General features: G+C 43.2%; 1 protein-coding gene across 3 annotated transcripts; it reads left to right on the plus strand.

The window, feature by feature from the left end:
• Positions 1 to 458: 458 nt before the first annotated feature.
• Positions 459 to 47,254, plus strand: pld1b (phospholipase D1b). 3 transcript variants are annotated; one of them, XM_034706831.1, is made up of 26 exons: positions 459 to 523; positions 21,621 to 21,791; positions 21,883 to 22,046; positions 22,142 to 22,284; positions 23,820 to 23,925; positions 24,027 to 24,092; positions 24,219 to 24,277; positions 25,837 to 25,929; positions 27,018 to 27,170; positions 27,330 to 27,479; positions 28,050 to 28,133; positions 29,116 to 29,197; positions 29,463 to 29,573; positions 29,652 to 29,834; positions 30,005 to 30,224; positions 32,640 to 32,768; positions 32,858 to 32,976; positions 34,621 to 34,734; positions 35,129 to 35,239; positions 35,640 to 35,728; positions 37,184 to 37,297; positions 37,447 to 37,496; positions 39,380 to 39,514; positions 41,497 to 41,650; positions 41,866 to 41,983; positions 43,396 to 47,232. In XM_034706831.1, the coding sequence occupies exons 2-26, from the start codon at positions 21,653 to 21,655 to the stop codon at positions 43,618 to 43,620; spliced, it is 3,111 nt and encodes a 1,036-aa protein (XP_034562722.1). In that variant the 5' UTR covers positions 459 to 523; positions 21,621 to 21,652; the 3' UTR covers positions 43,621 to 47,232. The 3 variants fall into 3 exon arrangements, with proteins under 3 accessions (XP_034562722.1, XP_034562720.1, XP_034562721.1); XM_034706829.1 differs by having other exon boundaries at positions 464 to 542; positions 43,396 to 47,254; XM_034706830.1 differs by having other exon boundaries at positions 468 to 560; positions 21,619 to 21,791.
• Positions 47,255 to 51,120: the final 3,866 nt, after the last annotated feature.

A 51,120-nucleotide genomic window follows, 5' to 3' on the forward strand; every position in this document is an offset into this window, starting at 1 on the left:
TTATCTATTCAGTTTGGCTTTTATACAGGGTTTAACAATTTTATTACATAATGTTTTATATTTATTTAATGTTGTTTATTTATTTATTTATTTATTATTTATCTACTCAGTTATATTGATACTTTTAGCCTTTATTTTATATTCAACTCTTATTCCTACCCTTCTTATTAATTTTTATTTAACTATTTATATTTTTATGTTAATTTGATGCTTTTAATTTATTTTTAATACACTTATTTTATTGTTGTTGGTGTGCATTAGTCTCTATTCTAAAATATTTGTTTTGTTTTTAAGGGACTTTTCTACATTTCCTCAAGCCCAGAACTCACAATCAAAACAAACTACTCTTCAATTCTAGACTATACTCTCTAAAATGCAAGTCTTATTTTGAAAGCAACATCACCGGAAGTCCTGTTGTTAATCATTACTTGTGTTTTCACAATCCAGTTGGTTTTGGTCACCTGTTCACCGCGCCTCCGTCACTCAGAGCAGCAGCTGCTGTCGCTCCACATCACATCAGGAGGTAAGAGAACCATCAGGAGGTAAGAGGAACCATCAGGAGTAAGAGGAACCATCAAACGTCCTGTTAATGTGTAGCAGCGTTGTCTCCCTGTGGTGAGTGGTTCCGGAGATTGACCGGTACTGTGTGATAAAGTTTGCTGTGTTGTGGCAGCGCGCGTGCCTGAATGCGTAATTAGTGGTAATTGGGTTCGTGCGTAAAGTTTGGTGCGTAATTCTCGCCGCAGTGGTTCAGTGAGGAGCGGCGGTGACGCTGGTGTCAGTGCGGTTTCTTTTGGCATGTGAAGGATCCGTCCTCTGCAGTGGTCGCTCAGCATCCTGCTGCTGCTGCTGGTGGAGCTGCTGGTGGTGGAGCTGCTGCAGGCTGGACTGCAGTGTCACAGCAGCCATGTGTTGCGCGCGTGCAGGTGCAGGTGTTGGTGGGTTAGATCATCAGATGATCCACGGAGCCAAACCCTGGACCCGGAGGCGGCTCCGCGGAGTTTCCTGAGGAGGAGGAGGAACGGGTCAGACCTGATCGAGCTGTGTGTCACTCCGCCGGCCTGCCACAGCTCGATCCTTCCTTTTTTACACTCCTCTGCTGAGAGCAGTTAAACAAACCACTTCCTCCAAATCACACACTTCATCACAGAGTACACTCCTCCACAAACACACAACAAACACTCAACAAACTACACCACAAACACACCACAAACACAACCACACACAACAAACACACAACAAACACTCAACAAACTACACAACCAACACACAACCAACACACAACAAACACACAACAAACACTCAACAAACTACACCACAAACACACAACCAACACACAACAAACACACAACAAACACTCAACAAACTACACCACAAACACACAACAACACCACAACAAACCACAATAAACACTCAACAAACTACACCACAAACACACCACAAACACACAACAAACACACAACCAACACACAACAAACACACAACAAACACAACAAAAACACTCAACAAACACTCAACAAACTACACTACAACACACAACAAAAACACAACAAACACTCAACAAACTACACAACCAACACACAACCAACACACAACAAACACTCAACAAACTACACCACAAACACACCACAAACACACAACAAACACTCAACAAACTACACCACAAACACACAACAAACACACAACAAACACTCAACAAACACACAACAAACACACAACAAACACACAACCAACACACAACAAACACACAACAAACACACAACAAACACTCAACAAACACACAACAAACACTCAACAAACACACAACCAACACACAACAAACACACAACAAAAACTCAACAAACTACACCACAAACACAACAAACACACACAAACACTCCTCCACAAACACACAACAAACACTCAACAAACTACACCACAGACACACACACACACACACACACACAACAAACTACACCACAAACACACCAAAACACTCAACAAACACAACAAACTACACCACAAACACACAACCAACACACAACAAACACACAACAAACACACCACAAACTACACTACAAACACACAACAAACACTCAACAAACACACAACAAACACTCAACAAACTACACCACAAACACACCACAAACACTCAACAAACTACACCACAAACACACAACAAACACTCAACAAACTACACCACACACACAAAACAAACAACACAAACAACACAAACAAACACACAACAAACACTCACACAAACTACACCACAACACAAACAAACACACAACCAACACACAACAAACACACCAACAAACACTCAACAAACTACACCACAAACACACCACAAACACACAACAAACACTCAACAAACTACACCACAAACACACAACAAACACTCAACAAACACACAACAAACACTCAACAAACACACAACAAACACTCACCAAACACCCAACAAACCACTCAACAACTACACCACAAACACAAAACAAACACACACCAACACACAACAAACACACAACAAACCACTCAACAAACTACCCACAAACACACCACAAACACTCAACAAACTACACCACAAACAACAACAAACACCCAACAAACTACACCCAAAACACACAACAACACACACCAAACACACAACAAACACAACAAACACACACAAACACACCACAAACACACACCAACACTCAACAAACACACAAGAAACACACCACAAACACAAAACAAACACCAACACACAACCACAACACCCCAACAAACACTCAACAACTACACCACAAACACAAAACAAACACACAACCAACACACACAAAACACACAACAAACACTCAAACAAACTACACCACAACACACAACAAACACTCCAACAAACACACAACAAACACAAACCAACACACACAAACACACAACAAACACTCAACAAACTACACAACAAACACACAACAAACACTCAACAAACACACAACAAACACACAACAGACAGAACAAACACACAACAAACACACAACAAACACACAACATACACACAACAGACAGAACAAACACACAACAGACAACAAACACACAACAAACACACAACAAACACACAACAAACACACAACAAACACACAAAAAACTACACCACAAACACACAACAGACCACACACACAGCTGGAGCTCATGTTTAAATGTTGATGTCCACATTCCTTCACTCTTCCTCAGCTGTTTTGTTTCCCTCACATGTTTCTACATGAAGGATCTACAGTTAAAGGAAACAGCAGAGTTCACCTTTACCATGGTGTCATCCTGAATCTAGCGCTGCGTTGTGGGTGGTGAAATTATGAAGGCAGGATTTATTCTGTAAGCTGCCCACTCGTAGACCTCCGAACCTCAAACTGAGCCTGTGGGTTCTTGTGTTAAACTGCAGCACTTCTAGTCTCCCACACTCTGAGCCTGTGTTGGTGTTCTCTCTGGTGGTTGTGTGGAACAGGTTGAGGTTCTTATCCGGCTTCTTTAAAGGAGTAAAAGTTTAAAAAGTTGAGGCCGGGCGGGAGATGAGTGGTTTGAGACTTTGTGTAATCTGTTGAAATCATCTGACCTCCTCTGATTTAGTTATACGTACGTCACGCTCACCTTATCTCATGATCTGTTTACAGGAAAGCCTGAAACAGTAATATTCATTATTACTGTAATAATAACAGAGGAAGTGGTTGACCTCCTCTTCACCCTGACGTGGGGAAAAACTGCATCGTCATCCTGTGTCAGATTGAAACATCGAAGCTGAGCGCTGAAAAGCTGTTTCTCAGGCATGTCTGTTTCGTGTTTAACGTGGGTGTCTACCTTTGTCTTAAACTCCAAGTAACAGGTAATCAAAACAATAACTGCAAACTTTGACGACTTGATGACAGCGTCCTTTATCCGGCGACTTCTGTTGTTTATTTTCGTGTTGGTGACGTAGCGTGGATCCACTGTCAGTCCTCGCAGAGGAAGATCACCACAGACTCGGCAAACAAACGTTATCTCAGGACGCTGTTTTACAAACAGAGCAGGTCTGGACCACTCTGTCAAATTAAGAACAGAGACCCAACACCAAGACAGGATAAGACTCAGTCTGACCCCACCTTAATCCACCATGAGCATTACACCTCGCAGCATTTAGCTAGTTACAGCAGCGAGGACAAACTTCCTTTAACAGGCAGAAACCTCAGCAGGACCAGACTCATGTTAGACACACATCTGCTGAGACTGAGTTGAGTCTGGAAAGAGGGACAGAGGGGAGTAAGAGAGAGAGGTGATAGACTCTGTTATTCTTCTGTGTGAGCACAGAGCTTGATGCGGACAAACAAGTTGTGAAGCTGCGTTTGTTACAGGTTTAGTTTTCACCGCAGGTCGCAAAAACCTCGGCGTGGTGTCGACTGGAATGGTCGGGCAGGTTTGTCGTGTCGGTAAACAGCCTCATGGAGCTCACGCGACACGGACTTCTATCCACTTCTTCTGTTCCAGTTTACATCGTAATCCAACATGCATCCAAACATCAGCTTTAACTTTAACTTATAACCAGACTTACACAGGGAGGTGTGCGCCGCTTTCCATCCTGTTGTGGTTGACATGCATCAGGGATATGTGGCTGTTTTGTAGCTGTTAACAATAACATCCATAACTGAACAGGACGTCTGGCACCCCAACAGAAGGGTACCAAAAAGTGGGACGGTACGGCTCGGTAGTTTGGTAACCTGTCCCGGTTTAGTCGATGGAAACGCACACAAATGTGTGCCGTACCGAGACAAACCGAACTGAACTGCTTGGTGGAAATGGGGCTTTCGACCAGGGGTTCCCGAAGTGTGGGTTGGGACCCCCTGGGGGTCACAAGACACAAATGGGGGGGTCGTGAGATGTTTCTCCAGAATGTTTTTTTTATTTAAGTTATCCAATAATATTACATTTTACCCATTATAATAAAAATATAGACAAAAATATAACCCTAAACTTGAAATAAAACCTTGAAAATATAAAGTGTAATGAGTTTTCTGCCTTTCTTGTTTCCAGATGACTCCTAAGTTTAGGGTTAGTGAACAGTTAATTATGTAAGCATCAGTAGCAGCAGGTTCATTTATAACGGCACAGGAAACACAGACACATGCTCATATAGGTAGGGTCATTTTCTGCAGACCAGCTAAATGAAGAACCATTAAATCACTTGCAGGGACAGTTGGAGTCTTTGGCTCTTTTATTTTGGGGGGCTGAAAAGTTTGGGAACGCCTGCCCTAGACATCTAGATTTTTTTCATGCTTTAACTTTGGCGATACCAAGACCCAGTCAGACGTCCGGATCAGAGTTTTCGATCTGAGCTTCTGGATGTTTCAGGTTCTCACAGGGTTATCTTTGGGCCTCTGTTTGTTGGTGTGAGCAGTGCTTACATGGTGTAAGATCATCCAGACACCCTCTGGACCCACAGATTCACAGATTAAGAGGTAGACTTGTCACAGAGTCTGCAGGAAGTGTCTTTTGGCGGTGTGGTTTTGCAGTGTTGCCACCTTCCTGCTGTAAGCTCTGTGGGGAAACACTGCAGCAGCTCCATGGGCAAGAGGAGGAGGAGGAGGAGGAGGAGGAGGAGGAGGTGGAGGTGGAGGTGGAGGAGGAGGAGGAGGAGGTGGAGGAGGAGGAGGAGGTGGAGGAGGAGGAGGAGGTCATAACTTCACTGTTACTGGATGTGTTCGACAGGAAGTCTGGACAGGAAGTCTGAGGAAAGAGAGGAAGAAGACGAAAGTGGCTCCTTTCACTCTTTCTTCAGAACTCTCCTTCATCCTGAGTGTGGTGTGTGTGTGTGTGTGTGGTGTGTGTGTGGTGTTGTGTGTGTGTGTGTGAGTGAGAGTGTGTGTGAGAGAGGGGTGTGTTCCTGCACGTGTGTTTCAGGAGGACCTGCTCTTCCAGTGCAGTGTGAGTAATTTTTTTTGTCATGCATTACGCGGGGCAAAGTTGACTCACCTTCTTGTTCCCTTGACAACTGACTAATGGGCTTGGCTCTTGTGTTGTTATGCACAGGTAGATACTGTGTGTGTGTGTGTGTGTGTGTGTGTGTGTGTGTGTGTGTGTGTGTGTGTGTGTGTGTGTGTTTGATTATATATTCATGTAATGGCTCTTCAGCAAACACAGTCGAGCATGGGCGTGCTTAATTGACATTGTGGGTGTGTGTGTGTGTGCTTTTGTACCCAGCACACACACACACACACACACACACACACACACACACACACACACACACACACACACACACACACACACACACTCTGATATGAGGAGCAGAGTTCAAGGGGCAGTGGGTGCGGTGGGAGCGGTCGAGCCTGCATCATGTAAAGACAGAGAAGGCCACACGACAGCAGCAACAGAAACTGTAGATCAACGGTCCTTGATTCAAAGAAAGATGTCAGCTCATCATGTTATCTTAAAAAAGACTCGTTGATCTGTTCAGATAAATAGACAGACATCTCAGGGTACCTCGAGACGGACCTTACAGAGTGTTAGGAGGACAACGGACCCTGAAGAGACTGACAAATGTTACTCAAAGCAGACTGAATCAAATGTTGGAGAAAGAAAGAGAACAGACTACGACTGTCGGCACCGATGGACGGCACATCTCCCTGCTCCTGTCGTACAAAAGTGATGCCAAAATAAGCCCCATGTTCTTCAACTTCAGTTCCTGCCGGGATGTCTGAAATGACGCTCCAAATCACAACAACCGTTCTCCTCAGACTCTTTCCAAACAGAGCAGGACTAGACCGTACTCTATGTTCTAGTATAAACAAAGACCCAACATCAAGACCGGATCAGATCCAGTCCCATCTTCCAGACAGGACTCAGTCTGATCTCATCTTAATCCACCATGAGCAGAGCACTTTGCAGCATTTAGCAAGTTACAGTGGCAAGGACAAACTTCCTTTAACAGGCAGAACCTCCAGCAGGACCAGACTCATGTTAGACACACATCTGCTGAGACCGTGTTGGAGAGAGGGATAGAGGGAGATGAAGAGAGAGAGAGAGAGGATAGTGGGGAGACGGCTAGTAATAGTTTGTAGCAGCTGGAGTCTGGACCACGTCCACAGCAGCAGAGATCCAGAGGAACCTACGAGACAAGGGAGCTCAGGGACTCCAGAAAGGTCTAAGAAAAGAGAGAAGAGAGGGAGACAGAAGAAAGAAAAAGAGGAGAATAAATGTGGAAGGAAAGGATAGAAGGACAGGAGACATAAGGATGAAGAAACATGGAAGTACAAAGAGGGAAAGAAGGAAAGAAAGAAAGAAGGAAAGAGAAAAAAGGAAAGAAAGCAGGAAGGATGGAATAAAGAATGAAAGGAAGGAAGGAAGAAAGAAGGAAAGAAAGAAGAAGAAGGAAGGAAGGAAGGATGGAGAAGGAATGAAAGAAAGAAAGAAAGAAAGAAAGGATGAATAACAGACCCCAAAAAGGAATCTACAGCAGAGATCCAGAGGAACCTACGAGACAAGGGAGTCAGGGACTCCAGAAAGGTCTATGGTTAGTAACTTTAATGGGACAGGAAGAGTTAAAGTAAGAGACAGGCAGAGAGAGGAGAGAGAGGGATTTTATTTTAGAGAGATTTGTAGCATTTCCATAAAACTGAGGCGTCTTTCTTCATTAAGTTCTGTCCTCACAGACACATCTTGAGTCTCGGTCTTGATTAAAAACACCTTTAAAGACAGAAACAGACGGATGTGGAGAGCTGCATGAGCAGACCTCTTGATACTTCCTTCACCAAAGCATGGTGTGAAGCTGTTGTATTGGATTTCGTGTCACACAATGGACTTAATGCTGCTTACACTAATGAAGGTGGAAGAAAGAGTTCCCACAGCGGTTCACAAACACAGAGTGACGCTGTATCAGGATGTAAAGTGATTATTGTGTAACCAAAAGGTCACAGGTTTGATCTGACTGCAGCTGCGTGTCGTGTTGAATTAGGCCGCGTTAACACGTGAAGTCCTTCCCGCTGGATAAAAGCATCTCTCGCCTCGCTTCCTCGCACTTCTCTCCATCGTGTCGCCACATGAACCGCATTTCTTTCTCTCTGTTCAGGAAATAAATTCCCACAAAAGCATTCACAGCTCCATTAAGAGCAGGAGAAAGCGTCTGTTTACATTCGTCTCAGTGGCTGGATCAGGAGAGAGTTTGGACAGTGTGTTGAATGCAGAGCTCCGCCATGAGCAAACCTCTTGAACAATCAGGGCAGAGCTGCCTCCCGCGCTCCACGCTGGCACCCGTCTCACTCTGTGGGTTTGAGTGGAGCTGCAGGATAATTACCTGCAGTGTTTCAGATAATCCAACATCTCCTGGGAAAGGGTAAACACGACTGACCTTGAATGACTGCACATGCACACAGAGGGTAAGACACGTAGAGGTAACGTGTTAAACATTTATAAAGGAGGACTTCCAGAGATCTGAAGACGGAAGAGCAGATTTACTAATGAACGACGGATCGCTCACGTTTATCACACGACACGGCATGAAGGACGGGGCGGTTACTGTATCCTTCTTTGTGAGACCTTTGCAGCATTTAGCAAGTTACAGTGGCAAGGACAAACTTCCTTTAACAGGCAGAAACCTCCAGCAGGACCAGACTCATGTTAGACACACATCTGCTCAGGACCGTGTTGGAGAGAGGGATAGAGGGAGATGAAGAGAGAGAGAGAGATGATAGTGGGGAGACGGATAGTAGTAGTTGTAGCAGCTGGAGTCTGGCACGTCCACAGCAGCAGAGATCCAGAGGAACCTACGAGACAAGGGAGCTCAGGGACTCCAGAAAGGTCTAAGAAAGAGAGAAGAGAGGGAGACCAGAAGAAAGAAAAGAGGAGAATAAATGGTGAAGGAAAGGACAGAAGGAAAGGACGGGATAAGAAAAGGAGACATAAAGGATGAAGAAAGAACAAAGAAAGAAAGAAAGAATGAAGGAATGAAGGAATGAAATGAAGAAAGAAAGAAAGAAGAATAGAAAAGACCCAAAGAGGAATCTACAGCAGAGCTCCAGAGGAACCTACGGGACAAGGGAGCTCAGGGACTCCAGAAAGGTCTATGGTTAGTAACTTTAATGGGACAGGAAGAGTTAAAGTGAGAGACAGGCAGAGAGAGGAGAGAGAGGGAAAGACAGGATCCCAGTGTGTCAGTCTAAGCCTATAGCAGCATAACTAAGACCTGGTCCAAGCCTGATCCAGCTCTAACTATAAGCTTTATCAAAAAGGAAAGTTTGAAGCCTACTCTTAAAGTAGAGAGGGTGTCTGCCTCCCGGACCCTGAAATGAAACCCTTTGAGTCTGGATTGGGACTGGATCTGATCCGGTCTTGATATTGGGTCTTTGTTAAACAGAGAGTACAGAGTATGGTCTAGACCGGCTCTGTTTGGAAGAGTTTGATGATAACATTTGTTGTGATTAGGCGCTTTATAAATAAAGATTGATTGATTGAAGAGACGTCGGTGCAGGACCCTTCATAGACATGAAATAACAGACTAACTGTTAAGCCCTTTAAAAGTTGCTGAGTCATATAAGAGGACTGAGAGCGCTGACTCATGTTTTGTTGGTGCTACATGTTTCAGTGTGATATCAGCGACCGGTGAGTTTCCTCCTGCAGCTCCTTAATGTGATTCTGGAGGCTGTGGGCGCGTCGGCTGGATGCCTGACATGACTCTGTAAATCAGGCGCACACAGCCGGTTGTGTCACTGGTTTATCTGGTAGAAGCATTTCAAGAGAGTCAGGAGATAACAATCATCTGAGTTAAGATGCAGTTCACTTCCTGATGCAGCAAACAAGACCAGTTTTAACCTCCGTGAAGAAGAAACGCAGTCAGAGACAGAGCTGGGTGGAAATCCTGCAGCAAAACACACACACACACACACGCACACGCACACACGCACACGCACACAGTATTACACACATTTACAGCAAAAGAAAGAGGAAGTGTGTTGCAAGCGAGCCATCGCATGACATGGATGATGTCAGTCTGCATTCATCAAACTGTCCCATGTTGCTAAAAATGACCAGATCATAAAGCTTCATGACGGGACGGAGCGCGAGGAAACAAACCTGCGGGTGCACACACGTGAGACCCTGACGTGAGACTCTGATGTGAGACTCTGATGTGAGACTCTGATGTGAGACTCTGATGTGAGACTCTGATGTGAGACTCTGATGTGAGACTCTGATGAGAGACTCTACCTTGAGAGGCTGAAGGAGAGAGCGAAGGAGCTTTGTTCCTGCAGAGACTGGGGTTAATCAGTGAGCACAGAAACAAGTCTGAGGTAATGATGTCAACATTTTTATACTTTTTAAACCCTTGTGCTTAAAAAGATACATTGAGTGTTATTTTATGTTCCATAGTGTCGATCTACGGTCGTATTTTCAACCTGTGATGGAGTGGAAGAGAGAGAGGGTCTGTGTTTTCTGAGTGTTCTCTCTTTAAGTTGTGTTTTTGGGCAGTTTAGCCTTTATTAGACAGGAAAGCTGGAAGGAGACATGAAAAGTGGGGAGTAGAGAGAGAGGGAGGACACATGCAGCAAATGGTCGTGGCCGGGAGTCGAACCTGTGACCTCTGGGATGAGGACTACAGCCTCTGTCTATGGGGCGTGCACTCAAACCGCTAGGCCAATGGCGCCATATTTTCTGAGTGTTTTAAAGTGTAAATGTGCAGGATTTGGTTTTCAGTTGAAGTTGTGCTTCTTGCCTGCTGTGTGTCTCTGCTCTGCCCTCCATCACAGCCTCTACAACGCTAACTCTCCTCGTTTTGTGTGGTCCTGTAATTGTTCTCTTGTTTTTTATAGTGCTGACTAGGGGTGGGAATTGATAAGATTTGATCAATGTCGACTCCGCTTATCAATCCAGTTCCTTATCAATTCTTTTTTGAGGGGTAAAAAGTAGTTCTGCACAGTCTTCAGCACCAAAAGGAACCATTTATTTTTTCCCAAATGATGTCTGCACAAGACTTAACATGAACATATTCAACTTGAACATACTGAACAATAGGTTGACCTCATTCTTGGCCGTGCGAGTCCGAACGTGGACCCTGGAGCCTGGAGGAAAAGACTTTGAATTTGGAGAGGAAAACGCTTTTCCTCCAGGGGTCATCGAGGAGGTATTTTACCCGCTCTCGGTGCCTCATTTTCGGCCACGTGAGTCCGGACATGGCCCTGGAGGAAAACACTTTGATGTTTCCTCGTGGTTGAAGGAGTTCTGCGTCGCAAAGTGTGTGACATAATGCAACATACTGCAACGTGACGTGACGTCATGCTGGGAAATGAATCGTTAAGAAGAATCGATAACATATGAAGTGTACAATTCTGATGGAATTGATCATTTGGAACCGGTTCAAAGTTGGATCCTGTTTTCGATTCCCACCCCTAGTGCTTACGCTCTAAAAAATATCCAAACACATCTGCTCAAACGTGCAGGAAGGAGCTGGATTAGGTTTGCACCTGAAGTAGTGCTTCTTGCCTGCTGTGTGTCTCTGCTCCGCCCTCCATCACAGCCTCTACACCGCTAACTCCCCTCGTTTTGTGAGGACCTTTAATTGAGCGTGACCTTTTGAGTCTGTTGCAGAGAGCAGAGGAGAGAGAGTGTCTCCTGGTCCCTGTGTGTTTCCGATCAGTCTGTTGTCAGGGTCAGGGAGTTTCACAACACTGCACCATGACTAACGTCTGTGTCCGTCTGTGCTCGGTGACTTTCTCTGCACCAGCTCTCTGTGCTGCAGGATGATGATGCACTTCACAGAGCTGCCCACCAGGTGGCAGCGTCACACAGTGTGTTCAGTTAAACGTCTACCTGACGTGTTTTCCAGGGTTTGATGGGATGATTGATGATTGTAGGGTTTCTCTCTGAGTCAGATTCTCTCAGCCTGCAGCGGGGGGGCTCAGCACAGCTCATTCAAAGAGATAAAACCTGTTTGTTCTGCAGATAATCATCCGCTCACCGGTCAGGACTGTGGATACGCTCTGGTTTCTACATGTTAGATGTGTCCCAGTTCAGAGGGAAGAATCACACCACGACTCTTCTGTTCTCTGCTTGATTTAAAACTCTGAACTGGAGATAAAAAGACATCTTCACACGTTCACAGAATCCAGCTGCACATGCTCTGGATCTCAGGAACACACACTAACACACCAGTTAAGAATAACAGTGGGGAGAATAGCTTCTTAATGAACAGCCTTACAAAGACGAGCTAATGCACTGTATCGATCGGGGGATGGAAGCGGCTTCAGAGACTCACTCTGCAGGGAGACGGATGCACCTTAGATTGAGTCAGGTGTTGTCTTTGTTGTTCTGTGATGTTGATGCTTTCACTCAGCGTTGTTTAGGTTTTTATTCAGTTTGTCTTCACGATCACTTTAAATACCAGCCGTGTTTGTGAAGTGCTGAATGCATCCTCAAGAAGGTGTGATCCTCCACTCTGCGTCGTGGTTTTGGTTGTGCAGAGACGAGATGTTGGAGCAGATTAAGAGATGTGTCGTCATGATTTTGTTCTTTCATTAGTTTCTTGATCAGTTTGATAAAAAGTTGAAGAAATGTTCTGATGTAAGCAGAGACCCCGCGTCGTGCAGTCTTCAGTCTTGTCTTTGCTGCCTGATTTCCCCTTCAGCTCATGTTGTGAAAGCTTTGTGTGTGTGTGTGTGTGTGTGTGTGTGTGTGTGTGTGTGTGTGTGTGTGTGTGTGTGTGTGTGTGTGTGTGTGTGTGTGTGTGTGTGTGTGTGTGTGTGTGTGTGTGTTTAGCGCTCACGTGTGGGTGGGAGTCTGAATGCTTTGGTCTCTCTCTGGAATGTCAACAATGAGTCACGTCAGTCCTTCCGTCCGTCTCAGGGCAGGGCTGCTCACACACACACACACACACACACACACACACACACACACACACACACACACACACACACACACACACAAACCTTTGCACATAGAAAAATTCGACCTGAGCAGGTGTGTGTGTGTGTGTCACGACCCCGGTGTAGAAGACATTCCTGAGTTTGTTATCAGACCTGAACATCCTCAGAGGAGCATGAACCCTTTCCCTCTCTCTCCTCTCTCTGCCTGTCTCTCACTTTAACTCTTCCTGTCCCATTAAAGTTACTAACCATAGACCTTTCTGGAGTCCCTGAGCTCCCTTGTCTCGTAGGTTCCTCTGGATCTCTGTCTTTCTTTCTTTCTTTCATTCCTTCCTTTTTTTTTTCCTTCTTTCTTTCTTTCAGTCCTCCCTTCCTTCTTTCCTTCTTTCTTTTTCCTTCTTTCTTTCATTCCTCCCTCTTTCTTTCTTTCTTTCTTTCTTTCTTTCTTTCTTTCTTTCTTTCTTTCTTTCTTTCTTTCTTTCTTTCTTTCTTTCTTTCTTCTTTCCTTCCTTCCTTCTTTCCTTCTTTCTTTTTCCTTCTTTCTTTCATTCCTCCCTCTTTCTTTCTTTCTTTCTTTCTTTCTTTCTTTCTTTCTTTCTTTCTTTCTTTCTTTCTTTCTTTCTTTCTTTCTTTCTTTCTTTCTTTCTTTCTTTCAGTCCTCCCTTCCTTCTTTCCTTCTTTCTTTTTCCTTCTTTCTTTCATTCCTCCCTCTTTCTTTCTTTCTTTCTTTCTTTCTTTCTTTCTTTCTTTCTTTCTTTCTTTCTTTCTTTCTTTCTTTCGTTCTTTCCTTCATTTATTTCATTCCTTCCTTCCTTTTCTTCTTTCTTTCTTTCTTTTTTCTTCTTTCTTTCATTCCTTGTTTTTTTCTTTCCTTCTTCCTTCCTTCCTTCCTTTCATCCCTTCCTGCTTTCTTTATTTTATCTCTTCTTTCTTTTTCCTACTTTTATTTCATTCCTTCTTCCTTCCTTCCATGCAATTTTCCTTCCTTCCATTCTTTCTTTCTTTCTCTCTTTGTTCTTTCCATGTTTCTTCATCCTTCATGTCTCCTTTTCTTATCCCGTCCTTTCCTTCTTTCCTTTCCTTCCCCATTTCTTCTCCTCTTTTTCTTTCTTCTGGTCTCCCTCTCTTCTCTCTTTTCTTAGACCTTTCTGGAGTCCCTGAGCTCCCTTGTCTCGTAGGTTCCTCTGGATCTCTGCTGCTGTGGACGTGGTCCAGACTCCAGCTGCTACAACTACTACTATCCGTCTCCCCACTATCATCTCTCTCTCTCTTCATCTCCCTCTATCCCTCTCTCCAACACGGTCTGAGCGAGGCGAACTTGTTGCTCCTGTTTCTCCGTCTATTAAACACTAACTCTGTTCATCCTACTTCAGCTCCTGACTCCACAGAGAACTGACCCCACATGAGAAGTTGTTGGATTTCTGTTGGTGCCTCTTTAACTCAGACAGGTGCCTCAAACAGGAAGTCCCTCCCTCTCCTCTGATTGGCTGTCTTAGAGCTCCTTAATGTCTCTCCAGCCAATCCCGTCTCCTCTTTCCTCCCTGCGTCTGGACGGACTGATCCTTCCCTCCTCCGCCTCTGTCCCTGCTGCACTCTGCTCCCAGACTGTCAGTCCGGGTGGTGTGTGTGTGTCTGTGGACGAGTGTGTGAGAGTGTGTGTGTGTGGTGTAGAGAGTGTGTGTGAGTAGATTGAAAGAAGAAGAGAAGGAAAAAGGAGATTTTGTTTTTTGTTTGTAACTTTGGGAGAGTTTGGAGGACATGAGGAGGATGAGGAAGATGATGATGGGCTTCCCTCAGCCTCAGCGGGCTCAGGTCAGTGTGTGTGCGCTCTCTGAAGTGTGTGTGTGTGTGTTTGTGTGGGTGCCAGAAGAGGATATTCATGCTCCTCCTGCTATTGTATAATACAGTGTTGTCCAGCCGGCTGGAGGTTTCCAGTTTCCAGAGTGACTCAAAGTGTGTGTGTGTGTGTGTGTGTGTGCTGCTCTTAAATGAGACTGCATGAAACAGTAATTTCTGCATCCAATCAACGTTTCAATTAAAATTTCAGACGTGAAAATTTATCCAAAAATGACAAACACACATTCTCTGTTGAAATTGAAGATCATGGCGGTCTTCGTTATTATTCAAATCCAGAAAAATGTATGAAATCATCTCAATGCAAGAAGATACTGATCATACAATGAGTATGTTTAAATGTGTAGGAAGCTTTGGAAGCGCTTCAGCTGATCGCTTCAGCCGGTGTTCTGATCACATTTGCTACCCACCAAAAAAGGCTCTTATTGCGCATTTCCACTTCCAGTTGTGTATCTGTAAAATAAAAGCTTCTACAGCTTCTTACATTACATCATCTGGTGGTAAATTATTGTATCTGAATAAACTTCAAACTCGAGTGTGACTCAAACGCTCAAAAGACGTGCAGCTGCAGCGGTAGACCAGCAACTCCCACAAACTTTACCTTCACAAAGTCACAAAACACCGACGCTGCAAATCTGCCAATCCATCTACCAACAACTGAAAACCTCAGAAGTGAATAAGTACTTCAGTTGACTCTTCTCTCCAAAGACCATCCTAATCTTGATCACAAAGGTCTATGGCGTTAGGGATCCTTTGTGTAACGTAGAATAACAATTTGAGCTAGTCACTGGAAAGAAGTAGAATTCTTTGTGCTTTTATTTTGAAAGGACACCTTTAGAGAGAGACAGGAAATGTAGGGTGCACCGAGAAGCAGATGTTCTCCAACGGGCAGCAAAATGATAATGTTTATTATTTCATGCATCTAGTTATATTTGGCGGTATAACTCTGTTCTGCCTAAGTGGAACGCCAAAGCCTGAGGCGGGAAGAGCACACCTCCCCTCTCTTTTGTGTGCTTATATGAAAATCCAAGGCAGGGAGAGCATCAGCAAAGAGGGGTACAGAACAGAGCAAGCATCAGTGATGACGCATGTGACACTGGTGAAATCAGACACAGCAGAAAGGAGGAGCTGAGGTGGAGGTGGGAAGGCAGGCAGAGCAGTTTGCTGATTGGATGTGTAGATGTAATCAGCTGATGTTCTGTCGGACGAGCTTGACTTTGTGAACCGTGCCTGAACAAACACTATGCGCAGTTTCTTTCTCATTAACACCCTCATATATGTAACTATTAGAGCCCAGGTTTGAAAATTACTGAGTGTCCCTTTAATATCAAATGTTAATAAAGCAAAGTATGGGACACAGGATTTTACTGAGTTTATTTAGGGATTTTTCTGCTTTTATTTAGAGACAGGATCCTGAATGGAGTAGAAACTGAGGCTGCAGGTTGGAGGAGAGTGCATTTGGCACGCAACTTAACCACCAAGCCAAACTGGGGCCCAATACTCGTGTCTTTTTAAGGGTCAAAGACAGTTTTATGACCAGATTGAACTAAAGTTTGCAAAGCGATCAAGAGGAAAGATGTAACACAAACACCCCATTGGTCTGATTTTCATTCAGTGCGTCACCTTTCATTCATTATGTGATTAACCTCGTTCACATTTAGCTCCACGATTGAGTCATTAAACAAACAAACAAACAAAACTCTCTCTGAGTCACCGACAGAACCGTCACTGTACTTTCCAAACAATGAAAGAACAGATGACGACAATCCTTCCATTTTCCTGTGCTGTGACCTCTGACTCAGCACTCTGAACTAGTTTGACCTCCTGTGTTTAAGATATGATCAGGTCAAAATAGAAAACATCTGTTGGTTTCAGCTTCTTAAAGTAGAATCTGAAATGTTTTCTCTTTTTACCTGATCGGTTACTCCAGATAACGTCCGCCGTATCACCGATCATCGCTCACAGAAATATCAGATTATTGACTTGAATGAAGCGTCAGTGTGTGGAAGAACACCAGAGACAGAGAGAGCTTTTCCTGTGTGAGCCGGCCTTATTGAGTGTGTGTGTGTGTGTGTTTGTGTGTGTGCAGCCTGCCACCTGGTTGGCGAGTGATGCAGTTAGGGGGGGTGATGGTCCAAACTGTTACCAATTAACCTGAGTGCTCACTGGAGTCAGGCATCATACGCCTAACCTTAACCTGCCAGATGAGACCTACGTTGATCATATTTATATACATTCTAAAGATGATGATGATGATTAAAGCGAGCAGCAGAAGGTCGTTAAGAAGACGGGGTCATGTGGACCGTCTAGACGTGGTCTCAGCTCTTGTACCTTTACATCCAGAGTTTCTTGGCTGTCGTGTGAAAGCTGCTCTGACTCACATGTTTGTAAACTTCTTCATTCTTCTGTATTCATCTGTCCAAACATCGAGGAGGCGTTGACCTCCGCAGAGGCCTACGCACATAGTCTGACCATGGACTGTATAGTAAATGGACGTAGTCTCGGTGACGTCACACATATGTTCCTGAAGCGCTGTTTTGAAGCCGGACGGCGGCGGGTGTCGGAGGTCGGAGGTTCGATTCCAGCCTCGACCATTTCCTGCATGTCCTCCCCCACTCTCCACTCCCCACATATCCTGTCCCTCTTTGGCTGTCCTATACATTAAAGGCGAAAATGACCAAAAATGTAACAAAAATAACAAGTTATAATAAAATCACCCTGTTCAGTGTGTGCTGATAGAGAAATGAGCTCTTCAGACCTAAACTGTTTTTTGAACCAGGCTGTAAACATGTTTATTTCTGCTGCAAAGATCGTCTTCCTTGAATGGGTGTGTATGTGGTTTCCTGTGTTTCTGCAGCCAGCCTCTAGTGGACGCTTGAGGAACTGCAGTTTTTAGCACTTCCGCACGGGCTTCATGTTTTAAGGCAGGAGTTTGCCGTTTGCAGTAAACGTAAACACTCCACAGGACACCTGTCCCGTTAACGGACCGTTTGTGTGGCAGTTGCGTTAACCAGCAGCAGGACGAGGTGCTGCTAGTAGTGTGCTCTGTCAGCGTCTGCCTCGATCTTTATGTTGGTGTTTCTGTGAGGCAGCAGAGCGGCACAAGCGTACTTCCAGTCGCTAATGTTTTCTTCTTCTTCTGCTATTAAATGCAGCTAGCATTCTTATTATTCTGTTACTTAGTAGCAGTTAGCAAACAGCTTTAAGACGCTCTACCGCCACCGTCTGGCGGGAATACTGAATTACAACCAGTCACCGGGGAAAGGACGACACATTTTACTTTTAAAATGAGAAAATATTCACCTTAACTCTCAGGTTTTTAATGAGTGAACAAATATTCAACATTAGAAAATCATGTCCCATCCTTGAATGTTCCCACCACATTGGCTAACACTCCCTATAAGTTCAGATTATGTTTCAAGACAAGGCTTTGAGTGTAATGTTCAAAGAATATCTTAAGGATGTTTATCTATTTGAATAATGTTCCTTTTTTGTTAATTATTAATGAAAGAGGAACATTTTGTCTTTAACATTCAGATGATGTTTTGTTAATATTATTGAATGTTTTCTATAAAATGTTCCCATAATGTTACTTAATAACAAAGAAGCAACATTCTCAAAGCATCACGTAAAAGAAATGTTTTTAAGGATGGTTCTGACGCCTCAAATCACTAAAGCTTTTAATAAGATTTCATAAGAACAAAGACAGAATGTTTTATCTTTAACATTCAAAGGATACTTTGAGAACTTTCTCTGGGTCACAGATTATTGAATGTTTTTAGAGTATGTTATCTGAGAACATTTTGTGAACATGAAGAAAACTTCCTGCTGAAAACATTAAAGTAACATTCTCTGTAACAGAACGTTTTTAGAACAAAACATTGCTAGCTGGGAACATGCTGCTGCTACGGAAGAGGATTAGGGCCACTGAAAAAAAAAGGTCAAAAAAATGTTTTTTTTATTATTATTATGAGATTAAAGTCAGAATTCTGACTTCATTCTCAGAGTAATAATTTTAAAAAAAAATTTGACTTTAATTTTATTTTATTTTTCAGTGGCCCTAATCCTCTTCCGTGTGCTGCTGTGTTACAGAGACTGAAACTTTAAAAACATGACGTTAAAACAAACCTTCACAGAGTAATGTGTGAGCATGTTTCAGGTCCATAAATATCTACTGAAGAGGAATACAAAGTGAGCTTATCTTCGTTCATATTCATCATGAATCAGAACTCTTATCTTCACTTCTCTGAAGTTTCTTGTTTCTAAATCTGTTTAAAGAGTTTAAAGACTCCTCTTTGTGTGTCTGAGGGATGATTTTGACTTCTCTGTTACAGACATAAGAGCGAGGGTGTGACTGTAACTGAAGCTGTGATCCTCTCTGTTTCAGCCTGCTGATGTTTCCCGTCTCTTCGTTCCTCATGCTGCTGCAGGTTTTCTGTTATTTTAATTCCCTGCAGCACCGGTCCATCCGGCAGCTTCAGTCAGACGTCTGCAGACACACCTCAGACGCACTTTCACACACATTTCTCCGTCACGCTGCGGCAGCACGGACACAAACAGAGACGTGCTGTGTTTGCATATCACAGGCTCCACACTGCACACTGTTTGTCCAAACCAAATGTGGCGTCATCGTGGTGCAGGGAAGGTTGCAGCTTTGCATCTTGTTTGTTTAAGTTTGCATTGTGTGTGAATGTGAAGGCCGTTATGACTGAAGCTGTACTCGTGAAATCTGCCGCACGACCAGCTGAGTTTACACCAAACTGTTCAAGCAGCTGCAGCCGCATGTTTCTGATTGGCTTAGAGGTTTACCTGCAGCGTTAGCGAAGGATTAACTTCTTTAAACTGCGAGTTCAGGTGAAACCATTCGATTGTTGTTGTTGTTTTGTCTCTCTCTGCTACGACCACTCGCTGAATTAGTCGTCACATTCGTGCTTTTGGGTCAGTTTGTGTGTGAATCTGTGCAGCCAGCCTTTTGATTCATAAACACACACACACACACACACACACACACACAGAAACACACACGCTCAGATCGACCTGCTTTAAGCCCTCCACACATGTTTTCATACGGGGGGAATGTGATGTGAAAAGGCCTCCGCTCCTGTCTGCCTCTGCTCGGGTAATCCTGTTTGGATTAGTGTGTGATCTGATGTGATCTGAGGCTGCGGAGAGAGAGAGAGAAAGAGATGCAGGTTGATGAGATTAAACAGCTGAAGAAGAAGAAGGTGGAGGTAGAGAGCGAGAACACAGGAAGATGAAGAGGCGTGAGAAAAGTCAGTGAGAGAGAAGGAAGCATCCAAATCATGAAAACAGAGTCAGAGAGGGGGAGACATGCAGCCAGGGCTGTAACCAGGATTTGACAAATACTGAGGTCAAAATTTTGCATACAGATGGCACAGTATGCACTATCTTCTGACTCTGAATACCTCAACCATGGATATTTATCCTACAGTTTATTGCTGTATCGTAACAGCCTCTGAAACTTCCTTTGGGGTGTAACTGTGGCTTTGATTAATCCACTTGTTGTTTAGAAGGCTGTACTTCTCCATCATTTGGCTTTTTATTTTTGTACCTGGCAGGATCCAATTCATGTAGACACTCTCCCCTCTTCTGTCATCTCTCTTCCATCTTTGTCTCCCTCAGTGCTGCTCTCCCTCTCTCGTCCCTGTGAGTCTGCTTCACTCTTTCCCTCAGCCTCCTTTTCTGTGTCTCTCTCTTTCTCTCTGCTGCCTCCCCGCTGTTCTCTTTCCATTCCTTCATCCACTGTCTGTCCCCGTCTGTCCTCACTTGTCTCTCCTGCTATATTATAAGGAGGATCATGAAGTTAAATAAAATACACCTCCTTCATATTAACATTGAGACACATTTAAATAATTTAAACACTAAATAGTGACACAACAGCACAAGAGTCAAAGTAAAATGTAGGTTATACAATGATCCTATTACTCTTACAGTTGGCATGTTGTTAAATTTAGACTATATAAGTTCCATTATGATTGCCACAGAAAACCTCTATGGTCATTACATTGTTTGAACTGGATGAGGACAGTATTGTTTGTTTAACATCAGTGTGTGTGTGTGTGTGTGTGTGTGTGTACAGTATATGGTACAAGGTCCTGTCCTGGGTGGGGAACTGTGGGCAGCACTTGACTTCTCACTCACCACTTTTCTTATTTTTTATCCCCCTATCATCCTCTTCCTGTCCCGTTGGGAATAACGTTAAATGAACTTTTATTGCCTTGCCTTGTTGTTGTAGGGATCTGTACATCAGAAATCTGTACAAATCTAGCAGATTTTTGAGGCAGCCCACCCTCAAACCACAGCCATGACCAAAGATCTTAGAGTTATGAGAGGATGATCTACCACACGGTGATGTAGAGGCGCAAATGATGTCCTACACAAAGTATATTTGCAGTCAGTTATATCACCTTCTTTTTGTCACTTGAAAAAAATACAGAGGACATGACCTCGGTGTCCTCAATGGTGGTTACAACCATGCATGCAGCAAAGGGTCGTGCTTCTTCTATGTCTAGTTTCACATCATCATGATGGAAATCTTTTTCAAAATCTGGGTTTCTGGACCCCTGAGACCAAATGGCCTCGAGTAGGAGTGGTCATTATGGTCTCCTGAAGGCCTCAGGTGGGGGCGAGATAGACATACTGCTTAAATAAGGTGGTAAAAACCATCCTGAGGGATTCTCCTGGCTCACATTGATCCTTTTTATCAGGACAGATCCTTAACTCCCGGTCTTCAGACTGACCCTTTTTTAGAGCTTCATCGAGTTGGATTAATCAGTCTGCTCTTCCTTTTAGATCTCATCCTATATTTAGCTCAGATGAATAATTTATCGTTGCTGTTTCTTATGTTGAAGCTTCCTCAAACCGATCGCCCTTAAAGAGATGAATAAAGTTGTTTAAATTGAATACCTGTCTCTCCAGGTGAGCCCGGGGCTCCACACTGAGTGCTAACCATGCTGCGGCAGTCCGAGCCAAACTCCAGCACCCTGGAGCTGGTTGCTAATGATATGACCGGCATCATGGAGAATCTGGACACACGAGAGCTGGACTTGGCTGACGGAGAGTACGACACAACAGACTTAGCCGTTCCATGTGAGTGTGCAAAGATCCGGCGTCCAGGTCAGGCGCTGACCTCCCCTCACTTCATCAAATCTGTGTCTCATATCTGGTTTGTTTTCTGCAGCCGATCATTTACCGTTCACCGCCGTCTACAACACGGTCCCTTTCAAGGAGTCTGGAGCTAAGGTGTACCTGTCCGCTCCGATCACAGCCAAGATCCTGGAGGTGGAGCGCTTCACGTCATCTCAGGACCGCTTCAACATCAGCGCGCAAAGGAGCGTCAGCAAGGTGAGCTCAAAACTCAAAGCAGCTGACAGTCAATTTAAAATCCGTTAACAGGAAACTTCTGATGTCTAACTGAAGCGTCTGTGTTGTGTTGTCAGTCGATGCCGGCGGTGTTTCAGATCGAGTTGAAGCACAGGGAGTTCACGTGGCTAGTGAAGAGGAAGGAGAAACACTTCATGGAGCTCCACAGAGAGCTGAGGACGTACAAGGCGTTCATGAGGCTGCCGCTGCCCACACGCAGGTAAACACAGCAGCTTGGACTGGCTTTGAGTTCAGGTCTGAAACCTATACCAGGTGTGTGTATGAAAGCAACTTTCAATCAATATAAACTTGGAACTCATCCCGTATCTACTGACGACATAACCTGTTGAAATGACGGTGAACTTTTCGGCAGTTAACAATAACCTACGACAAAGACTTCCTTTTCTATTCTCTTCATTTTTTACAATCCACTTTGCAACTTGAGAAGCAACCGTGTGCTCAGATAATTGCTCAGACAAATTCCCCCCTCTGTCTGAAGCATAAAAGTCTTATATTTTAGTTTGTTGCATCCCTCAAAGAAGCGCCCGTTCATCTGTTTCTACTGAGTCTCAGTTTCACTGTAAACAGTTCCACAGAGGCTTCCCTCTGGCTTCCTTCAGCGGTATGAACCTGAAACAGAAACTGATGTTCTTGTGATGTTCTTGTAATTAACGGGTCTTTAGTTTGCTGAAATAACAACATCATGATGCAGATTAGTCAAAAGTCAAAAGTCAAGCTTTGTCAGGTCTGTCCTCAAGAGGAGAAGAAAACTACGTCTACAATGTTTGTTTGTTGAATGGAGGTCTATGAAAGAGGATTAGAGACTCTGATGTTTCTTTAGCTCTGACCTTCTTCATGGAATGTTCCATTTGTTCTCAGAATTCTGACATCATCAAAGACAGAATTCTGACATCATCAAAGACAGAATTCTGACATCATCAAAGACAGAATTCTGACATCATCAAAGACAGAATTCTGACATCATCAAAGACAGAATTCTGACATCATCAAAGACAGAATTCTGACATCATCAGAGACAGAATTCTGACATCATCAAAGACAGAATTCTGACATCATCAAAGACAGAATTCTGACATCATCAAAGACAGAATTCTGGAATTCTGTCTTTGATGATGTCAGAATTCTAGAACACCTGCTGTTGCTCTCCATACAGACATTTTTTTCTGCTGACACCTGATTGGTGGATACTCCTCAGACTACAGACAGAGACCAGAACCCTTCTCAGACTAAAACCCAGACCCTGAGATCCAGATTCAACATGTCTCTGAATCAGAATCTGTAATTACAGGTTAGTTGTAGCTGAAAGTAAAAAGCTTTGTCAGGTCTGTCCTCAAGAGGAGAAGAAAACTACGTCAGCATCATTTCTGATGCTGCGTTCAGGGAAGTCAGGAAATCTAAGTGCTGATTGTCTTTAGTGACACAGCATCAAGCAGATTAGTGTCTCAGTGTAAATGTTTGATCTAGAACAGATTGTTTGCTGCTCTTCATGCAGATATGTGCTTATAGAGAGAAAGAAATCCTCCTCACATTAACAACCATGGGAGCCTACACTTGAGTTCGTCCCTCCTGCTTTTGCTCTCCATACAGACTGTTTTTCCTACAGACACCAAAGCCTGTGGACACCTTGTTGGTCAATACTACATGGACTACAAGCAGCATCTTTCTTCAGCTTCCCTTTATCTGCATGATTTGACCGAACAACCTCTCATAGGCTCTTTTCATTCCTCTCTGCAGTCACACGGTGAAGAGGCAGACAGTAGCGAGTGGGGCGAGGCACATGCCCAACCTCCCCCGAGGAAGGGATGAGCTGGCCAGAGATGATCAGGTTTCCAGTCGGAAGGTACGCCTGATGACGATCACCAACTCTCTCATGATCATGTCGTGGATGAATCTATCATCTTTATGCATATAATGACTCGCTGATGTTTCTGCTTGTTCCAGAAACAACTGGAAGATTACCTGAACAACCTGCTGAAGATGCCGATGTACAGAAACTACCATGCAACAGTGCGTTTGGTGTTAAATACTTCAGAAGGGTTCAAACTTCACAAACTGTGTGTTTAAAAAGGCAAAGATTCAAATGTTTGTGTCAGATTCTGTTTTTTAACACAGACACGTGTTTTTCTCTTTCAGTTGGAGTTCATCGACGTGAGCCAGCTTTCCTTTATCCATGATCTGGGACCAAAAGGCTTGTAAGACAAAAAACTAACATTATTTGTCACTTTTTGGTGTTTACATTTTACACTAAAGCCTAAAAGCACAGCTAAACTCATCTGTTTTAGAGATCCCACTTACTACCAATTACCCTGAGCAATTTGAGAAGACTAGAATTGTGTTGAGCCCAAAACTGATGAGTCATACTTTAGTCTGTTCCTATCCAAGGCTAAGTTGTCTAATTCAGTGGTTCCCAAAGTGTGGGCCGGGACCCTCTGGGGGGTCGCGAGACACTAATTTAGGGTTGCAAGATGTCTTCCAGTTTTTTTTTTGTTTTTTTTAAATGATCTAAAGTTGCTTATTTTACCCATAATTCTAAAAATAGTTACAAAAATAGTCAAATTTCAAATATATATAAATGTTTCATTAGTTTTCTGTCTTTCTTTGTTGCCTGATGACCCCTAAGGTTAGGGCAAATTAACAATGAATTAATAGAAGCATCAGTAGCAGCAAGTTAATTCACAGCACCACAGGAAATACAGCCGGGTGTGCATGGAGGTGCTTAATTTTCAGCAGACCAGCTCAATGAAGTATGACACAACATTTAATCACTTCGAGGGTTAGCAGGGGTCGCAAGTCTTTGGTTCCTATATTTCTTTAAAGACAAAGTTTGACTTAAGGGTCAAAAAGTGCTGAATTATTTTAAATCAAACATAAATACGAATGAAAGTACATTTATTCTAATCTGGACCACTCTCGTCAACAGAATGAATTATTTACATGCAGGAAGTTATATTTGGCGGTATGGCTCCGTTCTGGGAGATCACTGCTCTTCCATGTGCCTAAGTGGAATGACGAAGGCTTAGGCGGGTAGAGCACACCTCCCCTCTCTATAGGCTGTTTTCGACCGCAGGAACTTTACCCCGGAACTATGCGTGTTTCGACCGGAGGAACACGGGTCTAAATTTAGTTCGGGGTAGAAAACCTCCCCCCTGAAAAGCCCCTGCTTGGGGGGTAGTACTTTTCAAAAGTCCTGGGACTTTTGGTTGAACGTAACGGTGTTTGTGAAGTTTACACAGCTGTTGAAACACAGAGGGAGTTCCTGGGAATGCAAACTAGTTTAGTTTTTATTAAGATTTCAGAAGATTATTTAATATAATTTTTTCCTCCATACGTCATCGGCCTGATTTACACAATCTACCTAGGACTTCAGCCCGCGGTCCAAACACAGACAACAATGGGGACAAAGGAGCCTTTTAGTTCAGGGGGCTAAAAGACCCCGAAACTCTTGGTCGAAATGCACCTTATTGTGTGCATACATGAAAAGCCAAGGCAGCGAGAGCAGCAGCAAAGAGCCTTCGGGCGAGCATCAGTGAGGATACATGACACAGGAGAAAGGAGGTGATGGAGTAGAGGAGGTGAAGAGCAGCTGATGCTCTGCAGGCCGAGCTTTAAATCCTTTTTTTGTGCCAAAATTCGAGTCAGATATTTGTGTCCTAAACCAGAAACTTTATGTTCTGTGATATCCATAACTTTCATCTCTGTTTTTGATGGCTTCCTAAAATCTGATAATAACATCATCTTTTCATGTTTCCAGAGAGGGGATGGTGCTGAAGAGATCCGGCGGTCATCGAGTCCCCGGGATGAACTGCTGCGGTCACAGTAAAATGTGTTACCGCTGGTCCAAACGGTCAGTGAGCACCAACAGAGACGCACAAACACAGACATAACTCTCAACTCAACTTTATTTATAAAGCACCTTTCAGACATTAAAAACATGCAGTCCAAAGTGCTTCACAAAATAACAGAGAAACAGAAAACAACAGCGATGGTAAAATAAAAAAGGCAGGATTATAAATGAAATACTCAAAAATAAAATCAACACAGTAAAATTAATAAAATAAGTAAGAGTGGAAAGAAAAGTTAAGAATAAGGTAGCGTTGACAAGATCAGATGAATACAGGAAATAAAATAGATAATAATTAAATAAGATACATAAACGTCAAAGCGATGATTAAAATAATAATAAGGCAGTCCAGGGCTAAAAATAAATTAGTAATAAATTAAAAGCTAGATTAAAAAGTTAAGTCTTGACCTGTATAGATGGAACATACAACTGTAGCTACTTCCTTCTAATTTGTTACCATTATTATTTTCATTAATATCATAAATACTTTTATTATTGTAGTGGTTTTTATTGTTATTATTGTTACTGTTATTATTTAACATTCATTTTCATTTATTTCTATTTAATTTATTATTCTACTTTGGGTCTTTACTCTTTCCTTTCCATGACTTGTAAAAATACAGAGCTGTTGTGTGTCTTGTATCCTAAAAAATGTAAAGTAAAAACAAAAAAAAAATTAAGTCTTAAGTTTACCTTTAAAAATAATGAGTGGTTTCATGTCATATAGACGTTCTGATTTACAGCAGGTTGTATAAAAGGAGAATTTACCACAAACTGAATTTAATGTTTTGTTGTTTTGGTGGTTCATTTCTTTTTTTAAAAAGTTATATTTTTGGGCTTTTTTGCCTTTATTGTTCGGACAGCTGAAGAGAGACAGGAACTGTGGGGAGTAGAGAGAGAGGGAAGATATGCAGTGAATGGTCGACCGACCGGGAGTCAGGCCGGCGACCCCTGTGACGAGGACTGTAGCCTCTATATGTGGGGCGCTTAGACCACCAGGCCACCAGTGCTCCTGGTGGTTGATTTCTGTGTGAATACTAAACTCTCTCCATGTTGTGTGTGTGTGTGTGTGTGTGTGCGTGTGCGTGCAGCTGGCTGGTGGTGAAGGACTCGTTCCTGCTCTACATGAAGCCGGATTCCGGTGCTATCTCCTTTGTGATGCTGGTGGACAAAGAGTTCAACATCATGATGGACTCCAAAGACACAGAGACCAAACACGGGGTTCGCATCGACAGTCTGTCCAGGTGTGTGAAACTCTACGTCGAGTACAGTCCAGATTTCTGTTTACTGAAAATTAGAGTCTGATATATCCTAGGGGAAACCATCAGATACTGTGCTTGATAATAATACTAAATCTGTTTCTGTGTGTGTGTGTGTGTGTGTGTGTGTGTGTGTGTGTCCAGGTCACTAGTCCTGAAGTGCAGCAGCTACAGACACGCCCGCTGGTGGGGTCAGGCCATCGAAGGCTTCGTTCAGAAGCACGGCTCGGCCTTCCTCACCGACCACCGCTTCGGATCCTTCGCCAGAGAGGAAGTGAACATCCCAGCTAAATGGTAACCACGCCAACAAACTGACACCGTCCCCTTAAAGCCGTGTAACCTTTGATTTCAGTGTCACGGAGCCCTGAAGTCCGCCTTCCATTATGCATGTTATGAATGCACGTCAATGAGGAGTTCACCTTCGGCCCTCCGTATTACATCTATGCAAATAAGCGCCGAAATACCGGGACCAGGTATCTGTGAAAATGTCTAGACGAGGCCCGGTCCAGCTGGCAGAGTGTGTGAGTGTGTGAGTGTGTGAGTGTGTGTGAGTGTGTGTGTGTGAGTGTGAGTGAGTGTGAGTGTGTGTGAGAGTGTGTGTGTGTGTGTGTGTGTATGGTGTGTGTGTGTGTGTGTATGGTGTGTGTATGTGTGTCTCGCTGGAGTAACCTGACACAAAGAGAGGGAAAGTGAGCCTCCCCTGCTCATCACCTCTGTTCCTGCTGGGCAACACTATACTGTCTGTGAGAGGTTGTGTGTGTGTGTGTGTACCTGTGTACCTGTGTACCTGTGTACCTGTGTACCTGTGTATGCTTTTTTGGTCATGTGTGCATGTGAACACCTGTCTGTGTGTGTCTTCTGCAGGTATGTGAACGGGAAGACGTACATGGAAGACGTGGCCGATGCCCTGGAAGAAGCTAAAGAGGAAATATTCATCACAGACTGGTGGTAAGTGTGTGTGTGTGTATGTGTGTGTGTGTGTGTGTGTGTGTGTGTGTGTGTGTGTGTGTGTGTGTGTGTGTGAGTGTGAGTGTGTGTGTGTGTGTGTCAGAGTGCAGGGAGTGCACTTGGCGGTCACCCTTCAGGGAGGTGTTCTGGTCAAACGGATCAGTTTCAGTCTCAGGCTCCGACTACTGTTATATTAGCACTCACACACACACACACACACACACGCACACACGCACACACACACACACACACACACACACACACACACACACACACACACACACACACACATGTTTTGCTGCTGTATGCAAAATGTGAGTGTCTGTGTGTGTGTATCTGCAGGACCTGAAGTAGAGCTCTTGAGTAGAGAGATCAGATCCAGTCCCATCTTCCAGACAGGACTCAGTCTGATCTCATCTTAATCCACCATGAGCAGAGCACTTTGCAGCATTTAGCAAGTTACAGTGGCAAGGACAAACTTCCTTTAACAGGCAGAAACCTCCAGCAGGACCAGACTCATGTTAGACACACATCTGATGAGACCGTGTTGGAGAGAGGGATAGAGGGAGATGAAGAGAGAGAGAGATGATAGTGGAGAGACGGATAGTAGTAGTTGTAGCAGCTGGAGTCTGGACCACGTCCACAGCAGCAGAGATCCAGAGGAACCTACGAGACAAGGGAGCTCAGGGACTCCAGAAAGGTCTATGGTTAGTAACTTTAATGGGACAGGAAGAGTTAAAGTGAGAGACAGGCAGAGAGAGGAGAGAGAGGGAAAGACAGGATCCCAGTGTGTCAGTCTAAGCCTATAGCAGCATAACTAAGAGCTGGTCCAAGCCTGATCCAGCTCTAACTATAAGCTTTATCAAAAAGGAAAGTTTGAAGCCTACTCTTAAAAGTAGAGAGGGTGTCTGCCTCCCGGACCCTGACTGGTAGATGATTCCAAAGGAGAGGCTCATCTAAATATGTGTGTGTTCCTCCGCAGGTTGAGTCCAGAGATCTTCCTGAAGAGGCCGGTTGTTGAGGGAAACCGCTGGCGTCTGGACTGCATCCTGAAACGCAAAGCGGTAAGAGAGGAACCCTTTCTGTTTTATTGAGGCTGAAATCTCAAGGACTGAAGACAGGGAGAAGGATCTGGTCTTTATGATAAAGCCTTAAACCCTAAAAACAACAGACATTGAGTCTTGTTACATAACCAGCTTGTTGGTATGTGGAATGCTAATTCCAGAGGCGGGGAGAGCACACCTCCCTCCCTTAAATAAGATGTGACTGTCTCTCTCTCTCTCTCGTTGTAGTCACTTGGACTGATTCTAATCATGTTTGTTTTCACAGCAACAAGGAGTGCATATCTTCGTGATGCTCTATAAGGAGGTGGAGTTAGCTCTGGGCATCAACTCTGGTTACAGCAAGAGAACTCTGCACCACCTTCACCCCAACATCAAGGTCTGTTCATGATCTGCCCCTACACCATCATGTGAGTGTACCTGTTACCCGTCTGAATGTTCGACCTATCCTCTAAAGGTGATGCGCCATCCAGACCACGTCTCCTCTGCCGTCTACCTGTGGGCTCATCACGAGAAGATCATCATCGTTGACCAATCGGTGGCCTTCGTCGGCGGGATTGACTTGGCGTACGGACGCTGGGACGACAGGGAACACCGGCTGACGGATATTGGGAGTGTGACGCGCTCACATTTGGAACAGGTTGGACAAATGTTCAGTTTATATTCAGTTAAGGAAACCTTTAAGCTGTTAAATATTTTATAATCTTCTTCTGCTGTTTCATTTATTTTCCCATGCTCTTATTTTGAAAAAGAAAACACACTTCCTCCCACCTTAACCCGTCCAATATTTACTCATTCAACTCCTTTTAGGCTGAAGCTGCCACTACCAACATGGCCGCCCCCGCCAACGGCAGCGGTGCCCAGAGCAACGGGAAGGGTGTCTTTTCGGTGACGGACTCGGTGGACCAGCCCAAGCTGAAGGGTCAGGGGAGGATTAAGAGGACCAGGTTCAGCATCAGGAGACACCTCCAGAAACACGGTCTCGCCAGTCCTGACAGCGATACCGACAGTGACCCAGAGGACGAAGCCAGTGAGTCTTAGTCCCTGTTGTTGACTGTTTAACGGTGCTGACGCAGCTTTGATAGATTTTCTTGTCAGGAGGAGCTCCGAGTGGAGGGGGGGAGGGGTTAGACGGAGTCCTGAGGAAATGCTACATTCAAATTCATGCTAGTTTTCCGTGACTACCAACCCTAGCTTTAACTTGCAGGGGCGTACATGTGTTGTCTAAATCTTTATTTATACATACTAGTAATATCTGTCTGACGCGGCTAGCAGAAGCTATTTGATACAGCATGTTTGTGTGTTTCCTGTAACAACAGAAAGCAAGGGAGGACCAAAAATGGCGTTTGAAGTGGTAACAAAACAGCAGGGAAAAGGGCGGGAAAATCAGGGTTAGCAAGCATGGTGCTAGCTTGGGATAGCTTGCTGAAAGGATATAAAAATCCACACTTTGCAGTTTCATTTGACTTTCAGTTAGTGAAACCCTCAGAGTGCAGAGTGAGTCAGAAACATCTGAACATCCTGTATTTCATGATAACCTTAAAGTTTGGAGTCAGACTGCAGGAAACAAACGACGAGGACCAATCAGATTGGGAGCTCTGACTCGTCATTAGCAGCAGTGATCGCCTCAGTCTGGGCTGCCGTCTCAGTGTTTGTGGCCGCCCTGTTTAGGTTGGTCCAACAGCGTCACCAGCCAACACAATCTGATCCACAGCAGGCTGGCCGAGCTGAGGACGGCCGCTCCGATCGGCCAGTGTCAGGCTGGTGAGTTGGAGGCGCCGGCCTGCCGCCCGTCTCCCAGTGTGCTTTGCTGTGGCTCTGATTTTTACTGACCAACCTTTGGCTCGTGTGTGTGTGAGAGTCTGAAGCATCTTGCTGCCAAGGTTGATTCATAAAATGAGTCTTTTGATCCGTCTTTTGATGCGAGTATGAGCAGGAGATTCCTTGCATTTGTGATAAAATCAGGCTTTTCATTTTCATTACATCACTGAAGCATTGATCAAACTTTAGGTATCAATGTACGATCAGTACGTGTTTGATCGACTGTTTACTGTTAAAACTTTGAAGTTGTGCTTGTTCCTACTTCTTAAATGTAAGAATCTGCTTCTCTTTGTTTATGTTTACAAAACTGAAGGAGAAAACCAGCATTTCACATTTATTATTTAAAATGCTAAAAAAAAGTCAAAATGCTACATTTGTCATTTACAAATTGGCAGTTTTGACGTTTCTTAGGCTCACTTATCATAAAGTTTAAATATAAGGGTGGAAAAAGCAGGAATAGGGTCTGGAGTAAAACCTCAACTTGAGTCTCTCTAAAAGAACCACTTGAGAAGTTGATTACAGGGAAGCAAGAAGACATTACAACATCTGGGCTTTCCCCCCAAACAGCGTTGAGTTTTATGTGATGAGATCCTGCAGCCTGTAATCACACGCTCTTTCACTTCTTTTAAACAAACTCATATTTCTCTCTGAGCACACACACACGTGTGTCAGGAGGTTTATCAAGTGGAGCAGAGCCGATGTTTGCTTACCTGGTTTGTCTTTGTTTATCCAGCTCACGTGATACATCGGAACAGAAACAACTGTCAACAAAATCTAAAAAACCTCCCTTATGACTCTTATTTTTTTAAGCTGTTGCATCTTATTCAAATGTATAAAAGGAAAGTAAAAAAGAGAAGTGTGTGTTGGTGAGCTCTCCTCAGTCTGCATGTCTCTGACTCTTGAAGTAGGTTTGTTAAATCTTGAGTGCGGTGCTGTCTCTGCTGCAGCTGCTGCTGTTTCATCTCTGCAAAAGTGCCGTCAAAGCATTTTCCAAACACCAGTGCATCACTGTCAGCATCCTCCTCTGGTGAGCTGTACACAGATTACACACCGGGCTGGAGATGCTTTGAACTCTAGTGTTTGTGAATCTGGGCCACCCAAAGTGATTTTCTTTACATCGACAGCAGGCTCGGATCGTTAACCGAAGTGTGTTCCAACGTAACAGGAAGTATCTCCAAAGAGAGACCTTTTATAGATTATGTTAATGTTTTTATGTAACGAGAAACAGCCTACCAGACTACAGTGACAAAACAGGATTGGGGTTTTTGACGGTAAGTTAAAGGAAACTAGATTATTACATGAAATTTAAATGCACTAAAAATCAAGGTAGTGGTAGATGAGCAACTCCTGTGCTCTGCAGGGTAAAATTACTGCTTTTGTCAGTGAAGTCTGGTGGCTAATCCAATCTCCTTGAGGAATTACCAACTGATTTAGACCTGTTACTCATTCAGACTCCAAAAAAGGAAGTCCCCCTTACTGAACTCAACTCCAGTAGTTCCTGGACCATCACTAAACAGGATCTAAGACGCGGCGAGGCGAGCATTACGCCACAGTTACTATCTAGGGAAGAGATCATTTAATACCTTCATGCTGATGACACTGGACGTTCATGTGTGTGTTTCAGGAAGTGGCTCGGTGCGAAGCCTGCAAACCGGCGTGGGAGAGTTGTTTGGAAACACGCGGTTCTGGCACGGTAAAGACTACTGCAACTTTGTGCACAAGGACTGGATCCAGCTGGACAAACCGTTCGACGGTAAGAACACCGCGAAGCTTTCCCTTTAACACTTTGACGTTTATTTCATCTCCTGCGTGTCTGACGGTCCTGTTTGTGATGTTTCACAGATTTCATAGACAGACACACAACTCCCAGAATGCCTTGGCACGACATCAGCTCAGTGGTTCATGGGAAAGCAGCTCGAGATGTGGCCAGACACTTTATCCAACGGTGGAATTTCACAAAGGTCAGAGGTCATGCTTCTGCAAGGACACAACGATGTCATTGTTTGTTGTGTTAAATCAGAAGTGTTAGTGAAAGAGGAGAGCAGGAAGAGGATCTCAACGGTCTTACATATAGACTGTTGAATAAATGGACGTCTCTGTGACGTCACCCATCTGTCGGCGGTTGCCATATTGGAAATGCTGAACTCAACCTAACTTCATCCATGCTAGTGTTCCCTCTTTTCGACCAGCGTGAACCGGGTTGTATTTCCGGGCTGGTCCTCGCGCTGATTCGGAGCTGGTTGAACTTGTGAACCAACACGGCACCCGTTTGTTTTTCAACCTGCTCGAGCCCGTCAGATTTTCGTGACCCACTTTTCCCAGCAGCGCTAGCTTAAACTTTCCGATGACGGACAACAGCTTGTTTCCTCGGTCGACCGCTGCTTTGTCTTGGAATCCATTAGTCTCTTTTATTTATTGGCTGCAGGACGATGGAGGAAACACGTTTGGTTTGTGTTTTTGATCACGGCAACCCCGCCCCTCGCCCCTGATGTAAGCGGTTCGCAGTTCTAGATCAACAAAGAGTTGTAGCCGCTCTGGAACCGGTTTTCCCAGCCGGGAGCCGGTTCACTCGCAGTCGAAACACAAAAAACTGGTTCTTAATTGAGCGCCGGCTCCGAACCGGCCCTGAAACTGCCTCGGTCGAAAAGGGGTAGGCTGGGAATTGAGCATATTCTTGAGAAAGTATTATTGCAGAATATTTCCTTGTCACCTGTGATAGTAATGCTAGGGGACTTGACCGACTTGAAGCTCCCCTCCCAAAGCTTAAAGGGTTTTGTGAGCCTGCCAAGAAATGTATTACATCTAAGTGGAATCATGTAGACCCTCCAAACATTATTCAATAGATTAATGAGGTCAATTCCTGTGCTCCTTAACCTATTCCATCAGAGGTAGCCCACAGCTGTTTCACAAGACCTGGGACCCCTGGATGGCCTATCTAGAGTCCGGTCAATACAATATTTAACTTATTGATACTTCATCTGTATTCAAATGTCATCCACCTGTAGATGTGTGAGTAAGGTGTAAGGGGAAGATATGTGTGTGTATGTTACATTGAAGATTGTGGGTGTAACTCTCCTTGTCATGGCGTGGTTTTGTTCTTAGTTTTTGTTTTTGTACTCTATGGTGTTTTGTAAAATGTTTGTCCGAATAAGAATGAAGAAAAATGAATAAACAGAATTTTCTAAAAAAAGAAAAACAGAAAAGGGGTATCTGAGGTGAGCCTTTAGCTACAGGGTGCCCGCCTGTCAATCAAGTCAGCTACGCCCTTATTTGGGCAAAACTCGTAAGTTCAATATCTTTGAAAATAACAAGTTATAATAAATTGACCCCCGTACAGTGTGTGCTGATAGAGAAATGAGCTATCCAGACCTAAACTATGTTTTTGAACCAGGCTGTAAACATGTTTATTTCTGCTGTAAAGATCGTCTTCTTTGAATGGGTGTGTATGTGGTTTCCTGTGTTTCTGCAGCCAGCCTCTAGAGGACACTCAATGAACTGCAGTTTTTCGCACTTCCACATGGACTTCATGTTTACTCAAATGTCTCTATCACCTCCCTCTCTTGCCGTGAGCTCTGTCTGACTGTGTCGTCTTGTTTCTCCTCCAGCTGATGAAGCCAAAGTACCGCTCCATGTCGTACCCGTGTCTGCTGCCCAAGTCTCACACCACCGCCGGAGAGTCGAGATACCAAGTCCCCGGGTGCACAACCGCCAAAGTACAGGTTGGTGTTGTAGGAGCCTCATGTAGTCCAGCTCACCGGGGGTTAAACTGCATGTCTGAAAGTTTCTGTTTCAATGTCTATGACCACTTTATCTGAATCAACGTGTCCTGTTCTATTCCCTGAACTATCATGTGACTGGTTCTGCTGGGTTTCAGCTCTAGAGCATATTGTTTGAGGGGTTTGATGTTGGATAAATTCAGGATAGTCTCAGGTGTTTGTTTTGTTCTGTTGCTGGTCTCCAGTAGAAACACGTCCTGTACGTCTTACACTGTGGAGGCAGTCTCAAAGGTCAAAACAAACATTTCTCTCCTGGTCTCACTAAATCAACCTCCCCTCCTGGCAAACAGCAAGTCAGATGATTTGTATATTCACACTTCTCCCTCTCCTCTCTCAGATCCTTCGCTCAGCCTGTGACTGGTCCGCCGGCATCAAGTACCACGAGGAGTCCATCCACAACGCCTACGTCCACACCATCCAGAACAGCCAACACTTCGTCTACATAGAGGTGCTTATTGTAACCCCACAGCAGAGGAGAACTCTCCCTTTCTTTGGATGAATGGATTTAAAACTGTTTACCAGCACAGCTCAAACACAGCTCTGAGGCTAACTAGACTATATGATGCTATATGACAAGATACTATACGAAATGACACAACTTGACACCATTACGACATGATATGACACAATACGAAATGATAAGACAACTGTCTTTTACAAAGTTACATAAATGCAGATACATTTCATTCTACTGACCTTCTGCAGGGACCTCAGTTCTCTTCTGTGGTTTTATATTATGTGTGAATTTCAAAGTTTTCAGTCCCATGGCGCTGTGAAGTTCTGACCCCGTGAGACCAGAACAGATTCAAGTTGTTCATTTATTTATTCTTTGTTTGATTGAATTTCAGAATCAGTTCTTCATCAGCTGTGCCGACAACCGACACGTTTTCAACAAGATAGGAGACGCCATCGCTGAGCGCATCAAGAAGGCATACAGGTAACATACACACACACACACACACACACACACACACACACACACACACACACACACACACACACACACCCATGTCATAACAAATGTACACATTCCTTTGCGTTGTATAAACAGTCGTATGTAATAAGAACACGTTCACATTGTCTCTGTGTATTTAACCTTATCTGGAAATGATTTCCCAGTCTCTGCACACACACACACACACACACACACACACACACACACACACACACACTGGAAAACACACACTCTCTCACAGTGTATATTGTTGGCTGTCATCCTGGCGCTCTGTGAACCTTCCACATGACTAACAGGCTGATTTCACATCATCGCTCCGATTGACTCGGCTTGTGTGAGGATTTATTGGAATATTTCCCTCTTCATGGTGTGTGTGTGTGTGTGTGTGTGTGTGTGTGTGTGTGTGTGTGTGTGTGTGTGTTGTGTGATGTTTTGTTGTCATGGATTTAAGAGCTTATCAGCGGGAAACACATGAACACACACCAGCTTCTACAAACAAACCTGACCTGGTTTCTTAACTCGGTCTATGAACAGCCCAGGGTGGTTTAATAAATGCAAAGTCGTTCATGTTTTAACAATGAAGGAGTGAGCTGGTGTAAGATAAGGTGCTGCTAAACTGTGACGAACAGCAGCATCCAGCTGTTTGTGACTCTGTGTCATGTCACATCTGTTTTTAATGCAGTGACTTCCACTATAGAGTCACGTCTGTTAGTAATGCAGTGACTTCCACTACAGAGTCATGTCTGTTTTTAATGCAGTGACTTCCACTACAGAGTCATGTCTGTTTTTAATGCAGTGACTTCCACTACAGAGTCATGTCTGTTTTTAATGCAGTGACTTCCACTACAGAGTCATGTCCGTACTTAATGCAGTGACTTCCACTACAGAGTCATGTCTGTTTTTAATGCAGTGACTTCCACTACAGAGTCATGTCTGTTTTTAATGCAGTGACTTCCACTACAGAGTCATGTCTGTTTTTAATGCAGTGACTTCCACTACAGAGTCATGTCTGTGTTTAATGCAGTGACTTCCACTACAGAGTCATGTCTGTGTTTAATGCAGTGACTTCCACTACAGAGTCATGTCTGTTTTCAATGCAGTGACTTCCACTACAGAGTCATGTCTGTGTTTAATGCAGTGACTTCCACTACAGAGTCATGTCTGTGTTTAATGCAGTGACTTCCACTACAGAGTCATGTCTGTGTTTAATGCAGTGACTTCCACTACAGAGTCATGTCTGTGTTTAATGCAGTGACTTCCACTACAGAGTCATGTCTGTTTTTAATGCAGTGACTTCCACTACAGAGTCATGTCTGTGTTTAATGCAGTGACTTCCACTACAGTGTCATGTCTGTGTTTAATGCAGTGCTGCCTGAAATATAAAAACATCAATAATCTGAGTTCCTCTTCCTCTCTGTGTGATCTGATTTATTTCAGGGAGGGTAAACGGTACCGGGTCTACGTGGTGACGCCTCTGCTGCCCGGCTTTGAAGGAGACATCAACACTGGAGGAGGCAGCGCCATTCAGGCTGTCATGCACTTCAACTACAGGTGTGTGTGCAGTGCATGCCATTCATATTGGCGCTGACATTCTTTGTGTAGCCTGCATTCTTAAGCAAACACAGCAACACATAAAGACTTGTACTCTGAGGAATGTGGACTTGCCGCTCACCCACCTGTGTGTGTCTGTTTACCTGCAGGACGATGAACAGAGGAGACCACTCCATCATCTCACAGCTGAAGAGAGAGAGTAAGTCAGAGTCGACGACAGATTAGACCTCAAGTTTACACTGTGGGCGTCTGTGGGCGGGGCCAAAAGAGAAGGTTTCAGCGGTTTTATAAATAGCAGTACCTTGCACTCCACTCCTCACCTTATGTCACAACATTTAGAAAAGTAAGCATTGGTAGTCGGAGTCCCACATGGACGTTTGGAGGAGCAGGTCTCTCTCTATTAACAAGATTGCAATCCTACCCCATCTCGTCCACATACACTGAATCCAGTCTGTTATTAAAGCTCAGCAGAACTCAACCCAACCCTAGATTGGATGCCAAACATACAAAACCACATGCATGTTACAGGGCGCACACACAGGAGAAGTAAAACAGCATGCATCTGGATTCTGGTTTGATGTATTTTTAGTCCACTGTGGTCTGTAATCACTCTGCAGGCCGGCCCAGGACTCAATCTGACATGAGGAAGTGGTTTTGTGTCTTTGTCGAATTCTGTTTTTATTTCAGAGGTTAAAGGAGTTCAGATTTATTAAAAAGATGACAATAATGCTGTTTTCAATGCAGTGACTTCCACTACAGAATCATGTCTGTTTTCAATGCAGTGACTTCCACTACAGAGTCATGTCTGTTTTTAATGCAGTGACTTCCACTACAGAGTCATGTCTGTTTGTAATGCAGTGACTTCCACTACAGAGTCATGTCTGTTTTAAATGCAGTGACTTCCAATACAGAGTAATGTCTGTTTTTAATGCAGTGACATCCACTACTGAGTCATGTCTGTTTTAAATGCAGTGACTTCCACTACAGAGACATGTCTGTTTTTAATGCAGTGACTTCCACTACAGAGTCATGTCTGTTTTAAATGCAGTGACTTCCACTACAGAGTAATGTCTGTTTTTAATGCAGAGACTTCGACTACAGAGTCATGTCTGTTTCTAATGCAGTGACTTCCACTACGGAGTCATGTCTGTTTTTAATGCAGTGACTTCCACTGCAGAGTCATGTCTGTTTTTAATGCAGTGACTTCCACTGCAGAGTCATGTCTGTTTTTAATGCAGTGACTTCCACTACAGAGTCATGTCTGTTTTCAATGCAGTGACTTCCACTACAGAGTCATGTCTGTATTTAATGCAGTGACTTCCACTACAGAGTCATGTCTGTTTATAATGCAGTGACTTCCACTACAGAGTCATGTCTGTTTATAATGCAGTGACTTCCACTACAGAGTCATGTCTGTTTATAATGCAGTGACTTCCACTACAGAGTCATGTCTGTTTATAATGCAGTGACTTCCACTACAGAGTCATGTCTGTTTATAATGCAGTGACTTCCACTACAGAGTCATGTCTGTTTTTAATGCAGTGACTTCCACTACAGAGTCATGTCTGTTTTTAATGCAGTGACTTCCACTACAGAGTCTTGTCTGTATTTAATGCAGTGACTTCCACTACAGAGTCATGTCTGTTTATAATGCAGTGACTTCCACTACAGAGTCATGTCTGTTTTTAATGCAGTGACTTCCACTACAGAGTCATGTCTGTATTTAATGCAGTGACTTCCACTACAGAGTCATGTCTGTTTATAATGCAGTGACTTCCACTACAGAGTCATGTCTGTGTTTAATGCAGTGACTTCCACTACAGAGTCATGTCTGTTTTTAATGCAGTGACTTCCACTACAGAGTCATGTCTGTTTTTAATGCAGTGACTTCCACTACAGAGTCATGTCTGTTTTTAATGCAGTGACTTCCACTACAGAGTCATGTCTGTGTTTAATGCAGTGACTTCCACTACAGAGTCATGTCTGTTTTTAATGTGGAGGTTAAATGAGTTCAGATTTAATAATCAGATGACAGTAATGCTGCTAAACTTCCTCTAACATCCGTCTCTGCTCCTCTTCCAGTGGGAGACCAGTGGATTAACTACATCTCCATCGCCGGCCTGAGGACTCACGCCGAGCTGGAGGGGAAGCTGGTCAGCGAGCTCATCTACGTCCACAGCAAGATGCTCATCGCGGACGACAACACCGTCATCATAGGTACAGCTTGGTGTCGACACGGCAGCTTGAATGACTCCATTATGAGATTAAAAGATGACAGGTGTAATGAAATATTCCCGCGACATTAAACGCAGCATGTATAATAGAGGAGGCGGACACCAGAGCTGCAGACAGAGACCCTGTTAGGCGTTAGTGTGTGGTGTTGTTGCTGTATCACTCTCTGCAGAGCAACGAGACTCCATGAACAGACGGAGAGTTCACCTTAAAGAACACCAGGGCTGATGGATGCATGAGAGCAGAGTTAGTCTGAAGAAGAATGATCTCTGAAAATACTCCATCCTTCTGTTTGTTTTAACTTTCTGCAAATGAAAATCCGGCATGAGAAGATTTTATTTTGAAGTAGGAACATGTGGAGAAATGTTTCACAAACCTTCAAATAGAAGAACGGTCATGCATTTAAACTTAAAGTGATCTGCTTTCATGCAGCAGTGGATTTAAAATCAGGCGTCACAGCGCCATCTTCTGGCAGACTGTGCTCACTGTAACTTGTCCTCTGCAAACATCAAACACAGGAGCATGCTGTTTCTCTTTTGAACTACATTACCCAGAGGATCATGCATGATGAGTTTTTAAAAATATATTTTATTGATCATTTTCTTATTAGAAAACATTCAGGACATTCAAACAATACTTACAAGTTACAACAACATGGCAGTTCTGAAAAAATAAACAGAAAGATAACCCAACAATAATGAAGTCAGTCAATCAAACCTTCACTTTAGGAGATGGGCTCTAACAGTGGCAGCAGATTAAGAGTTTTAGAATGGGTGTGACTTACTCTAGATTTACTTTCAGCTTAGTGGGGTATCAAGCTTGTCTCTAATGTAGTCTACAAAAGGTTTCCATGTTCTCTCAAACTTATCAGAGGAGTTCTGGATTGTGAATCACATCCCTCAGAGTCCAGCTCAGGGAGTGAGAGGATTCCCACTGGAGCAGGATCAGCCTCTGAGCTGACAAAGTTACACATTCTGTTACTCTGAGATGAGTTCCTGTCAGGTTCTTATTTTTATCTCCAACTATCCCTAAGATAGCGATCAGAGGATCAGGTTGGACTACCTGATTACAAACATCAGACAGTGTTTGGAAGATGGAGCTCCAATAAGCAGGCAGATTTGGACAATCCCAGAATGAATGTGCTAAGGAGGCAGGTGAGAGCTTGCATCTATCACAAGTTGAGTCTACACCTGGAAACATCTTAGAGAGCTTGACCTTTGAGACATGCATGCGATGCAGCACCCTAAACTGAATCAGGCTTTGTCTGGCACAGATCCAGGTTGTGTGCACTGCTTCCTGGGCTTTACACCATCTCTCCTCCAACAAAGCCACCCCCAAGTCCTCCTTCCAGGCAGAGCGAATAATCTCTAATGAGGGGTTGTTTAAGTTAGAGAAAAGATTGTGAGTGGTTGATATTTATGGGAGAATAAAGACTCTATAAGTGATTCTCAGGTAAATAAGGAAGTGATGACACATTAGTTTGATGGAGCTGCAGGCTTGCAGGAATTTGAAAAAGTGGGACTGCAGCCAGTTAAATTTGATGCATGATGAGTTTTTAGTTTTAACAAAGCCTGAAAATTTGAAATCTTAAGCAGCAACGAAATGTACAAACAGTGCGATCTTTCTGTGATAGGTTAGCGCCTGAGAACGTGATAATGTAAAGGACGTCAGGTCGTATTTCAGGTGAAAGAAAAGCACGTTTAAGATCAGCAGCTATGTCATAACAGCTAACATTCAAACTGAACATTCTGGAAGTGATGCTGGGAAGAATTGAAACGTCAGAAACCAAAGCAGGTCCTGATCTCCCTCCAGATTTCGTCTTCTTGTGGCGGTGAAGCTTGTGTGTTTTGCAAACCTTGAACAAAGCCGTGCGATATCATGAAGCTTCCCAACCTGTTGCACGTTTCAGGTTTAACTGAATGAACTTGGTGCACACACTAACTCGTCCTCTCCTCGTGTCACTGCAGGCTCTGCAAACATCAACGACAGGAGCATGCTGGGAAAGAGAGACAGCGAGGTGGCGGTGATCGTGGAGGACTCTGAGACGGTGACGGCGGTGATGGACGGTCAGGAGTACCAGGCCGGGAAATACGCTCTGCAGCTCCGCCTGGAGTGCTTCAAGTAAACACACGACTTATCTGTTTGTGAGATTTGACACACCTTGAGTGTTTGGACTCCGGCTCTCAGCATGGAAGGGTCTAAAGAGATTATCTGAAGTGTTAAATCACAACATAGAGACAGGATCGTTGTTCATGATAATGATCCCATGTGGAGTAGAAAAATCTGTTTTGTGTAGTTGAAGTAAACTCCTTCTCCTCTTCACGTCTCTCTCTCAGGACGATTCTCGGCGGTCACACCGATCCCTCCATCGACGTATCAGATCCCATCAGTGATCGCTTCTACAAGGAGGTGTGGATGGCTACCTGCGCTCGCAACGCCACCATCTACCAGAAGGTCAGTCTGAGGATACATCTCCTGTTAAACGTTCATCTGAAGGTTTTCAGCTCTGACACGATTAAAAGAGTTCTTCTCTTCAGGGAGATTAAAATGGAGAGTTGGCCGTGACACCTGGCAGCATGAATAGAAACAATAAAGACAGGAGTTTAAAAAACGAGAGACCTCCATGAGTCAGCTGAGGAGCATAAAGAGTCTGACTCATTCTTCTTTCCCAGAATATGAAGCTGATTATTTTCATGTTCAATCCTGCAGCATGAAATCATTTTATTCTTTGGCTCTGAAATATTTAAATATCTGCAACAATGAAAAGTGTTGATGCATGAACTCCATGTTCTATTATTAACAAAGACCCAACATCAAGACCGGATCAGATCCAGTCCCATCTTCCAGACAGGACTCAGTCTGATCTCATCTTAATCCACCATGAGCAGAGCACTTTGCAGCATTTAGCAAGTTACAGTGGCAAGGACAAACTTCCTTTAACAGGCAGAAACCTCCAGCAGGACCAGACTCATGTTAGACACACATCTGCTGAGACCGTGTTGGAGAGAGGGATAGAGGGAGGTGAAGAGAGAGAGAGATGATAGTGGGGAGACGGATAGTAGTAGTTGTAGCAGCTGGAGTCTGGCACGTCCACAGCAGCAGAGATCCAGAGGAACCTACGAGACAAGGGAGCTCAGGGACTCCAGGAAGGTCTAAGAAAAGAGAAAAAATAGGGAGACCAGAAGAAAGAAAAAGGGAGAATAAATGGTGAAGGAAAGGATAGAAGGAAAGGATGTGATAAGAATAGGAGACATAAAGGATGAAGAAACATGGAAAGAACAAAGAGAGAAAGAAAGAATGAAAGGAAGGAAGGCAGGAAGGAAGGAAGGGAGGAAAGAAGGAAAGAATGAAAGAAGGAAAGAAGGAAGGAAGGAAAGAAAGAAGGAAGGAAGGAAGGAAAGAATGAATGAATGAAAGAAAGAAGAAGAATCTACAGCAGAGATCCAGAGGAACCTACAAGACAAGGGAGCTCAGGGACTCCAGAAAGGTCTATGGTTAGTAACTTTAATGGGACAGGAAGAGTTAAAGTGAGAGACAGGCAGAGAGAGAGAGGGAAAGACAGGATCCCAGTGTGTCAGTCTAAGCCTATAGCAGCATAACTAAGCCTGGTCCAAGCCTGATCCAGCTCTAACTATAAGCTTTATCAAAAAGGAAAGTTTGAAGCCTACTCTTAAAAGTAGAGAGGGTGTCTGCCTCCCGGACCCTGACTGGTAGATGATCAACCGAGCTGTTTCAGTCCGACCCGGTCCTCAGAGAGAGGAACTCTGTGTTTAAAGAGCTGTGAGTTGAGAACCAGCTCCTAACCCCTCCTCCCTCCCTCCCTCCCTCCCTCCCTCTCTCTCTCTCTCTCCCTCTCTTTCCTTCAGGTGTTCCGTTGTCTGCCGTCCAGCGATGTCCATAACATCTTTGAGCTGGAGGGCTTCCTCGCCAAGTCGGGTCTGGACAAAGAGGACCCAAGCCGGGCTCAGGAGGAGCTGAAGAAGATCCGTGGCTTCCTGGTCCAGTTTCCACTCCAGTTCCTGTGCGATCAGAATCTGCTTCCTCCCATCGGCTCCAAGGAGGCCATGGTGCCCATGGAGGTCTGGACCTGAGAGACACGGACTCGCCTGTGCATTCATGTGTTCACTCACCGTCCATCAGATCCACCCTGGAGCCGTTTTGGAAGTCCGTCCGCCCGCCGCTGTTTGAAGGAAATCTGGCTCTAAATGAACAAAGTGAAAGTAAAGCAGAATCTGATACGACCTCTCCGTGGGTCACAGTCACACGTCTGCACAAGGGTGTGTTTGACCCTGAATGCGGCCTCTCAGGCATCGTCCTGCAGGAGCTCCAACTCCTCCTCGACTGTTAGCTGGAACAAAACGAGCCATATATAAAAACTGTAACTTTGATGTTTGTGCATTTAAAAAACAAAATTCTCCTCCACCAAGTCTTTCAGGGATCAAACACACACAGTTCTGAGAGTTCACTGCACAGTTCATCGCCTTATTCAGCAGCACCAGCGGCTGAAACGACTTCCAAAATGGCGTCAGGTGTGTTCATGAAGAAGCGTCTGTACCAGCAGTGCCACTGAACGCACATGAATAACAACACACATGCTCCAAACCGACGAAACATGGAGAGATGAAGTCATAACTGATGCATTCACATTATAGTTTTAAACACACACACACACACACACACACACACACACACACACACACACACACACACACACAGGTGGACCAGCAGATGCAGTGCCTGATCAAACCGGGCCTCATGTTTACAAGAAGACTAAAAAGAAACCGTCTCGCTCCTTCGTTCTCTTCACAACACTATGCAACGTCCGGGGCTGGCGAACGCAGCTCTGACTCTTCCGTGTTCGAGAGGACGGTTTGAAGGACACTAGAGGAGGAAGAGGATGAAGAGCTGGACGGAGCTGTCGGCCATTTTTTTTTTAAACGTTTGTCTCGTATATCTATCTGAACTCCTGATTTTAATATTTATGTCCAACATGAAATCACAAGTGCCAAAGACGACCACATGCATTCATTTACATTCCTCACACCGCACCTGAAGTGACCTGTTTCTAAACTCTGATCTGGTCTTTGTAGTTCCCTCGGTGGTGCTTTGTTCTGCTGTAGTTCTCTGAGACGTTGGGAAGGGAAAGTCAGAAAGTATTTGAGACTTCATTCTCCAAAGTGTGTCCAAGTATCTCTTCCTTTCAGACTGCCAGGGAATTAAAACAGTCGGGTAAAACGCTGCCGACGTCTTTTGAACTACATTACCCAGAGGCTCATGCATGATGGATTTTAAAGATGCTGCGTTTCTTACAAGGCTGGAAAATTTGAATTCTTGAGCAACAACAAAACGTACAAAAAGTGTGATGTTTCTGTGATCGGTTAGCGCCTGAAGAAGTGAAAAGGTAAAGGACGTCAGGTCGATTAAGACCGTATCGGATACCAGCAGCTAACGTTCAAACATCAGAAACCAAGCTGGTGATGATCTCTCTCCAGATTTTAACGTCTGGAGGCGGGGAAGCTCACAGGAAGCTGTACGATATCATGAAGCTTCCCAGCCTGTTGCACATTTCAAGTTTAACTGAATTAATGTTGGAGCTAAACTGAAATCCTGACACTTCATCACCTTATTGTGGTTTATCGAACGAGGGCCTGTGTCCATTAGCGGCTTCTTTGTGCTAGGAGAGCGCCTCTCAAGGTTATAAAAGTTCATATTTGTGTCATTCAGCAACATTTTACAAAGAAGATGTTAAAAAGAAAGTGATACAAATTGTGCTGAAACTGTATCTTGAAAAAAAACGAGTGAGGTCAGTTTCTCCTGCTTACTGCTATTGCCCTTGACATAGTTGACTTCATAAGTCCCGCCCCTTCTTGATTCTGATTGGCCGGTGATGATGAAGTGACATTGATGAGAGTGGCAGTGTTCCAAATGTTGAACTGCTTTCAACTGAGAGCGCTGATGCTAATGAGGTGAAGCGTTGCAGGAAGTAGGTGCAGCGTTAGTGGACACAGGCCCTGAAGGCCAGCTTCCACCAGATCCGTCTCCGGTCCGTCACGGCACCGGATCTGATAGATTTCTATTCTAATCAATCTGTTAACTTCCACTGGATCCGCTCCGTTGTGTAATCGTTAGATCGATTTTAACTTAACTATGACAACAAAATGTCATTTAGAGCGGAGCCAGGCCTGGAGTCAACAGGTCAGAGGTTTTCAGAGGACCAGAATGACAACATGGATGAGGAGAGGAGGAGGAGAATCCTTGAAAACCTCGGTCACATGACTCCAGCTGTCCGACGGTCCTTCTCCGTCGGACCACAGTGGATCAGAGACGGACCGGACACGGATCTGGTGGAAGTCCCGTGTAAGTCTGGTTTGTAGTCCTGCGTGAGTCCAGCTGAAGTCAAGCAGTCACTCTCTTTAAGCTCTGTTTTTGGTCTCCACCAACCACAGAGATGAGAATCAGGCTCTGCTGGATTTGTCTGTCCTTTGTTTGCTGCTAGCCGTGTAGCTAACAGTAGGTTTTTAAAGCTTCTGTCGCTCGAACAAGACTGATGCTAATCAGAAACAGAAACTAAGGGCTCAAAGAGGCCAAAAGAGGCCGACACATTTTGTATCTTTGTATTTATCTCTACATTACTCAGAGTTGTTTTGCATTTGGCAAATATTTTGGTAAATATTACATCTGCAGCGTTTGACCTAAGCTACTCTTTGCAACTTAAAGGTAACAGTTTGTTTCTGCTGCCCCCATGTGGCCGGAAAAGTCAGATATTTCCTAACGCAGCACGCTTCAGTTTGGTTATATAAACGTATTAAAAGTCCAAACTGATGCGAGGTCATCAGATTTAATATTTTCAAAGTGTCTTTGTTGCGTTTCTTTCTTTAAATTAAATCAAAGCTCAAAGATTTATTTAACCTGAATTTCAGATTTTCCGACGTCCCTGAAACGCAGCATCGCCTCCTCCTCCGCGTCTTCCTCTTTGGTCCGTGAAACGACGTGCATGATGATGTTTTGTGCAATATGTTTGACCTTGAAGTGATCTGTGCAGCATGACAGCAGCTCTTTGCCATGAAACATTTACAGATGAAAGCATGAGTCCTGCGAGGTCGCCTTTAAAGCCATGGACACGTTATTGATGCTAACTCTGTGCCTGTCTTTACGCTGAAACTTCTCTGCTGTTTAATATTTTTGGATGATGGGACCTTTTATGTGCTCTTATTTTAAATCTTCTTCTCTACCTCCCTGTGTGTCTACCTCCAGCTCAGTCCATCTTTTTAATCTTAGTATCAGGAACATTTGCAGCTAGCTCAAGAATAAACCACATTAAGTGGAAGACAAACAGACTCCGTGGTGTGTTAGCTGTGCATTTAAAATAACACTTTTAACCCAACACTTCAGAATAGTTGTTGTTTTAACAGTTTTAAAGCTAGTTTCTGTTAGCAGCACTGAAATGAGTCACACATGCATTCAACCCGGTGTAAGCTGGCCTTGAAACAGTCGTATGTGGCCTTGATTTCCTCCATCCTGGGCTGCAGAGGTAGAAAAACACCGACCTGTCCCGCTCTTGTTTCTGTGTCTCTGTATGAAAATGCACTATTTGCACAGACTGTTATTTTCTTGTTGTGACCTCCTAAATGATCTGCAGTAACACGTCATGTGATGCTTGTTTGTGTAACGATGGAATGATTAAATGATGTATTGATAAATTATTAAAAGGATCTATCTTCTTCACTTTGTTTTCTGTTTTTATGTCAGATGAAAAAGGGTTAGGGGTTTGTGGGATTCTCTGAATTTCTCATTTTTCATCACTTTTACGTTCAATGAAAAATTTCACTTTTTCAGTATTTTTGAATCAGATACAAAATCTTTAAATTTATCATTATTTTTTTTTGCGTCAAACCTAATTTTTTAAAACAATTTTTTAGTGATTTTTGTGTCAGAAGCACAATTTTTACTTTTTCATTATTTTAAAGTCAGATTTAAAATTTCAATTTCTTTCATTTTTTCAAAATTTGATGAAAATTTGCAGTTTTAATAATTTTCGCATCCAAAGTTACAGTTTAACTTCTTACATTTTTTTTAAATCTGACTCAAATATTTTACTTTTTGATTATTTTTACATCAGGTATGCTAAAAAAATAAATAATTGCCAGATTGGTTATAAAAATGAAAAAAGTCTCCATAGAGAAGTGTAGTGTGCATGTTTCAGCAGTAAGATTAAATAAGACTTAATTATCTTCATATTTTTTTATTTATTCTATTTTAAGTTTTTTATCTTTTATTTTATCTTGATTTGTTTTATTTGATCTTTAAATCTTTTAAATTAATAATCATCACTTTAATTATTATTATTATAGTTTAGTATAATCAAGATATTACCGTTATTATTATTTTGTAGTTATAATTATTACTTTTCAGTTATTATTTATTTATTTATTATTCTTAATATTTTTAATTATTTTATCTAACGCCAAGCCATCTTCACCCCCTCCCTCAGAAAGTTCTGTCTTGTTTTCCCTCTTTATATTTTCTGTCTCATCTTCAAACACAAAAAGAAAAATGATCCTCCTCTTCGTATTTCATTTTCAGACTTTAATCTGAACATTTCACAAATACATCACAAAATATAACTTGATTTCCAACATATCAGGTTTGTGCTTGATGCTTGATCAATCTTAAAATGCTCAACATCTCCTTCCTGATGTCATTATTGTTGATTAAACCATCAGTCATCCTCTCTTTCTTTGTTTCTTCAGCCTGACACAAACTTTTCTGAATATTTGAGACGCAAAATAAAGAAGAACAAAAAACACAACATTACAAACATCAATATAAACTCCAAACATTAGAGCCAGACTGAGCAGAGAGGACAACAGAGGAAACATGAGGAAATAAAACCTAACACACTCTGCGTCTTCATCATCACCTCTGATCACTGAATGTTTCTCTCTCTCCTCTTCTTCACTCTGCACACGTCTTCATCCCTCCATCACAGGGATGAAAAACATGTCACTGATGAATATAAAAACAGCTCTGTCCTCAGAAAACCTCCTCTGGCCCACAGCGTCCCCTGATGCAGTTCTGGATGTCACCACTAGATGGAGCCACAGAAACACAATCTGAAGTGTGTGCATTAGTTTGTGTCTCTGCAGCATGTTCCATGAGAGAGTAAAAACTGAGGGATCAAAACATGTCTTCTTCTTCTTCTGCACCGTCTGAGCATCAGGAACATTTAAAGCTGCAGTAAGGAGTTTTAGCCGATGATAAAACAGACTAAATTAGCTAACGAGACCATCATCAATAAGACATTATGGTCTGGACAGTTATTTAAAAGTTAAAGGTAAACACTCTGATGGTTTGTGTCAGTGTGGAAACGAGGAGGAAGCTCTGAGAGGTCTACACACAACAAGTCTGTATTCTAAGACATGAGTTCAGTACCTACTCCTGGACAGAAGGGGGCAGCATCACACTCTACCAGCGAACTATCACTCCACTCACGAGTACCCAAAGACGTAATTCTTGTGAGAGAGTGGAGTGGTTCCCTTCAAACCTCGCTCCGGTTGAGCTCGACTTCCTTGGACGGTGAATCGGGTTATGCCAAAGGGGGCGGAGCTAACTTCCTATTAGAATCGATAGCTAGGATCACTTTCCTCACAGTGAGCTCCTGTTTATTCCTGATCCCATAAAAAAACAGGTCGAGTCACAGAGTTCAGGGAAGCTGCTCAGAGATGGAACCAATCAATCCAATATATTCAAGATGAATGAACCTCCGCTGAGGATCTGCATGCTGATTGGCTAACGTGGCACGAATGATTCACTGGAAGAAGAAGAACAAGTGTGCATATGTGTGTCTGTATGTATATGTATGTATTTATATTTATTTTTTAACTTCTCTTCGTTTATTTTGTCATTCAAAATTATTTTTCAACTAAAATTCTCTTCATGTGTTTTCTATTAATTTATTTATCTGTTAATTTTATTCATTTATTTTTCATACCATCAATTGTATTTTATTTCATTTCACATGTCTGAGCCCCTGTTTGATTGTATTTGTTTTTTTCTTGTTGTTACATTAAAAAAATTATAAATAAAATATAAAAATCAATAAATAAATAAAAATTAAAAAAACAAGTTACAAAGGGTTTTACATGGGCAGCCAAATAAAAGCATGTAGTTTGCAAAATGGCACGAGGCAAAATAAAGAAATAAAATATATTTTAAAAGATCTCTAAAGGAATTTTAAAATAAAACAAAATTCAGAGATAAGTCAGGAAAGGCTCTTTGATAAAAGTGTGTTTTAAGAAGGGATTTAAAATAAATCACTGACTCCACTCAGTATGAGATTTGTGCTTTCTTACACATGACTGTTTTGTCCACAGGGGGCGCCAAACTCCACGTAGACCAAAAGTTACTCACAGGAGCTTTAACTGCCAGCTCAGATCCAACCAAACAAACCCTCATCTTTAATTCATACTGATAAACAGAATCTACCTCTCAGCTGATTTAGTCCCTCCGGACTACATGTTATTCTGCAGCTAGAGCTCATCTCTCTCTCTCTCTCTCTCTCTCTCTGTGTGTGTGTGTGTGTGTGTGTGTGTGTGTGTGTGTGTTGACAGATCCTGGGTGTGTCCTGCAGGTGAGTGAAAGCAGCTGACAGGTGTGGAGAATCTGTGTGCTGCAGCAGGGAGCGGTGACAGCTGCAGGGTGTGTGAAATCACGCAGTGTTTACTAATCTGTACCTGCACGCAGGCGCAGTGAGTGACGGGATTAAATATGGCGGGAAAGGTGCGCAGGGGCGGAGTCACACTAATTCAAACACAGGTGGACTTCCTGGAGACGTTTCTGGAGCTTTTTACGTCAGATCATAAATCAGTCTTTATTAAAATATGTATTTGAAAAAAATGTATTTTACCTTTTTAATGGAGTCCTTTTAAGACTTTTTAACTCTGAAAGTTACAAACTGTTTAAAAAAAGCTGTAAAATAAAAACAGACAAAAAAAAAAAAAAAAGTTCCCCGACACTTACAAAATTAATTTTTGAACATGTACTATTTAACATTTTAGAGACACAGCCCCCCTAAAATAAAAATACATTTAAAAAAAAATACAGACTCAGCAATGCATATACATACATATAAATATTAATAATAATGAAGGCAAGAAAAAAATTAAAGAAATTTACAACTTAATGAATCCACAATAAATTAAAGAAAATAACATATATACATGTCTATATAATTTAAAGTAAGATAAAATATATTTTAAGAATGACTAAAATTTGAACTAGATAATATGAATAAGAGACTAGTTTGCTTTTTAAAATGATAAAGCTCAGTGCAGAGAGAAGCCTCCTTTAAAATCTGAATAAATCATCATTTTTTTAAATAATCCAGAGATCAGGAAATAAGGGATGAAAATGTTTTCTAAAGGAATTAAATTAAAATTTAACTAAATCAGATAAACCTGTCTGTGTTGATTTAACTTGTCATGTTACTTTGAAAACCTCTTCACATTATTTGTCATGATGCAGATGAGGGAATATTTTAAATCCAGATGTTTGTAAAATCTAACCTGGAGAAATCTGGAGTAATCCAGATG

This window comes from Notolabrus celidotus, chromosome 17 (genome assembly GCF_009762535.1).
Source record: "Notolabrus celidotus isolate fNotCel1 chromosome 17, fNotCel1.pri, whole genome shotgun sequence".
Taxonomy (NCBI): Eukaryota; Metazoa; Chordata; class Actinopteri; order Labriformes; family Labridae; genus Notolabrus; species Notolabrus celidotus.

Coding starts and splice junctions, on each gene's coding strand:
- pld1b (XM_034706831.1), top strand. CDS start 21,653: ATGCTGCGGCAGTCCGAGCCAAACTCCAGCACCCTGGAGCTGGTTGCT. Junction 21,792..21,882: donor AACAGACTTAGCCGTTCCAT/GTGAGTGTGCAA, acceptor TGTTTTCTGCAG/CCGATCATTTACCGTTCACC. Junction 32,769..32,857: donor GCTGGACAAACCGTTCGACG/GTAAGAACACCG, acceptor GATGTTTCACAG/ATTTCATAGACAGACACACA.